Genomic DNA, 72,089 nt, shown 5'->3' with positions numbered 1-72,089 from the left:
TGGCATAAGTTAACTAAAACTTTCATGTATATTAAGAGTTTTCTTTTAAAATAAATTGTATATTAGCTGGTTGAAGATGCATCTTCATTGCATATGCACACGATCCCTTCCAAGTTTTGCAGCTAAGGCTTCTAGGGTCTCTTCAGACTAAATTAATTCACTTTTCCATCAAGAGCAAAGTACAAGAAGAATGTTTTATACATTTGCTAAACATAGACTTTAAAAAATACAATAGTTTCAAGGGCTCCAGAAAAATCAAATGGGTTACATGAAGCCTTTCAGGGACAGAAGAAGTAGTTTTCACTCAACTTAAACAAGATCCTCAAAATAATTAAAAACAGTGCAAGAATAAATACAGGGTAAAGGATGGAGCCTTATTCTATGTGCCATGCACACTGCAAAGCAGGCAATGCACATGTCTGCTAGACTGCTCCAACCTCTATCCCTTTTATAAACTGTGTGCAGCCTGCATGAACAGACAGAGGGAGCGGAGACTCCAAAGTTTCATGTGCATCCAATAGCTACAAATTAAATGGCACATGAGGATGGAGTTGAGATGGCATTTCCTTGGTTCTCCTAGGTACATTATGCCTGATTCACACCCTCGAATGTTTGTGTGCATGAACAACAAAAAGCATCAGTCATTTTTGCTTGAGACAGACAGGTGGAATACAAAAATAAAAACAAAACTTAAAATAGTGCAGATAGTTTTTAAAGTGATCTCACTCAAATAATAACTAACCTGAGATGTACTTTGCTCCGATTAACATTACCATGCTACTCATAATAAAAATAACCATAGGCAGACTATAGAAGATACTAATGTCACCTGATGGCATCCAGGGGACGGTGTTTCCAGTCAGGCAAATCAAAAGAGAAATATATATTTAAATTGCAATATATATGTTAAATATATATGAAAAGCAAAAAGTAATAAATGTAGTGACACTGGCAGAAGAACTAAAAAAATACTATGCATAAACCCCATCAAAATTCAAATCAGGTTCTCCCTATAAGAGTTCAAGTCCGAATTCCACTGTCAGCACTATCTAGGTTGAGCCCATTTCTAGTATTTTTCAATTGTAACCTACCCATAAAGTACCAAAGAACTAAGGAAAATAACATTTCCCCCCCCCAAGTGTTAGATCAGAAAACCACTAAAGTTTTAATAAACAAATTAAGTTTTTATAAACTTATCTCTTCACATAAACTGAAGAAAAAAACCCTAGATTTATTTGGTGCAAGGCAGAATTTTTTACCCTAGTAAGATAAGCATCAGGTTAGATGTAAGGGTACTAAGTCATAAAGGTTTATACTGATGAAATCATACTGCTTATGTTATGTTACCTGTTTCCCTTTCCAATAGCCTTTGAAGAATTGTTTGTAAACCACAGTGTTAAATAAAATATTTAAACCAATATATAGGATGGCAAAAGGAAAATTTTAGCTTCCAAGGAGAAGGTGGCCACATGCAGCTTGAGGACTCCAACTGTGGAATTTGGATTGTGGGGGGAGTTTAAATTTTGAGGATTCTTTACTTAATACTTTTCATTTTAATAGGTTTTCCAATAAAAGGGAAATTAAATGAAGACATAGCCCATAAATTATGTGGACTAAAAACTTATCCCAAAATAGTACAAAAATAAAAATTCAAATTGTAGATCACAGAAGACTGCATGTTTAACTTAATTCAAACATGACAAAATGAGAAAGCCCTCTACTTCAGAAGAAAGATCTTGTTCAGCCCCTCAAAAATATTTTCGTATTTTCTGTATGTGAACAATAGGTCTGTATAATTCTTGACTTTATGATAACTCCTTGCTCTTACCCCCTATGGGTCAAATACATTTTGATGTGGATATCCATCCCTTCTTCCTACACAGAATGAAGGCAAGATACAGCAAGCAAAACTGCAGGAAGGAACTTTTCTTCTTTGCAGCATGAGTTGTGGTATAAGAAAGTTTACAAAGTCCCTGTGCTCTTAGAATTGTGATGTATCTCATCTTAGAGGTGAGATTTTTTCCTTTGTAAATCAGTGCCATTCTGCAAAATCTGCAGCTGATCTACAAGATATTGCTTGTACCTCCCTTTCTGGAGGAAGACCCAACTATATATTTTCCTGCTTTGTCAGCACAGTGGATTTAAGTAATGCCCTTTAAATCACTATAATAATCCAGAGATGGTATGAACAGAGAAGGTCAACAAGAGCAAAATGAGCTACCCTAGGCTAACTGGCTAATTAATAATACTTGACCTGCATTAATTTCTGGATTACCATTTGAAGGAGCTTCAGATGTCTCCCATCCCATAGACTTCATCACAGCTTTCTTCCATCTGGCATAGCGATATTCACTTTCTGAAATTAAGAAATCAGAAAACAGAAAAGCCTCTCAATACATAGGAATACAGCAACAAGTATTTAAGAACCAGATACAGCAATACGAATTTTTCACTCTTTTGCATGGTATCACTTTGCATAGAGAAATAAATATAAAATCCTTCTTTGAATACAAAAAAACTCTACCCCAAACCCCATAGTTATGCATAAGAAGAAGAAATAAAATAAATTTTCTTCATGTTCACCAATAGAAAGATTTACAAGTAGGACAAAATGAAGCAATTATTTATGTAGATATTTATGTAGAAACCCTTAGGGATTTTAGAAGTAATTATAATCAAAATGGTAAGACAAAATTATGTGCCAAAAATTAAGAAATAATTGAAAAGAAAAAAAGCATTTATCTTGCATAGGGATTAATTATGTTAAGTACATACTTTCCATGTCTACAAGCACTTAAGAACTGATGAGAAAGATAGCTAGCTAAAAAGCAATAATTAATGTAAGCTTTTTAAAGCCAAAAGAAGAGTACCCAAAACTAGTCCTGTCAACATCTGTGAAAAAAATAAGTTTGTAACTCAGATAACATAAAAAGGTTTTACCCTCTGGGTTGATCTGTGGTTCAAATCGTTCACATGTCACTGCTGTCAAATCTCCAGGATTCAGACTCCAAACTCCAACACCTTCTGCAGCTCCTGCTGCCATAGCAGCTCCTAAAGCTGTTGTTTCAGGCATTGATGGCTTTACTGAAGCAAAACACAGAGAAGACCACAATGATTTGTAAAGGAAGTCACCTTGATGACATCAGAACTGAAGATTGACATATCTACCAAGATACAACAACAAAGCAAGCTACCCAATTTGCTCTCAACAGCCATCACAAATGAATGCTCTTTTCAGCATTAAAAAGAAAGCAGCAGCTGTAAATTTATCTTACCTACTGGTATACAGAGAATGTCTGATTGGAGTTGCATGAGGATTTTGTTATTGGTCATTCCTCCATCTACTTGTAACTGACTTAGTGGAATCCCACAGTCTTTGTTCATGGCATCTAAAATCTTAAATAAGAGTAATACATGTTACAATTAAATTGCACAGAAATGCTCTGATACCGTCCAAGTGTAAAACACTGACACTACAGCATTGGCTGAAGAGGGGTAAGTACATCATTCCTCTCCCCTATGTATTAAAAAGCAAAACAGATGTGATGGCAACAACACAGTTTTGCTTAATATGGTGTGTTCTCTTGATTACAGAAAACTTTGTATAGGACATCTTTCCCCTTAGGTGCTGTAGATGTAGCCTATATGTTGTTTATGTGGCCTGAGAAGAAGTTTAAGAAAAACTGATGAGAACATTTATCAAAGCTAACAAAGGAAGCAGCAATAATAAAGGGAGTCCTTCAGTTGATTATCCTTTGTCTAGATACTTTGTCTAATTTGATGGATTAAAGAATTGAATAATTAAAACATTTGGCAATCTGGATGACTCTTCAATAAGAACTGAGAAATGCTGAAATGTTTTGAAAGAACAGACTCTTCAAATATTTTCAATTAATTGTTGAAAACTGAGAATTTTATATCAAACAAGACAGACATAAAAAATAAACTGTTAGTGTAATTTCTTGCAAAATTATGTTTCCTTCTTTTGGGCATATTCTCTAGCTGAAAAGTGTTGAAGTGTTTGCAAGGGATAATTAACTAAGATGGAGTATTTAATTCACTGATACCTCTCAATATGCTTTTTAGAGGGTTTCCTAAAAACACAAGACTTGCCTCAAACCTTAGCCAATAGCAACACCACAGCATTACCCCACAAGCACCATCAAATACAAAATAGTGGCTTTTTTTAGGGTTTTCTAAAAGCAGTCTGTTAAATGTCTCATTTACAATTTTTAAGACTAGTGCATAATATTAGTTAACAACTTAAGCATTAACAAGTACAGAATGACTTTCTACAATTTTTCAGTTTACTTAAATAAAAAAGAGGTGTGTTTTTCTCAGCTTGAAATGACAAAGTGACACAGACCAGACAAAAAAGACCAAAACTACAATGCATTCTGCCCTGTTCTGTAGCTCACAAAGTACCCAGTAATACAATATTTACCAGGAAAAGTCAACGTGCTATTTAAAAAAGAACAAAAAAATTGTAGGTTTGCAAGACAGTGAAAACTACATGGAGATGAACTATCCAGGAGATTCTCCCAGTTTCCAGAAAGTAAGCCAGTAAGGTCCCTTACCAGAAAAATCTTTAAAGGAATTAAAGGACCTGCCCAGGATAAATAAAGGTTAAAAATTACGAGGTAAGAAGAGTAAGGCCCGTTTTCATGGTGGCAGCATCTGCTTATGGGCCTGCACTGTTCAATGTACTAGAAATAAATTGAAAAACTGGACTCTTGCACAAAGTTTGCTGGCAGTACTATACTACGTACATCACATACATAATTTTACTTTTCTCTAAGGTGATACTATCTGCCTTTTTTATCATTCAGAACTTCAGCACCATTGGAGGCTCTAGGTTTGTTTATCACTGTGTAAGACCATGTTGGATCTGCATGCACTCAGCAGAGATTAAAATAATGAAAAGAATGCTAGAAGCCAGGAAGGGATGAAGGAACAAAACAAATCATGGTCATGCTGCTGCTATCTCTATTGTACTCAGGTTGGATGAAGAGCAAGGATCCAAACATGCAGATTTTTTCCTAGTGACAGCATTGTACAGCTCTTAGAACTGAAAAATTGCTTGTTTTTTTCCAAAATGACTTCTGGAAGAAAAAAAGTAGAAAGCGTCCTCTGTCTGCGTAAGGAATAAGCTTTTTTGGATAACAAGGTACTCAGAAGGAGTGAATGTCACAAACAGGCCAGAACTGCAATGAAGGTGACATTTGAGGGTTTTCCTGAAGACTTCCATTTTCACTGGAATTGAAAGAACTTTGGTTTTGACAAGGAAGACTAATGATTGTATCTTTAGAAAACATTCATATATTTTACCTGTGTCGCTAGGACTTAATCTGTTAATTTAAGAGTATCCAGTGGCTGATCAGGCATCTCCGGTCATTGTGATAAAATCAGAGTGACTGAAGTATGGAGAAGTGTTAGATCTGTTCAAACAGTGAACTTCACCTTCACCCAGTCTGACAGCTTTATTCCCCTCTCTCCTTCTCCCAGCCACGTGCCCTGCCTTGCATTCTGACATTTGCTGAATGCCTCTGTGAGGCAGCTGAGGTCATTAATCTGGCAGAAAAATAGCCCAGCACAAAAAGGGATAATTTTATGCTGGAAAGTTCTGAGCTGTCACATGAGAGGGAATGGATGGGAGGACAGACAAGGAAAGAGGAGCAGACAAAAATCAGTTCAGTTGCCTGTAACTTCACCCTGACTTCTAGTACAAGAATTAGAAAATTAGAATGCCACTTCCAATTTCCTTCACAACCTTCTGAGGACTCAGAAGCTGTCAGCACAGCTTGAAAAGCAGAAGCCTGGGTGAAATTTCTGTCAATCTTTTTCAATGAGTACTTTATTCTATGTCACTACAGAAACAGCACACTGCTTCCCTCATCTTACAAGGCTTGAGCAGGATGCTAATTTAAAAATCAGTATGTTTAAATAACAGCACTTTAATTCATGTAATCAAATTAAGGCTTGACTGTTATCCTGCAAGGTCTAGGGATTTCATTTCCTCCTGTATTTGCACAGAACCCAGGGATTGCAAACACAGGGAGGAGTAGATGTTGATATAAAGATCCATTGCTCATACTTATATCAACTCCTTTAATTTGGCTGGGGGATTAATTTCCTCTTTGAGAATTTTGGTTGGCTGTTACTGAATGCCAGCTGAGGCAGTGAAGGATGGGACAGGCAGGAAGTAAAGCCAGACTTCCCTTGGTATGCTTGCTGCTGTCTTGCTTTAACTCCTTTCAGTTCTTGAGTACCAAAAGTGACATAAGCCATCTCTCATCACATCACAGCAGACCATAATGTGTAGTTTCCTTCACTAATGAAACTTTGTAGTTATGTCACTGGCCCCGCCATCTTAAACATTCTATGTTCTGCCCCTCAAAATAGTCTCAAAATACATTCACCTTATTTTACATGCTGATAAAAAGCAGCATTACCACTCCAAAAAAATGTACCACTCAATTTTAGCTAAGTCCACAGGAGCAATTTTTTAACATTGGCAACAAGTAAAGACAAGAATAGTATCCAAGAACAATATAAATGACTATGACCATCTTCATTATGACTATCTTCATATGACTATCTTCATTAAATCCTTTAAATCTCCTCTTTTTCTGCAGAGCTACAGTTCCTGTTGTCACACTAATTACAATGAATTTAGGATCCAATTTGCCTTTACCTCCCGTGTTTGAAAGCAGACTGCTTCTAGTGCAGCAAAGGCAATGTGGTTTTTATTTGTAAACTGAGTAAGGCCACAGATGATACTGTTGGAGAGAGAAAAAAAAAACAAAAAAACAAACAATTAGGACACTCCTCTTTATCAGACATAAACCTATACTTCACACCTAGGTCTTCTAATTCAAATCTCATTCAGTTCTATTGTATGAAGGCTACTTTTTTACTGTTAAAAAGCTTGTTTTTCTTTAATCTAAACTTTCCCATTTTCCTGACAAGGTGCTTTCAGGGTCCAATCAATACAGTTGCCATAAATCATCTGTACATACACAGAAACATCCCCACAAATTCTAGGCTGTCCTTAAGGAAAAAGAGAAAGAAAGTATGATTGAGGTTGATTTCTCTTTAAAAATAATATAAATTATCACTAAAATCTTAATAAATTCTCTAATGCTTTCAGTTTTTTTAGGAAAAGCCCCTATGGGTCAGTGCTGTTCTCTGAATGTTTGAAATTGTTTTCAAATCTAGTCTGATCATTAGTTGCTTCTGTATCTTCCAAGAGATTTTTGGTAATGGGAATTATGCTATATCTAACCATGAGTAAGCAGAATTCTGCCAATGGGCTCTGTAAGGCAGAGCAAATAGCGATCTTTTATTCTATTTCATCAGCTGAGAAACAGCATGGTACTACACAGAAATACTACTGGATACATGCAAGTTCTAAGATATTAAAGGATATTTTTCATTGTTACCATTCCAAAGATCAGTTTTTAGCCATATAAAAGCTAAGAACTGTAATATGAAAGACTGTAAAAACATCTAACTCAGAGATTTTTCTTTTTACTTAAAGAAAAAGAGACATACAAGAAGCATCTGAATTCTAAAGATGCAAGTATCTAAAGATACTTGAAACCTTGGGAACAAGTTAGATTTTAAGACTTCTTTACCCACTTGAGGAAAGTTATTTTATAATTATATTTGTTATGGCTCCATGACTACCATGGCGTGTTGTGATTCCAACAGTAGGCAAGCTCATAACAGCAGAAAAGACAAAAGAAAACCTATTGTTTGAACTATTACCAGGTGGTTGAGTCTGAACTATCAGGAAAGGGACTGAAAAAAGGAGTAAAAAAGAATTTTCAATAGACTGGAAAGAAGGATGTATACAAGGGAAAGGAGGCAAAGTGGGAAGGAATTACATAGCCTGAAACTGAACTATACTAATCAGAACAAAATTCAACCTTTACTACTTTTATTGCCTGACAGTACACAGGAATACAGACCTCTTTTAATTCAGTGAGATAAAAAACCTTTCAAAATCAGAAATTGGCCCTGCTGCCCCACACTTTTTTTTTTTTTTAGGATGGGGACAAGGAGAGGAGAGGAGGATGAATAGCTGAGCTAGTTAATCCTTCCTCTCCTCCTAGGAGCAGTTGCTGTTTTGAACAGGTGAAATACAAAACTGAAACACAGTAGCCCATGAAAATACCAGAGAGAACTATGTATCCAGATATATTAAGGAAACAAAAAGGACATTTTCCATTTTCACATACCTGGAAGGAATGGTATTTGTAAAATTATTAAATACCCCTCCAAATGCAGCATGCAGTCAGATCCTTACCCCCTTGCACTGGGTTCCCAGTATGGTGCATACAGTCCTGAAAATGCTGGCACAAAATAGCAGCCATAAGAAGTTCCCACATCTGCAGCCAGTTTTTCTAATGCACACAAAAAAGACTTACTTAGCTTTTCACAACAGTACCAACACTTAAACACAGCACTTAAAAGTGTTATTATTTAAATAAGATAAATATTCAGGATATTTTAAGTAGCTACAAACATAAGCAAGCAATGTATACAGCTAGAAAACACAAGTAATGCTGGTACTCTGCTGCTTGTTAACTAGTTTTCCTTTTGCAACAATATGAACAGATGGAGCACATGGAGTTGTGGGAAATTTAAAATGCAAAATGAAAAATCAAAACTGAAACCCAAAACTGTGTACTCATTATTCTGACCTAGATTTTGTGAGGTTTTCAAATGCTATCAATCATGTGGGTAAAGAATGCAACCTTCAAAGCAGTCTAAAAGGTCACACTTGCATTTAAGTCAAGGCAAGCAAGTGAAACTGGATCAAGACCAAAGGGAATTAAGAAATAAATTCCCATTAATTTCAAATGGATTTAGAGCTCCAAATTGTCAGTTTATGTATTTAATCACAATGCCAGCTGGAAGGAAATTTGAAGCTTCTTGATATGAGAATAAATGCAGATATATTAACTCCTCAATACCAAAATACTTGTAATTTAGAAAATTATATTAAGACATTTAGAATGACAAACTAGGTAATGCTAACGAACAGCTCTTTCCTATAACAAGAAAGGAGCATTTTCTTCCTGTTTTTGCAAATTTCTTTTGTTTGCATTGATCAGAGAAACATGGCACTAGGAAAGAAGTAGGAAAACATCTTCAAAAAGTCTTTCTAAAATGATTCTTTCATATAAACTCTGCTTTAAAAAAGGAGTGAAGGCAGAAGGATGGAAAAGTTCTGTGAAACAGGAAGAGATGATGAATCCCTACATGACTTTAACAACACTGACAAGGTTAAAGGCCCTGGAACTCAAACCTTCCAAAAGTCTTGACAAACTTGTGAAGAGGTACTGTAGTCTCAACAAATGGCTAATTTATGTGACAGCAGTTTATATTCTTCTGTATGATCTTCAAGGCTTTCTTTCAGAAAAACAGACTGGTACTCAAAGTTTATGCTAAATCTTTTAAGTTCTACATACAATTTTAATTCTTAACTTTCCCACCTTTGAATAAGATATCAATTTATTAAAAATATGTAATGAATTTATTTTCAATCCTAAATCTCATTAAATCAGTCACTTTCAAATTTTTGCCTTTGCATGCTTCTGACTTTTTTTATTTTCCAAATTTTGATATTTTCCTAGTTTTTATGTTACAGCCCAGCTTGTTTCAGTTCAACTGAATTAGAATACATCAGCTACACAAATGCTGATTACTGCATTCTCAGCCAAATCAAATTACCCTCCTCCACATCTCCTTAAAGAGGCAACTTTGCAAACTGAGATCCCGAACTCAATGGATATGAAGCCTTCTACATAAATATTTGCACTTGCAGGATCTCAGCTTCTCATATTTATGAGAAGAATACATAGGTTTAGGATCAAATATATGCTGGTTTCTGTAGTACAGACTAAAACACTCTTGCCTCTGGAAACTTCAACACTGTATAAAACCAGGAGATACTCTGTAAGTATACATCTTCCTGAATATCTGCTTATCAGGGAAACTACTAAAAAGTACAGATTGCAACAGAGCAAAGCTGGCAAAACCTTTCCAAGTCTGTGTTGATAGGCTCTATGAAATACATGTATCAACAATAGAGAGCTCATGGATGCAAAGTTAACTTTTTTTGTGTTTAAGCGCAGCAAAATATATGCACCTTCCAGCTTTTCTTTACTTAAATATTTTGAGCTTTCATTCACCAATAGAGACATTGTGACATTGGAAAACTTAAAAAACTGAATAATCCATACTCACCAACTTCCTGTGAAGTCTGAGCAATACCCAGATTGTCTCTCAGCCAACGAACAACAGCCCCAGCTATTGCAACAGACCCCTGAAGGAAACAGTCACTCCATTAGGAGACAACAACTGGTAGCTTTGCACTGCTTTTAAAAACACTGGGGAGGAGAGGTGGCTGTGGCCTCCACCTGCAGGCTTACAGTCACAGCTTGAAGCACTCCCAAGCATGATCACAATGAAACCACAAAGTTTCTTGGCATCTGAAGACTGCCCTAAAAAGGGCAGCCTGTTACAGAGACTCCAGGTAGAAAGGTGCATACTGTATGCTTTTGTCCACAAGGAGAAGTTACAATGACATTTCCTTAGCATCTTCTCATCTTTCTAATTTATGTCTTCTGAATATGCAGTTATGAGGTTCAGTAGCTGGACTTCTTTTCCCGACACATTAATAGTATCATGTTTTGATTTAAAAAAACAAGACTAATTATGTCTAGTCTAAATACAAACATCCAGAAAAGACAGCAAATTTAGACACTTGTGCATTTGCCAGCAAAATTTCTCTGTTGCCTCAGTAAATGGCCCTGAATGGCTTAATCACACCATAGATGGATGGCATGGCTCCCATCTAACCCCAAGGCTAAGTCCAGTAGACTAAGCTTCAAGTAAAACAGTAGCAGCATTTTATTTTCATTCAAAGCCACTGCTAGAAGGGGCAGGGGCGTTTTCTAAGCAGCTCGCTATTACAGTTGCAAGATACCAGTTTGATTAAAGGAAAAGGCTGAATCCACATTTTCTGCCTCTTGCAGTGTCTCAACCAGTAGAACGTAGATGATTCTAGCACGGATATAAGACAAAGCACACTTAACAGCTTCTGTTGAAGCCCTGCTTTCAGAAAATATATAAGACTTGGAGGTGAAGAAGAAGCAAAGTGCAGGTGTTTCAGCAAGGAGGAATTCAAATCACTCTCAAGACAGTTTCAGTTCTTGCTTTAAGAACATAGGTTAAAAATAAACCAAATCTCTCCCACACCCACACAAAATAAAGAACCCAGAGTTTGCTACATCATGGCAAATGCAAGATTCACTTTCCTCAGGGAAGCGAAAAGGAAATAAATGCAGCCTCCCACATCCTAATAGAGTACCATAAGCCACAAACTATTCTCACAGTGAAGAAAATCCTGTGTTCTCTTTGTTTCACATGGAAAGCACAGTCTGTTTACAAAAGCTCAATATCAGCATTCAGTATATGTGTTTTGAGAATGATTATTATAATACAATACTTAGCACATTAAGCAGCACAGGTGGAAGAATAATAATTTTGTTGTTCTAAACAAAGCATTGGTGCCAAATAGGTGCTTAGTTGATCTGTACTTCAGAACAATGAATCTTGAAGTTTAAGCATAAATACAATTTTCTACAGAATTTGGATGCCCTCAGATTTGTTTGGAGAACAGAGAAACTGAATTCTGTAAGTAGGCATCTGAATAAAAGAGGTAAAAAAAGCTAAATTGTTAGAGGATTTCTTTCCCAGAAATTTGATTCACATTCTTAAAAGTTAAAAGTAAAGTCCATTAGAACAAAATGAATACACTTAGCTGTGCTTTTTATTAAGAGGTAATAACTGCAACACTGGTATTTTCCCCCCTTTCCTAAAACCCCATTTAGTATTAAAAATTTTATGGTTTATTTTTCGTTTCTTTTTTTAATTTATAGTATTTATTAAAGATTTTAGAGACTGAGTAACAGAAAAAATGTTGTAGCCATCTAGCTCTGGAAGTATAAATGATGCAATGAAGAAATATTTTTATTAGATTACATGATATAGATTGGAGACAGGGATAACCAAAACCACACAGAAGGCTTCAGGCACACATGCATAACACAGAGTTACTTTCATTTCCACACAGCTGAAGATAGCATAAAAGTACCAGATAACAGAAGTAAATAAGAACATGCATCATTACAAAAGGAAGAACTACCAAACTTACCTCTAGTGCATAAAAAGTAGGTTTGTCTCTGCCCATCTTGTAAGCTATTGTGGTTATAAGACCATGCTCAGAAAACACAGACTAAATGGAGAAAGGGGAAAGAAAAGGTAAAGCATGAACAGAGGCAAAAAATGCTTAAATAAAAACATTCAAATTATAATAAACAAGGGACGAAACCTTCAAATGAAATATGCAAAATTTAAACAAAGCAAATTATCAGTCACTCTAAAATAAACATCTAAGACAGAACACTCAGATTGCTGGTGCTAATTCTTGTTTCCACAAGCTGCTGCAGATCTTTCCATCTTGCTTACAGAAAAGAATTGGGGGTCTTTAGAGCGAGACGTAAATGAGAAGGAAGCCACAGTTTTGCACTATTTATTCAACTCCAACTACAAAGGAATAACGAGAGAAAATGAAGGGAAGAAGTAAAACAGCCAAGGCAAGGAAAAAAGCACACGGTACAATAACATAAAACAACACTTAATCCTGTCTGGGTGACAACAAGAAACATATACAAGGAAGGAGCAAGAAACTTATTAAGAAAAGTCCTGTTTGGAAACTTAAGGAGGTAGGAAATGTCTTCCAGAAACACCTTGAAAAAATTGCTACTTTTATTCTTTCAGATTTCAGTATGTGCTTTTCCTTATGTCTGGCAGTATAATTGTTGTTCATATGTCCAAGAATGGATAACATACAGTTGTGTTTCAGAATTTAAATAAATTGTAAAAAACAAAAAGGCAAACAACTCAAAAATGCAACTGACCTTTTGACCTGTGTTGCACAGCAAGAAACAACCTGTTCCGTACCTAGCATGAAAAAAAACAAAGTTAAAACCAGAATGTTTAAAGAATAACCTTTATTGCAATCCATGAGTCCCCTGTGAAGAATCAAGACACCGCATTTTGACCTTTAAAAGGTTTTGCTGCCATTAACTGATGACAAAACTGTCCTCAAAAAGTTGATTTTAATGCAGCCTGAAGCTGAAAAACCTAGTCACATGTCTCTCCCTCTTTCTCTCTTGCCTTTTTTTGTCTAACACTTGATCAAGGAGAGATATGGCTGAAAACTAAGTGTAAATTCCTCTTTGGCGGCAGTGTTTACCTACTTCAATTTAAGCTGATTATGAGAGCAACTTTATAAAATAAATATTTCACAATATTAAAGGGGAAATTTTAAGAAACTTTGTTCTTGTCACAAAGAGGGCTTTCTTTAGAGATATCCCATTCAAAAATTTCTAAAAAATAGCATGTTTCCCATTTGAAGAACAAATTATATACGTATGTGCATACGCATGCATAGAAGAACATGGTTTAAGGAGTACAGAATACTACAAACCACTCCAACTTACTCTAAGAAGTTATTCTTGAGAAAAATATTCCTTCCCTTTTTAAAACCCTCAAAATTAATAGCTTAAACCAGTACTGAGATAGGCTTCAGTTATATTTGGAAAAATAAATAGTAAGGCAATAACAGAAAAGAATTAAAACAAGATAGACTGATATGTACTTATACCTGTGAAACCCCCATACTGTGTATGTCCCTACATGCTTAGTTAAGCACCTGGTTGTAAATGGAACAGTAAGCAATTTCAGCAGACAGCTTTTCCTCCAATGACTGTTCAATTATACCAGTTGCCTGATTTAACTGATCAGCTATTTTAAACAAAGGACACTAAGAGGCTGAGAAACAAGAGAAAGTAAATGTAAAATTCTCCACTCTGAGTTGGACATAGAAGCAAAACTAATTACTGCAATTGAAATGGACCTTTCCCATCTAGCGAAACTGTGTAATTCAAGTCTATGCAATCTAATTCACCATCCTGTATCTGCTTAACCTTAGGTCACCATTTAAATGACACTGCAACTGTAACTTTAATATCTTCATTGCTTTATATAAGAGCCAAGACACAGTTTACTTTGTGGGTCAACACACTCAAAAGGTAGATCTGTAATTACACGTTAACTACAAAAGAATTTGGCAGTTGCTTGAAAGAGAACATAATACTAAATTCAAAACAGAGCAGTGTGTTTATCTTATTACTTTCCTAATAACTTACGTGTTTTTTGCTTGTCCATCCTGAAAACACATTTGCCCAACAAGAGCAGCAGACTGATCACCCAAACACTGAAAGTGAGAGAATTTTTCCTTTAGCAAACGTCCTCGCATGAATTACATTTGACTGTAACTCTGATTTTTAGTAGCACATGGGTACTTGAAAGCAAGGAAAAACCTACAGAGAAAAGCTATGCTTTCTATTACTCTTCCCTCTATAAGAACTGAAAATAAAATGTATTGTGCTACTTATGGTGAGCAATTTAAAGAACTAAAAACTAAAATTTACTATCTTTATAAACGTAACTGGAAAAAGCTAAGAATTTACCCATCATTTCTGGATTATGTACATTCTTCTTTTACAGATTTGAAGCAGAGTTTGCTTCTATTTTGTAATGTTACTCATTTACTTAGAGATACCAAGTTTCCAACAGCACTACACATTTGCATTAAAGCTGTAATTTGTATTTCCAGAGCCAGGCTTTAATAATAAAAAAGCCAAATAATGATTCATTCAAAAGTCTACTTCCTGTGTTTTCCTGAAGTAAAAACTAAAAACTTAATTCATAGCAGGATTCACTCATCTTTAAAGCTTTTTCCTGTGAAGCTATATTTAGGCAGTTCCAGGTTGTCATGCCAGAATCTAAGTTGAAGTAGGACTTACCCCAGAAATTGGTACACCTGTCAAAGCTCCAGATTCCTGTTTTACAAAAAGAGAAAGAAAAACTGCATTAGCTTTCCATGACTAGAATTGAAAGCAATGAAAAATAAGCTAAACTTCTAATGCTCAAAGGAAAACAAAGAAGAGTCATATAAGCAACATGGTTCAGTTCAGGTGCACATTTTGTTTCAGCTTAATGCAGCTCATGTCTAAACCACTAAGAAATGGAGAGCAGGAAGTTTTATAAATTTACTTTATGTGACCTCAAAAGTTCCTAGGATAATTTTTCCTGAAATAATACCATACAGGAAATTCAGTTCAGTGTAATCTGTGCAGTAAATGCCAAGTGAAAAATACAAAAGTGCAAAACGGTAAAGTGATTAGGAAAAAAACATGGCTGTGGTGACATCCTAAGCAAAGGCAGGTGCCTGATTTTAAGATACAGTGTTTTAAGTCTCCTATAGGCTTTCTTCCAAAGAAAACTAACAGTTTTCAGTTACATTCCTGTTACAGAATCATAAAATCATTTAAATTGGAAGAGACCCTCTTAGATTATCATGTCCAACTGTTAACGCAGCACTTGCCAAGTCCACCACTAACCCACATCCCTAAGTACCTCATTTCTACATCTTTTAAGTACCTCCAGGGATGATGACTCTGCCACTTCTCTAGGCAGCCTCTTCCAATATTTGACAAGCTGTGAAGGCTCTTGTTTTATCACTTGTTATCTGGGAGAAGAGGCTGACCCCCACCTGGCTACAACTTCCTTTCAGGAAGTTATAGAGAGTGTATAAGAGTTATAGCAGCTCCCCCAGCTGCTCCTCATCACACTTGTGCTCCAGACTCTTCCCAGCTCTGCTGCCTTTCTCTGGACTCACTCCAGCCCCTCAATGCCTTTCTTGTAGTGAGGTGCCCAAAACTGGACACAGGATTTGAGATGGGGCCTCACCAATGTATAAGGGGACAATCCCAGCCCTGGTCCTGCTGCCACACCATTGCTGATCCTGGCCAGGTGCCATTGGCCTTCCTGGGCACACCTGGCTCATGTTCAGCTGCTGTTGATCAGCACCCCCAGGTCCTCTTTCACCCAGGCACCTTTCCAGCCACTCTTCCCCCAGCCTCCAATTTTGCCTGGGGTTGTTGTGACCCAAGGGCAGGACCTGACATTTGGCCTTGTTGAACCTCAGAGAACTGGTCTCTGCCCATTGCTCCAGCCTGTGCAGATCTGTCCACAGATCCTTCCTGCACTCCAGCAGATCACTCCAGCAGTTAGGCGTTTCTGCCTAACTCAGTGTCATGTGCAAACTCAGTGAGGGTATCCTGTAAAATTCATTTAACTATTTAACTATTTGCTGACAATTCCTACTTGTTTCTTTAAATTGTTTTTTTTTTTTTTTGTGCAATTGTGAAAATGCATTTTCAGTAAAGCCATGCAAGTGTATTTCCAATCTGAATTTCTTTTTCTTTAGTGCTCATTTTAATTACCTGGATTTAAGATAACTGTGTTTATAAATGTACTAAAAAGCTCTACATGAATCTGATGTTTAGCTACTACAGAATTAATATTTTTGGCCAGAAGGGACAGTTTTTCTCATTTATAAAATGCTATAGCTAACATTTATTAGCCAGTAGCTGTATTTTTTAGCTCACTATGAAACATTTTCAACAGTGTGGAAATTAAGATAAACACATACATTGAGATCACATTTTAGAAATAATTTTGGCAAGAAGTCTAATTGTATTATCTCAGATTTGGAAACACACAGCAAATTTATTGTTCTAGGAAGTGCACTTTTTCTAATCCTTACACCAATGAAAATGCACAACATCTGAGCAGAATAGGTAAGATATAGCTGGTCAGCCTAATGGAAGCCTCTACTCACCCGGCTAGGACAGATTTTCTACAGCCAGCAAAAGGAAGAAAAAGTAAAAAAAAAATGGAAAGAAAGGGGAAGAGAAGAAGAAGTTCACATTTAAAGTGATGAGCAATTCTGTTCTGGTGGTCGGGCAGTATCTTTTCCCATTTACCTTGCTCATTCAATTTAAAGCAACTCACTTTTATTCAACCTTCACATTAATAACTGTCAGCAATGACTTCTAGTGGCATTTCCATTAACACATTAGCAAAAATATTTACATTTCAAGGAAGTTAGAGTTCTATTTAAAAAAAAATATAAATCTTTTAACTTGTCTTCACTACAAAATACAAGTATTCTTATTTAACAATAGCTTAAATTACCAGGAAAAAGAATGCAAAAATCACAGCATCCAGTTTATCTGGTCTTGAAGTTCACTAATTAGATGTCACTGTGTCAGAAGAATTGATGCTGCATTAAAGTACTCAAATACTCAACTTCCTATAATATTTTATGACAGTAGATAACAGCATACTAATCACAAACCACACAATACTGGTCTACAAAAAGCCATTAGTCCTAATCTAAGGAATCTGTCAAATCAAAATGGATACAGTTATATTTTTATAAGATGAATTTCACACAAATACTGGAAAACATACCATCACGCCATAAATCTCAGAGGAGCTTCGTACGTTTGGAAGTATTTCCATAGGAATATCAAAGAACCTGAACACAACAAAAAACAATGTATATTTTATAGCCAGTGCTAAATGAGAAAGCATTTTACATTTATTTTCTTAAATAAGTTTAAACTATAAAGAAAAGCAAACAACTATAAAAGGAACTTTTGTTTCTAGGTTTTAATTTATAGCTATGTGTTCTACCACTTGTTACAGTGGACATTAAATTTTGGAGTAAAACAGCATATATTTCAATTTTTGAGGACATATCCAACTCTTTTATATAGCAATCCATGCTTCTTCCAACAATATCTTAATAATACACTTGTTAGTAAATTCAAATTACAAATAGAGATACTATCATTCCAGCTGCTGTACTAATTTGATTAAGTAATAAAGAAGCTATTGAATCACAATATTCTGAGTTGGAAGATCCACAAGGATCTTGGGTGAATGGCCTATACAGGGACTGAACCCACAGCCTGGGCATTATAAGCTTCATGCTCTAATCAACTGAGCTAAATGGTTTCCATGATCCAGGCCTCCACCTACAGAAAGATTCTGCTACTTTTAGTTAATTCCAGACAGCTGTAAATTGGACACCTGGAGAACAATGAATCTAAGTTATTAATGTCAACTGTAAATAGAACAGTACCTGCTGATCTTAGTTTACGTAAGAGATTCTTACCTTTAAATTAGTTAGAAATTATTTAAATAATAGTATTACTGAAAAACTGAGCTTACTTGCAGAGCTCAGGATCCCATTCCAAGGAATGAATGTTGAATAACATTGTTCTACTGGCATTGGTGACATCTGTACAGTGAATGCCTCCATTCTTTCCCCCTGTCAAACTCTGAACAAAAATATCACAGCATTCATCAAGGAGAAATATAGGCTTACTTCAACAAATTACAAAAAAGAATTCAAAATCACAAAGTTTTCACCTTGGGATTAGGAACTCTGGTATTTCTGCAACAGCTAAAGAGGCAGACTTAATACTTCCTAAAGTCCAAGATTTTTCTGAATGTGTGAGCAAAGTTTTACAGCAAACTATAATGGTAAACTACACATAAGCATCTAGAAAAAATGTAGTGGTACAGGGACAGTAAAAGTTAATATTGAAAGGAACTTCATTGAAATTTCTGTGGTAGCTTTTATTGACATCATTGTGTCATCAGTGGGCATCGTGTACCATATGCACAGATATTTACGTGATACGGAAATTCATTGTAAGAAGAGTGTTAATAAACTTACAAATACATACCCATATAAGCCATGAATCAATAGTCCCAAACATAGCTCTTTGATCCTCAACTGCTTTCCTGATCTCTTCCACATTATCCAAAAGCCACCGAAGTTTCACCGCACTAAAATAAGTGCTGAGTGGAAGACCGGTCTTGAACTGTAAAATTTAAAAAAAATAATTTAAATGCCGTGCAAGTATCTTTTCCATAAATACTGTAGCTATATGTGAAAATGGTGAAAATAAAAGAAAAAAATACAAAACTCCGAGAAATTACTCTAACTTTATTTAAATAAGTACTAAACATACAACAAACAAGTTTGAAAACATCAAAACCAAATAGCCAGTGCAATAATGGACAAAGATCAAAGCTGATCTAAAGGCAGTGCAAAGATCATCTACGTGGAAAAAGTTGTTTGCAGAAGGCCTGTCTTATCTAGGATATCTCCATATGACTAGACAATAAGTAACAACAACAAAAATGAGCAGGACAACACAGGAAATATGAAATTTGAATTCTACTAGAACTTGAAAATTTAGTAATTTTATATAATTTTTGACCTCTGTTTCCTGCCTATAGGAAAACATATAATATAAAAAATACATAATACTTATACAATCAGTAAAGGACAACATTAATCAAACAATTGTGACACCTTTTTACAAGTGGTTTTCAAATTCTTATATATATGCTCATAAAAAAAGAATGAATTTGCTCTTTATGAATGATCTTCCTAGTTCTCAGATTGGATGCAATTAATTTCAATATTAAGGCATGAGAATGGATAATCCATTTCATACCAGTAAATTATTTCTCAGTTTTTTTCCTACTTAAATTTTTTGTGCAATGTTTATTTGATATTGGCTAGATAGCACAGGATTAAGTTTCACTATTACTCATTTAACTTCTCTAGTGAGAAATTAAAGGAGTGTTAAACATTTCTGATAAGAAAATTAAAAATTTTCTAGTCTCACATTGGTGTCTTATGCTCATTTTTTATTATTTGATAAACTTAGAAGGGACTAGAAGCTACAACTTACTTTGTTTTGGGGAGTTTTAAATATATATATCCAAAACATTGCAGCAGCTATCATTTAAGTGTTCTGGAATATCTCCTACCTTAGAAAAAGTTTTGTTTCTCCCTGGAACTTTTTTAAGAAGACGTTCAACTGTTGACTGGGTTCTCAAGTCAAGCCACACTAAAAACATGAATAAAATTAACTGATCAAGTGATTAATACACAAAATGTGACACGTTCAGCCTGCTTCTACGAAGCCAAAGCTCTTCCCAGTAAAATCCTGTCTATGCTTCTCTTTTCATGTAATTGAAATATTCTATTGTCATTATATTTTAAAGGCACTGTTGTAAAAATTAAAATGGTTAGATAAACTCATTTGATTTAGAAGAACAAATGAGAAATAAACATGATTTTCCACAAATAGGAGATATACTTATCAGAATATAAGCAAGTGACTGATGCTATTTTGCAACTGCGACTAAATTAAGAGGTTAAAACAAATAGGTTGATTATTTACTACTTCTATGTAAACTTGCAACTAAAAGACTACGTTGGAGTTATCAGGGTATTGCTGGGTATTAGACAAAGCTGTTAACTACATACATCTGACTATAGGAAAGTCCTGGTTTTACAGTTCTTCTATGCCAAGCTATATCTGGCACTTGATATGACCTAAAAACTAGTTCTAGACAATTACCATTTTTCAGTATCTCAAAAGCTAAGGTAAGTTAAAAATAAAACTCTGAGTATTAATAAGCATTTATTAAGTAATCAATAAGTATTCACCAAACCTACTTAACATGATTTTCCTTAAAAGTTAAATCAATGCATCCTGAAAATTTCAAAGGAAGTGACTGGTGCAAGTCAAAGCAATTTGTGCCAGGAACCACTCAGGAACATTGGGGGTTTCTTTTGAAAAACCAGTAAAGTGATTTATTAAGTAATAATTTTTATGGAATAGGCTTTTTAAAACTGTGCTGGCGTGTATGCAGACACACATTTTAAAACACAGATATCAAAAAATCCAAGAAATTACTAGGCTAGGCCATAACCAGATGAAACTGGAAACTTCAGGAAACTGAACAGGAAACTTCAAAAGCATTTTTTCCATAGCATGTTCATATTATGATATTGCATATTTAGAAAGTATCATATTTACCAATAGCATTATAAAGAGGTTCTCCAGTTGTCTTGTCCCAAACCACTGTTGTTTCTCTCTGATTGGTGACTCCAATGGCTTCAGGACAAAATAGAAAGTATCCTTTTCAGAAGGTTTGTTTTCCCCTTTTGGGGAGGTGAGGGAGGGAACGGAGAGGTGGAGAGGAGGGAGGAACAGGTAAGGAGAAGAGGAAAGTAAATGGGAAATAAAAAGCTTCCAACTTTTTCAAGGTATAATCTAGAAATATTACTTCTAAGAACTCATCTTTTCTGATTAACCTATATGCTCTAAACCTCTCTCTATTTTTTTGGCCACAAACTGAGACAGCAAGAACACTAAAAGGGAAAACAGCTTTCCTAAATTGAAGTCCTAAACTAAATTGCAGAATTTCTTCATCACTTGTCTCTGTGATTTTACAAGCTTAGGTTAAGCCTACTTTGTAGATTCTCCATTGCTAATATACACAAGGGACATTTTTTCTCATTATTCCTCCCAAAAAAAACCTCTTTTCAAATTAAATTTAACATTTTATTTCAAGCTGGCACATGCTGCCACCTTTCTATTTAGTAACTTAAAAACTATGGTATCTGAATTGCTCAACCATGAGCATGTATGGCCCTCTACCCACAAGTACCTCTTATGTTAGCGATGTTTATATTCAGTTGTTTCATTTTCTCACAGGTCTTTTCCACACATTCATAGACAGAGTTTAATATTTCCTTTGGATCTTGTTCCACCCATCTTTAACAAACAGCAAACACCAGTTAATAAAAAAATACATAAAAAGAAAAGAGTACTAGTCTGAAAAACAATATGAGCATTTTAATACAATTATAGCTTCAAACCATGCTTTACATATCTACAAAGAGTTTTGCTTTGTTTTATTCTATACCGAGGGCATTGGCAGCAAATGGTAGGTCAGTTAGGAACAAACAAACAAAACCTCAGAGAACAAACTGAAAACCATAATTCAAATGTAAAAATTACCAGCTTTATCACCTTAAATGAAATGTTAAGTCTCATTTAAACTTCAGTTTTAAACTTCAACATTTAGACATTAAATATGTAAACCAGTGATCAGAGCCAAACACCAAGTACTTTTAGTTTCTGTAACTCAGGCACATTCTGGACACCCAGTGGGAGGTATTTTATGTCATTTTTTCTGCCAGTCTCTAATAGCAGTTACTCTGCTACCAAGAATTATTAATCAGCTTCAGTTTTTTTGACTCACAGATAAAAATACATAAGCTCTATCAAGCTGTACATAAATCAAAAAATAACATAAAAGAAATCATACCCTTCTCTAGGGAATTCTTGCTTTATTTCCACTTGATGATGACTCAAGAGCTCTGCTGTTTCTGCATTAAAAACCTGCAAATAAATTGCACAATGAAAATTTCTATGAACACAGATGCTTAAATGACAATAATTAACATTTTTTTCTTTTGAACAAATGCAATGCTGTGACAATGGATAGCAATTTTCTATTATAGATCCCAATATCTATATAACAAGGATTGAAATACAGGCAGTTTTAAAATTAAGGTAGGCAAAGATTATTTTGGCAAACTTTACTGCCACTCTGTCGGTTTTAACTGCTATTTTTTTCCTTGATGGGTTGGAAAAGAACCAGTGTTTTTTGTGTGGTGGTTATAGAAGTTAAACTCCTGATGCATTTTAGATTATCTTTCAGTAAAATACCCACTGTTGCTGATAATAACATTTCTTTAGCCCTTGCTGTGACATTCTATTGTCGGAGTTATCTGCACATTTTCTTGGGTTAGCTCACTTTTAGGAAGGGTGAAAATCTGTGACAAAACATAGAAAGGACCGAACTGAACAACAAGAAAGTACCTAGGCAAAACTCATTTTGTTTCAAAACAAGCTACAAATACAGAGCTCATGAACAGTCTGACAAGAATACAACTGCAGCACCACAACACATCAAAAAAGAGAAGAACGTGAAAAGTAAATTAAATTTGGATACACTACAATAAAAACCAGCAGAGTAGAGAAACACGGGGACTCTATCAATGAATGTTCTTAAGGAATCACACGCTGAGGTTCTGCCTTGCAGTAGAAGCTCATTGAGAATGCACAACCCTCATTAACCAGCAGTGGCCTGCTCCCAAAAGGAATCTCTGCCGAGGCCAAGCTGAGGGTCACACAGTGAAACACTCAACTGAAGTGTACAGTGAGTGAGCTACAGTGCTTGGCTGGCCAGTGGTGGCAATCCTGTGGGAATGGTTCTTTCTCTCCAGCACCACGCAGAAACGTTTTTGTGAAGAATGTTCTGAGACCTAGAAGATAAAATCTAGCAGCAGGTTCAGGTGAACTGCAGAACATGTCAGTAGGACACCATCCTACCTTTTTATGGCAAGCACAGCTGAGCAAGATTTAGAAACCACTTGCATGATAAACAAAATCCAGTTAAACCTATCCACCTTCTAGGATACAACTGAATCTTTTCTATACTTGTTAATGCTCTCTTCTCATTCCACAAATTTTAGGAATTTTTCTTAAAGCTTTTAATCCATAAACTCACGGTATCATCTACATGCATACTTTACTCTGAAACTACTAGAACAACTCAGACAGAAAGGAGATGAAGTCCTGATTCAACAGTTACTTTGGAACCTTAAGGAGTATCTTTAGAGTGAAACTTGGAAGTTTAGAAACATTCTACTTCTATATTAGAATTGGAGAATAATTCAGGCTGAAAGGGATCTTGAGAGATCTCTAGTACAACCTCCTGCTCAAAGCAGGATCAGCAATAGGATTAGATCAGGTTGCTCAAGAACTTCTCTAAGCAAGTCAAACAGGACAAACTCTGGAAAACACTGAAAGCTCCACTGCCCAGAAAAGAAGTTTTAAAAATGTGCATGATCATTCTTTTCTTCTATCAGCTAGAAAGATTACATAGGAAGAACACCATTGAATTATTTTTACTTTATGTACTTATCTGTGTTTCATCTACCAGCTCAGGCTTGACATGGATCTATTCTAATAAAAGAGAAAGCTCTATCAGTACTACACATTTGGAAGCAACTTGCATAATGGGATATGGATCACAAAATGCTACACAACATGGTTAATAGGAGAGGTTGTTTCGCATGCATGCAGCAAGATTTCTTTACTTGAAATTGCCTTTCTGTCAAAAGCATATTTACATTTGCTAGGTTTTTAGAATAAAGACAGAAAGATAGAAGACTTTTTATTTAATCTGTATGTAGAAATCTGACATACTAACAATGTTAAGTATCATGTGGTAATCATTCACCACTAATCATTCCGTATTTCTTGAAACAGAAGATAATAGGAATAGGATTCCTATTGGTATAGGAAATACAGATTCAATTAGACAAAGTCATCAAGTCAATGTGGAGTGTGTGACTTGCAGACACATCAATGAACTGTGACAGGAACAGATTTTTAACTGAAGCAATAATGGTATAAATGCACAGATTTTTCACATCATAGAGAAGAGCTAGCAAACACACTTTGCTAATCCATCACAAACAAACCCACAAGCTTCTGGCATTCTCAACAAAAGCAGCAGACGCTCCCTATTATTCAGGGCAAGGGATTAAAAAGTTTCACTTGGGGCAATCCCTGTTTGAGGTCTAGTGGAAGCTGCCCCTGCCCATGGTGGGCAGTGGAACTAGGTAATCTTTAAGGTCTCTTCTGACAGAAATCATCCTATGCCTCTATGACTTCTACACTGATAATCAGAATCCTGTGTGGAAAGATGCCAGACATGAAAGAGTCACTAAACTTAAACCTACATAATTATAAATAACATAGGGAATAAATAGAACAAACGGGACCTCAAAGCCTTTCTTTCCCACTCCCGCCAAAAAACCACTACTGTTGTCAAAAAAAATCCCCTACACAGTTCCTGTTTGACAGTGAAGAGACAGAAAAATAAGTGACAGTAAGTAAAAATAATTCAGATAATGTCAATACATCCCTGTGGAAACAGGTTTGAAATATATTTCTGTAATTTGTTGGGACTAGAGGCTTTCAACCCATTCATATTCATTAAGAACTGATTCCAGTTTATAATACCAGTTTCTCAGTTGTGTGCATGTGGGGGGTGGGAAAGCCAGTCAGTTTTGCCCCAGTTTTATCAGGAGTAGTCATGAAGAATTGTCTAGGTTATTAGGACTTGAACAGCTGTCTTGAACAGAGATGAAAGTGAAAGCCACCAGATATATACAGAATTCTCTAGTGAGAAATTAAAGAAAAGGACTAAACAATATCCTCCCTCTATTCCCAACAGAGAATTAGAGCTTGAGCCTTGAATCTCAGGACTGCAGAGAAGAAAGGCCTATATAGGTGTCTTGTACATGAACATGCAGAGAGGCACAGGGGCTGATCACTTAATTCAAGCTTTTTATAGGGTCTTTAATATAACGCATGACATCACATGAAGGAGTACAGTTGTGTATTAGGTTCATGTTTGTTTATCTTAGTGGAAAAGAATTCATATCAATCAGTTGTAACAATTTTGAAGGAATGAACAGAAATACATGGCTCATGGAAGTGATGCAAGAACCTTCACAACTGAAAAGATAATAATAAAAACACATTTAGAAGTAAATTTTCATATCTCTCAAGCTTTGTCATGTAACTCTGGCTGCAAAAAAGCTATTTCTGTTATTCTACGCTGTATCTTCATAAGTTTCTATCAAGCTGGAATAGCCATGGCTTTGCAGGCAAACAAGCTCAGAGCTGAAATTTTGAAATTGCATTGAAATCAACCCAGCTGGAGCAAGGATAAGAGACAATAATTCTCTCTCTAGTATTTAACTAGGAGTAGCAGCATCTGGATTTATGAGTAAGTACAGTTCAACAAGTCTCCTAGAAATTACCTTTCTTGGAAGGCTTGAGATGGATGAACAGATCTTCCTCACCATCTACGAGGTGCTTACAATAATGGGATTTAAAAGTAAAACTACACTGCATGTTAAGTGATAAGAGGTAGGGGAAAAACTGTATTTACAATATTTTAAACCCTTCTTGCTAGTTATACAGTGAAGTTTTTCTCTTTCCCAAAAAGTCATGTTGCTTCAGTAGACATGTAAAATGGATTCCCATCTGAAGAGAATGTGGAGGATAAAGCTACAGCATAGAACTACCACTGTATGTGTGCTGTGTGAGGCAGTGCTAAATAAGGAGTGACAGTACCAGAAATGCACCTGAGTTCTGGTGCTTCTTTAGCCTCTGTGCTCATTGAGCCACCTCATTCACACAAGCAGGAGAAACAAAACTTGTGCCTGTGCACAAGATTAATTTACTCTGAATCTCAGGAGGTCACCTAGCCCAACTCACTGCTTAGGTAAGCCTAAGTTTAAAGCCAGGCTGTTCAGGGCCTTTGCTAGTCAGCCACTGAGTCTCTTCAAAGATGGAAATTCCTCACACCATCTCAGCCTCAGATCCGAAGTCCTCAAAGTGAAACATTGTTTCTTTACGTCTGCAGGATATTTCACTTGCTGCAGCTTGTGTTCACCGCCCATTGTCTTTTCCTGTGCGCACCTGAGAAAAGGCTGGTTCTGTGTTCTCCACAAACTGTGGTTAGGTAGCTGAGGACACCCCTTAGTCTCTCTTGTGAAGAAAGAACCCTTGATCTTCCAAACCCTCCTTCCATGGCCTTGTCCTGCAGTACAGGGATTCTCTTGGTTGGATGAAATCCAGTTCCTCCAACTCTAGTCTACTGCAGGGTCCAGCATCAGACACAATGTTACAGATGCTGTCTCCAAAGTGCTCCACAGATGGCAACAATTACTTTCTGAACTTCTCACAATGTGCACCACCACAAGCAGACATTGCTCACATGTATCCAACTTGAGGCCCAGCAGGAATGGGTCTTTTTTTCACTGAGCAGCTTCCCAGCTTTCTGTCTCAAGTACTGAACTTTGTCAAGCTTCATGAATATTCTGGCAGGCCCCTTCTCCGACTGGAATTTCAGTCAACTGGTCACCCCCATCTGAGAAAACATCCCAAACATCCCCAAACCTTCAACCATGGCTGTTGATGAAAAAACTATGAGGTATCAGACCTTGCTACTGACTGCTATGGACACCTCTGGTAAATTTGCCACCTGTAACTGTAAAGTTACACTCTGAACTGCTGACTAGTACTCTTTGGCCCCATTGGACCAGACAGCTTTTCATCCAGAAGAACTCTTTGACCTGGTCAAATCATATGTCTTCCACTTAAAAAATTAGGTAACAGTTGCGCTGAACACATAAGTTCGAAGTAAGTAGCAAGTTGATTTTGACTTGTGATGTGGTAAAGACAAAAACTTTTGGAAACTTCGTGTTAAAAAAAAAAAAATTTAGAGAGCTCTGTGAGAAACGTAACCAAAACTAAAAGCAAAAGGCCAACAGAGCCAAGGAAATAATTTGGGCACAGACAACAATACATTACATTCTAGCTTAAAATATTTCAACTTTAAAAATATTTCTTCCAACTGCAGCAATCCCCTTCCAGTGCAGAATTCTCCAGATAAATGTGTTGTTATTTGAATGACTGATGTGAGTTGTAGCAGATCTCTGCACATGTTGCCCTCTTCTTTCCCTGTCTCCTGTGCTCTGATTTAACTCATTGATGACGTATCTTATCTGCTTAAGCACATGTAGCTTTATTATCGTAATGACATAATCACACTGCCAAGTTTAAGGCAATGCTGTACTTTGACATTGAGAGACACTGAGATGGATAGAAGAAGAATTTAAAAGTGACCAACACAATATACTTCTGGTAAAAATTAGAAAGCATCTGAATCTTCTTGTAGACAGGCAAAATCTCCCCAACAGCATAAAAGCCAGTGATGAATGTGTATAGTGTAAGAAATTCCTCCTAAAAGGAACTTGTAAAAATATTTGTAAAAAGAGCTTAAGTTTTACTTCTACTAGTGCTATCCTTTTTAGGATAAGAAAAAAAGTTAAATTGGCATATGCCTAAAAGCAGATATAATTTATCTTCATGTGTTACAGGGACCTACTTCAAGTTTGTTCCCAAAAAGGACTCTTGATTGGCATGCAAGGCAGCCCACTGGTGTCATTTGTCAGTTTGGAGTTTCTCTCCACCCCCAGAGTTGTGTTTTGTCATTTGACAATCGCATGAAGGTCGTGATATTGAGTAATAATGGTAACATAGGTCAAGAAGATATTCTAGTCTCCTGCTTCATGAAGGAATGTTTCACATTGGGGAAACATTAAAAAAAAAACCAAAAAAACAAAAAAAAAAACAAGACACCAAAAAAACCAAACCAACCAACCAACCAAACAAAACAACAAAAAAACCCCAATCCAAACCAAAACATTCAGCTTCCCAATTATACATTCTTTGCACATTTGGCAACTTTTGTATCTAGTAATTATTGCTATTCCACTTTCATGGAGGAAATTGTCATAGAGCTTTAATTAAGTCAAACTACCAGGACTTAACTGACTAGGGGACAGTATATTTGTAGAGATTTGTAAGCCAAAAGTATCTATAGTAAGTTTCATACACAACAACACTAGTTACAGTCTATTGCATAATATAGAAATAACGAGATCCTTCAACTAAAGGGTCAAATATATGATTTATATATTAATTCTTCTATCCTTAAATCTTCCTCTAGTGCTTAAACAAATAGGTGTTTAACAAGGTGTGCAGTTTCAGCCACCTGAATGCCTACAGGATGCACTGACATTAGGGCTGGAACTGCAGCAGTCACTCCAGCAGGCCCCGGGCAGGTTTTAGAGGGGAACACAGAGGAGTCATCGCATTGTTTAAACAGCGGCTAATCACAGTCACCCAACTCGCACGGATCTATTTCCCCAGTGCCTGAGGACCTCGTCCATTTGATTCCATTCGGGGCGAGATACCCGACAGATTGAAAACTTGACAGGTTGCAGACGCAGCCAGCTCGGAGCAGCGGGATCGCGCGGTCCCCTGGAGCAGCAGCAGGAGCCGCTGGTCCCGGGCTCCTCGCGCCGCGGCGGGAACGCCACGGACGGACGGCGGCGGATCCGGCACCACCGGGCCGAGGGGCGCCGCTTCTCCGGGAGACCGGAGGCTGCAGCCAGGACAGCGCAGCCCGGCCCTGCGGGCCCGCTCCCCTGCCCTTCCCCAAGGGCACGGCAGAGGCCCCCGCCGGGACGGAGGGGAGAAAGGGCGCGGAAGCCGCTGCTCCCCTCAGGCCGCGGGAGCGCCGCCCGCCCCCGGTGCCGCCCCGATCGCCGCGCTGTGCTCACCAGGAAGCGGGTGGAGCTGGTGCCCTGGTCGATAGCTCCCACCAGCGGCCCCAGCGACGCGGCCATGGGACCCCCTCAGCGCCCGCTCCGCTCCCGTAACGGCCACGCCAGCGCCGCGCGGACAGCTCGCGGCCGGCGGCGCGTGGCTGCCGGGGTGAAGCCGGCGGGGGGGGCGGGGCGGGGGGCGCTGCCTCGCGCATTGTCAGCCCGCAGCCAATCGGCGCCCGGGGCGCGGCGGGGGCGGAGCGCCGGGGCGGGGCCCGGCTCGCGGGCGGGGGGGCGCGCGAGGGGGTGTGTCACGTGACGCGCGGGGCGCGACACGCCCCCCGCTCCTCGCCCCGCCCCAGCGCCCCTGAGGCGGGGGCGGCCGCGGCGGGGAAAGCTCGGCGGGGAAAGCTCGGCGGGCTCCCGAGGGCAGCCCGGGCACCCCCGGGGGGGCGCCGGGACCGGGCACCGGCAGCTCTTTTCGGGTCACTTGTGCCGTGAGGCAGCGTTCCGCGGAGCGAAACGTGTCTCACTCGTTAACGAGGAGAGCGGAAAGAAACCCCACGCTCTCTGAGGCGGGACCCCGCTGGGGAGATGCCAAACCGGAGTATCCGCTGGAAATCTTCCGTTCAGGGCGAATGCTGCCGAGGAACCGTGCGAGGCTGAGTGGTCGTGGATGACCGAGATATGTTACACGTATTTATGACGCATCTCTGAAGCGGCTTCTTTTATCTTTTAAAGCTTTATCCTGCGTCGTGAAAAGATATTCATTGGCTTAAAAAAAAAATAGAATTCTGGTCTTCCTTCCTTACTGCATGTTAAGGTAGTAATTTGTGGTTCAAGAAAAAGCGCTGGTGTTGTAAGAGCCTGGATGGAATTGCAAAAGCCAACAATACTGAATGTAGGGCCTGAAAACTTACCAGTGACACACGGTGCCAGGAAACTAGCACCCACAGACACCATTAAAATAGATTTACCTTTGCCATTACTCCACATTTCTGGTAGTTGTTCAAACCTGGGGTGTTTTGCTGCACTTGCTCGATGATGAGCAAAATCTGATTGCTGCCACTTGGGAATGCTTTGCGAGATACCTTACCCAGCTCTTTACTTTTTTTGTTTGTTAGTGCTTCAGCTGGCATCGAGGAGCCTTGGATGGGGCATGAACAGCACTTAATAGTCATGTGTAATAGCAGGGGGTTTCATTGCAGCCCTTAACTAAAACATCTGAAATGAAATGAGACAAATACTGTTTTGTAGTAAGTTCCCCATCCACATTTTCAAGACTGACAGTGAAGTAGCACTTGGACCACTTGCCAAATACTGTCAGAGATTTTCTATTATTCTCATATTTGCCAAGACTGGTATCTTTTCTTCTCGGAACCTAGCTATAGTTTAGAAACCATCTTGCGCAATAATATGCTGCAACCCTTAGAGAAGGATCCATGGAGTTTGTACTAGAAGGTCATAATGATTCCTCCTGGCTTTGCCAGAGATCCCCACTCTATGTCCCTCACTTCTCACAAGGAGCTTCTACTCTAAGGCCACGGCAGTTCAACTCTAAGGCCACGGCAGTTCATTAGGAAAACTTAGTCAAGGCTACAGCATCTCCATGTAGATTAGGAATTCAAGGAATTAATCCCATGGCATCTTAGTTAAATCTGAATTAATTAGTATAATTCCTAGGAAAAGAGTGTGTTATTTCTTTTGTCTCTTTTAAAAGCTGCAGTATTGTGTTCTGAATGGATTTTAACTCAAGATAGGATGTGACCGTTTTCAGCAAAGGTTGAGATCTCTCTAGATCCAAGAAGGGAGGAAGCAATAGTGTGACAGACATCTATGCAAAACATGAAATACTACTGTGGTGTTAAGGATTACTGAGTTACAGAAATTCTCCAGGAGGTGCCTTTTCCTTAGGTGTTCTTTAGCAATGCATGTGAATGTTTATAGACCAGGAACAAGAGGGTTGACAGCAATAACCTGTGATATTTCCTTAACCCTCAACAGACATGCAAGACAGGCAGAAGGGGGAAGTAATTTAGTCCAAAACTAGAAAAGATTGAGTCAGGGAGAACGCTTTATTCTTCCTAGCTCATTCAACGATGTGCTCTCACTTCCTTCACATTCCTATTCACTGTTTGAATAGAACTTCTTTTTTTTCTTGTAGTATTTATTATGCAATACTATTTGCAGAGTAGGAATACAGGGTACTGTCCCAGGGAAGCCTGCAGGGGAAGGAAGGGTGGAGCTCTGGCTGTACCTTCACAGTTAGATGGTGTGAGGCCACGCTCAGCTGAGACACTTTTAAAGGAATTAGCTTCCTTTAAAGGAAGGAGCATGGATATCCGTGTGGACTAATTTCTTCTGCTTCTGGCTCATCACCGAGGCAAATCTGCACAACGCAGCTGAAGTTGTTTGCTGTTCTGTTCTCCTCCTGAAGAACTTGCAAAATGGAAAAAATAAAAAAAAGAAAATAAAGCTCAAGTGCTAGTTGAGAGCCTTGTATATATTCTTGACAGAAGGAGAGATTTTGGAATTTGCATATACTTGCTATAACAATTTCCAGCATGGTAGAAATAATGGAGGCTCTCGTTGATTTTGAAAGACTTTATTATAAGAAAGTTGAATTCAGTTCCTCAAAATACAGCATTTATAAAGTTGCTGATTATTTTCAACTGTCCACGCAATGCAGACGCCTGTAAATGATGCTCTTGTTCCACATGCAGCTTTTTGACCTCTTGTTCTGTAAACTGAACTCAAGTGGAAGGTTTTTCCATCTTTGAATACAGCCCCACTGGTTTGTTTTTTTTAAATATATTTTTAAGGTAGTGGACACATTGGAAGACATTCATTAAGCACTTAAATATGTGTGGTGCATTTTTAAGACCCAACATAATTTAGGTCCTAAAGAACTAGTTTCAATAACACAAAACCCAAATTGTTTGAGTTTGGTTTAGTTTTTTTTTAGTTTCAGTTTGATTTTTGTCTTTAATCTCAGCAGAGTGAAGAAGTTGGCAATTACCTTCTGCTATTCCTGGCTGATTCTTCTTTATTGAACTCAAGCTAAGGACAAAATGTGACTGTGTCAGGCTACTCCAAGCATGTGATACAGTGTGAATTAAAGAGTGGATGCCAGAGGTCCATGTCTTTCCCTTCTGTCTCACAGAGGGAGACGGGAAAGGGTGACAGAGAGGGCTTGGCCGTCAAATCCTGCACTTCCTTACAGTTGTCAGGTTTCTGGGTTCCCCCAGGCGGGACAGAAGGCACGTATTTGGAGCTAGGCTGGAACAGGTGTAGTTGTAAAGTGTGCAGGGCACCAGGGTAATGAGTCACGCTACTCATGCACCCTTTTGCCTACTGGGAAGATGAGTGGTATGTGTGAGGGTGCCTGTGCATGCACCAGTGGATAAACTCCGTCGCTCTGACTCAGGGAGCTGGCACAAACAGGTCGTGACCTTGGCTGCCAGGGCCCTTACATTTCTGTAGATCATCTGCAACACCCGTGTGCGGGGAACCTTTCTGTAAATTCCGAGGAGGGCAGGGCGATTACAATGACCCATTCTGTGTTCCGTCTCCCTACGTTTGTTTTGGCACTTGTAGTACCCTGTCACCATTTGGCAAGAACAGTTTTATTGTGAAGCCGTGACTGCTGTGATGCAATGAATGTTTCACAGGATATGTTTTACTTCTGACCTGGTATTAGACAATAGTTTTCCCCGAATGACATTTTATATTTAGAATCACTCTCACAGTGTTCAAACCCTGAGTAATCATTGCAGTTGCTGTCTTTCTGGTGGACAATAAAAAAATAAATAATGAAAACAAATTCACATTCTGAAGACAGCTAATACTAAGTCCTTTGAAAAGCAGTTATTAAGCCAATAAGTCTTTACAAGAGTCATAGAATCACACAATGGCTTAGGTTGGAAGGGATGTCAAAGATCATGTAGTGATAATTCTCCTGCCAGTGCCAGGGACACCTTTCATTAGACCAGGTTGCTCAAAGCCAAATGATTATATTATTAAAAGCCAATTATTCAAATCAAAATGGAGAAATCAGGAAAAAAAACCAAAAAACCCCACAAGAATTTTGTATAGATAAAAGTAAATGTTCTTGGGAATGAAAATGAATAATTCAGAGAATATAAATATTTATTAGTGGTGTAGTAGCTACTCCATGCTTCAAAATCCTTAACTGAGGTACTTAATCTTCCAGCTTCCATAAAAAATTATGGTAAATTACTGAAAAATTTACTCCTGAAACTATAACCTCCATACACATTAAAAATGAGTTAGCTTTCTACTGTTTTCATAAGTACTGTATTTTGTTAGCTTCTTTTTTTTAATCAAATGAACTAATCTAATTAGTGCTCCATAAGATGATGATAGACTCACCAATACTCATAGACTCATTCTGTACTTTACTTTAGCCTTAAGTTAGGAGAGGCAAGGCAACTGCTGGTCATAAGAGACATATTTCCACATATTTTTTTCCACTGTACAGTGGATATTTCCAAAAATAGACTTATGTGAAATTGCTGCATACAATAGTAGGATTAGCAAAAAGGTAAATTGCTATAAATACTCATGTTTGATAATTTTGCCTCTACATCCTAGTTGGAGGTTGAAAATTTAGTGATATACACTCCATGCTCTGGTTTTCATATGTAGTGAAGGTATTAAAACCAAGAAGCAGCAGTGGAACTACATGAAGATCCTGACGCTGTTGCTACAATGAGTTTAAATTCTGTTAATCCTGCACAAACCTGAGCTCTTACATCATGCAGAAGAACTAAAACAAAGGAAGTGAGTATAAAGTTTCAAGTGGGAGGTGACGTATATCCATAGGGAGTACAGAAGGATAGTTTTATTCAAGCATACTGTCAAATATGTATTCTACTAAGGAAAATACATACTCAGTAAAGAAAATATATCCCATCTTTTTGGTTTTCTGTCTCAGTTTGGTGATGGTGTGGTGTATTACTGTGCAGCACCCTCAGATAGGAATTGTTTATTCTCTACTGGATGCCAGAGGGGACTTAGTAACTGCAGATGAGGAGAAGGCAGAAGTGCTTAATGCTTTCTTTGCCTTAGTCTTTAGTGGGAAGACAGCTTGTCCTCAGAACAGCTGTCCTCTTGGCTTGGCAGATGGTGTCAGGGAGCAGAATGGTCCCCCTATTATCCAGGAGGAGGCAGTCAGAGAACTGCTGAGCTGCTTGGATGTTCATAAATCTATGGGGCTGGATGGGATCCATCCCAGGGTGATAATGGAGCTGGCAGATGAGCTTGCAAAGCCACTCTCCATTATTTACCAGCAGTTCTGGCTCACTGGGAAAGTTCCAAATGTCTGGATGCTGGCCAGTGTGACACCCATTCACAAAAAGGGTGGGAAGGAGGATCCTGGTAACTGTAGGCCAGTTAGCCTGACCTCAGTAAGGTGATGGAACAGTTTACACTGAGTGTCATCACACAGCACTTACAGGATGGTTGGGGTATCAGACCCAGCCAGTGTGGGTTTAGGAGGGGAAGGTCGTGTTTGACCAACCTGGCTTCCATTTATGACCAGGTGACTCACCTGGTGGATGAGGGAAAGGCTCTGGATGTTGTCTCTTTGGGCTTCAGCAAGGCCTTTGACACTGTCTCCCACAGCACACTCCTGGAAAAGCTGGCAGCCCATGGCTTGGACAGGAGCACTCTGTGCTGGGTTAAGAACTGGCTGGATGGCCCGGCCCAGAGAGTGGTGGTGAACAGTGCTGCATCCAGCTGGGGATCAGTCACCAGTGGTGTCCCCCAGGGCTCTGTGCTGGGGCCAGTCCTGTTCAATATTTTTATTGACCACATGAATGAGGGTATTGAGTCGTTCAGTAGGAAATTTGCAGATGACACTAAGCTGGGAGCATGTGTTGATCTGTTGGAAGGTAGGAGGGCTCTGCAGGGAGGCCTGGAATGGTTGGATGGATGAGCAGAGTCCAATAAGATGAAGTTTAGCAAGTCCAAGTAGAGTCCTGCATTTTGGCCAGAATAACGCCCTGCAGTGTTAAAGGCTGGGGACGTTAAAGGTGTGGCTGGACAGTGCCCAGGCAGAAAGGGACCTGGGGGTGCTGGTCCACAGCCGGCTGGACATGAGCCAGCAGTGTGCCCTGGTGGCCAAGAAGGCCAATGGCTCCTGGCCAGGATCAGGAATGGTGTGGCCAGCAGGAGCAGGGAGGTCATTCTTCCCTTGTACTTGGCACTGGTGAGGCCACACCTTGAGGGCTGTGTCCAGTTCTGTCCCCTCAGTTTAGGAAGGACTTGGAGATGCTGGAACAACTGAGGGAGCTGGGGTTGTTTAGCCTGGAGGAAAGGAGACTCAGGGGTGATCTTATCACTCTCTGCAACTCCCTGAAAGGTGGTTGTTGTCAGGTGGGGGCTGGTCTCTTTCTCCAGGCAGCAACTGGCAGAATGAGAGAGCACAGTCTTAGACTACACCAAGGGAAATATAGGTTGGATATCAGGAAAAGGTTCTTTATGGAAAGAGTGATAAAGTACTGGAATGCCCGGGAGGTGGTGGAGTCACCATCCCTGGATGTGTTTAAAAAAAGATTGGAAGTGTCACTCGGTGCAATGGTTTAGTTGAGGTGTTAGGGCATGGGATGGACTTGATGATCGTGAAAGTCTCTTCCGATCTAGTGATTCTGTGATTCTATATGAATTGAGAATTCAGTACTGATTATTACAAAGTGATCTAGTAATTTACTCTAGGTAATTAGATGCCCTCAGGAACCGTACATTTGTTTATGAACTTCAAAGGGTTTTTATATATATTCTATGGCATTTCTTTTGTACAGATATGGAGGTGGGCCTAGAGCAGCTAAATTACAGGTCAATGGTCACATAGCAAGTGCTTAGCAGAGCAGAGGTAAAGCACATCTTTCTCTGAGGTCCAAAGGCATTGCTTTCCTTGGCTGCTGCCTTTCTTGGGAATCAGTAACTGGATTCATGTTGCCCTCAGAGAAGACAGGACTGAATAAACTGGTAATAACTGGCAGAGGCAGGATTCCACAGGATAAGTAGATCTAGCCTCACACAGATTCTAAAGGATAATGTTTTTACCACTATCATCCTGATCCTGGCCATGCAGTTTCTGCTTGTTGTACAAGGGGTCTGGTTTTTATTGGATTCTCTCTTGAGTCGTCGGAGCTCATTACTATGGCAGAAAACATACCCAGACAAAATAAAAGCGGATTGTTCTCTGCCAAGAAGCTGAATTGACTCACTTGCTGTAATGAGTGCCAGAGCTGGTGGAAAAGCAGAGCTTACCATAGCAAGGAGCATGGGAAAGGTTAAGAATAAGTAGGAGATGATGTGGAGGAGACTGAGGACAGCATGAAATATTCAGCAGCTGCAACCTCTTAGATTGCCTCAGCTGCTGACAGACCTTCAGCCTCCATATCATCAAATCAAATGTTAGCCATCTATTAGGAAATTCTGGAGAAGTTAATGGCTGCATTATTATCATGAAGACTAGACTGTACTGTCTGCTTTTGTGAACAACTTTAATACATTTGATGTTTCTAATTTTACATTACAAAACAAGGGTATCTCTCATAAAATTGATGGGAGAGCTCAGCTACACTGAGGTCTTCTGGAGATTCTTTATGCTCTGCTTATACTGGAAGGAAAAATGGTGTTAGTTACGTGCAGGTGGAGTTCTGGGGAACTCAGATTATGTACAGACAGCTGAGAGAGATGGGTTTGCTTGGCCCTAGGAAGAGAAAACCTAATGGACATCTCACTGCTGCCTATAACTTTACCTAGTGGGAGAGTATAGAGGAGATGGAACTATTGGAATGTCAGTGAGCATCTTTTTGCGGTTAAGTCATCCATGTTTTGTATGCTTTTGTTATTAATGCTGTTTTACTGCTCCTTTTCTTATCTCATTGCTATGTCCAATAAATCTCAACCTGTAATCTCTGCCTTTTGTCCCTCTTGCTGGAGTGGAGGGGAGTGTCTTTACAGTGGGAATACTAAATTAAGGAATAATATTCCTAACCTATGATGGGGGGAAAATACACCTCACCTGGACACTGAAATGAACACCAGTTTTGCTGTGCTTCAAAAAAGATGCCTTGCTGTGTTTGTACTCAGAATTTAATTGGATTTGAAATCTTGGAGATATTGCATATATTTCCTTCTGTGGTTGCCAGAGCAGAACCTCAAAACTGTGCTCATGGAGAAAGAAAGTAACAACCCTGCTCTAGAAAGAAGAAACTCTCAGATATAATCCACTAAAATAAACTACCAGCAAAACACCAAAAGGAAGATAACTAAGTCATCAATGAAACTGGCCAAGAGAAAAAGGCTTTTCGGTAGTGGAGGATAACTGAGTTTGTGAGGTAAACTCAAAAGCATCCTGAGGAAAATATGAGAAAGCCATGACATATCTAGTAGATATCATTAAGGCAAGAAGCCCAGTTACCCAAAGAGAAAGTCGATATATGAACTGATCTTCAAAGACTGAATTTGACATTTTGATGATTTTTTGTTTGCTTTCTGAGCATCTGCTGAAACCACATATTTTAAGCAATACTTAGAAAAGCTAATGTAAAGATTGCACTTTCCTGGTGCACTGGTGGAGGAGCATGACACACAAAAAGAAGAGACTTGTCTGAAACAGTGACCAATTCAGCTCTTCCTGCTCCAGTCCTGGAAGGTGAGGATGAACTGCTGACCATACTGTCCTGATCCAGCCCAGACACCAGGCCTATGTCAGTCCTGGAAACCCAGGGCAATGCTGGGGTTAACACCTGCCTCTGTCAGACCCAGCTGGTTTTTTTACAGCCAAACCTGCTAGGCAGGATGCTGGAACAGAGGTGAAGATAAGGGGTGTCTTTCCCTGGGATGGCCATAAGGTAACACTTAGATGGGAGCATTGCAGGCAAGCTGAGTGGTCAGGTTTGCATTCTGGATTCTAAAGCACAGACACTTGTGCAGCAGGAGGTATTTGTTACAGGCTTATATTTGCAACTTGAGGATGCTATCACTTATGGCTATTTCAATAGGTTACTGTGGAGTTCTAGACATGGTCAAATGATGCTGAATTTATACACTGTCTGAATCGTTTCCCAACAGCAGGCTCCTGCTTTTCTTTAATATACCTCAAAACACAGTTTCCTGCTCAGGTTTCCTAAGGTGAGTTCCTGATAACTGTGGCACACTGCAGTCATGTTATCCCCTCAATATTCCAGGCCCTCTGACATTTCAATCTACCTATCAGTGGTTTGTTAACAGAATGTATGTCAGTCTTCATATTGATGCTCCTTGTTATCAACTTCTAATTGCAATAATGCTCTTTCTCCATTATCAGAAGAGCTTACTCATAGCATTTGGTTCTTTCCAGGTTACAGTGCTCTTCTGCAGGAACAGAAGTTTCTTAGGGGCAGAGTTTAGCTGGGGTGGAAACTGTTCCAGCTGCCTTATTTCTGAGTCATCCCTGTGAGTACATTAACTTTTAGAAGCTGCATTGATTCTTCTATGCAGTTTAATAAGATTCTAGTGACTACAAAAGAATGTTTTGTCCATATATACTCCTTATTGAGGATCTTAGGACAAAAGATAATAGGGGCATAGATAAAATCATAAGGCTACATATTCATGTACACAACATCAGTGTAGCACTGGTAAAATTAATTTATTTATTGGAGAAGTAGAAAAATTACCTTTCTAACAATGTAAGATTCCTGTTATTCCAAGATAAATTTATATCTGGCTGTTCATTCTATATGAAATTATATCTTTAGTATAATAATGAAAAGAAATTAAATTACTAACTTTATCCTCTTTTATACATTTGTTTCTGCAGGGAGTCAACCTGAGGCAACACACTGCTCAGTGTTTCATATGCTATGCATATAGTGTATTCTTTCTGCTCTATGGAGAAATAACTATCTAGCTAACAAGTAAGGCAGCACAGTGAGTGCACCACAGCTAAATGCTTCAAAAATACTTTAGGAAAATTCTTGCTCCCCCTGCAGTCAGAGGAATCTTTTGCAGTGAATTTAAGAAGGCGAGGAAAGGTGTCTGTCTCCTGTGGATACCCTAGAATGGGCTTGATGTGTGTGTTTGCTTTGCTTTGTCACTGCTTACTTAAGAAAGAAACAAGATTAAAATTTTAACGTAAAAATGAGTTTCTTTCTGTAATCTTTGCTTACTGTTTTTTTGCTGTACTTTTTTAAACAACATGAAAACGGTGAGTGAGCAGAAAAGACCTACATCCATGGTGTATTTTGTACAGACTTCTCAGATGGTGGAGCATGTGAGGCTGCTAAAACAAAAGAGAACTGAGGGCATTAGAAATCTTGGAGGCATATAAAATGTAGAGAAATACAGTTCTATTAATTCACAATAAATGCATTATGTGAACTTTGAAAATAAATGGTATGTACACAAAATAATTAATACATGTAGATATAATACATATAATTGAGTAAATGTATTCATATATATATAATAAAAGCAGACATAAAGTTTGTATAACGTAATAATTCCAGATATTACATTAAAATAACATCATTATGTACATCCAGTAGCATAAAGTAGTAAGTAGCTTTCTAATAGTTCAATGCCATTATTTTAATAAAATTATTTAGGTTGGGAGAGAACTTAGAAAGTCCCACAATCACCCTCTTCTAGGGTTGAAAACACCATCTGTATTTGCCTAGACATTCAGTTATGCTATGCCTTAAGTTATCAGAGGACACAACATCCAAATAAAATAATTTTTCCATATCTTTCAAAAAATACCGTTTCCTATTATCTTTTTGCCTCTTCCTCTTTAAAATTTCGTAATAATTAGAAGCCTGATATAAAACACAGAGCTCTTCTGAGGCTGAAATGCTGTTTTTCTTATACACATCAGTAGAAGGTTTAATTTTTTAAATAGTTTGGCAGTTTAGACAGTGTACTTAAAACAGTAGGTCCTAGCTAACAAAGTACATTTGTCCTGGGAGCTTTGTGGGTAGGAGAGGGAGGATTTAAGAATGGCACACTAACTTTTGGCTACATAAAAAGCCCTCATCAGGTAAACTTTAAACAATCAGCCTCCCAAGGAAATCTGATATGTAATCACTCACTGAGGAAGAGGCTGTTGTGGAAGAAAGGTGAGAAGATACTTTCCTTGAATGTGGTGCGGCCTTCTACATGAAGAGCAGCAGGTGAGGATGCTTTACTTATTCCACAGTTGCTCTGCCTCTCGTTTGTTGGTTCAAATCCCCAGGCTGTCTTGATTATAAGGAATTTCACCTGTTGTGGAAAGTTCATTCTGCACTTTCACAAGTAATTCTCAGTTCATTTACGTCAGAAGGCAAAGAATGGGGAGCTGGGCTGTATTCTGATACAGAAGCAGTTCAAAGGTGAAGCATCCCTTTCTTAGAAAATCTTATAAATTAAGTCTTATCTCATCAATTCAAATCTTAATAGGCTCAAATGTTCCTTCTCACCTTTGTGCCTTTAAACATGCCTGATGTTACCTGGAACAGGTCACTCAAATAATGTTCTGTGGCTGTAAGCCTGAAGACTGGAGAATTAAGGGAAAAAAAAAAGGAAAAAAAGTACAATAATTATTCTTTCAAGTCTTCAGGTAAAACAAATTCTCAATTCTCAAGTGGTTTCATAAAAAGAAATTTTTTACAGGACAAAGCTCCTTCCCTCCTGCTCTACAAAGATACCCACTGTTCCTCATGTCAGGTTGAAATTTATTGCATTAAGAAATACTCCACCATGTAAGAGGTATGTCCAAATCATAAGTAATTCAATTTAACAATTAAAACAGCAAAAGGGGTAACTTTGCTTCTCCTCCCCTTCCCTGCCCTAAACAACTGCCAGGGCTGTGTGTCAAGGTACAGGTAGTTTGTCCTTTCCCCCGGGCTGCTCTAAGAACCCGCGGAGTTAATGGGAAGTACCCACCCACTGCTGTGCAGAGCTGGTCAGACCTGCTCAGTTCATCCCAGAGGTCACATTTCTTGGCAGCAAAGCCAGCAACAGAATGGCTAAAATTGTCTCCTCTCTGCTCTCTCCTTAACCACAGCTGAAAGGCAGCAAGGCAGTGACCAAGCAGCCTCTGCTCTTTAGGAGAGCTTGTGCTTCACACTGAAGGGACAGTTGGGTCCCCTGTGGGATGTTATTGGGGACACGTGGGGATGTGGTCTCCAGAGCCCAGTCTTTTCTTTGGAATGACTCAAGGGATTCAAACACTTCAGTAAAAAAAAGCCCAACCCTTCAGGGTAGTCATCAGAGACCAGGACTGTTGACCTTAGCAGCTGTACTTTAGAGCTCCTCAGGGCTACCAGAGAACATTGTCAATAATATGCCCACTTTTCTCTGCAGTCTGTGGGTGCTTAATCCTGAATTTTGCCGAGATATAATAATATGGGGTTCAAAGTACTGTTCTAGTAAAAGGGTAGGTACAAATTTCCATGGAAATTGATTGCATCATGTATCACACATGGGTGAGTCAAGGATATTGTGAAATATTTCCCATTTACTGGCAATAGCAAATCCATAGCAAAATGTTAATTATGCTCTGTAAGTGCTCCTTATCATTGTATATGGTTTGTATAATTATTTTATAGACATCTTCTATGAATTTATTTTGCCCTCTGTGACTTAGCATGAATAGCTCTTGAGCTTAATGATGATACAGATATGTGATAGTCACTATAATTCTTAGGTTACAATTTCTGTGTTGCAAATAATGATGTTTGTGCAGCTTGATATGATGTGAGGTTAAAAAAAAAAAGAAATGGCACAAATACTAAACATCTCTAATTTTGATGATTTATCTTGTTCTTCCCTTTACCAATAGCTTTTCCAAGTAATTAAAGATGCCAGCTACCTAATATGAAAGAAAAGATAAACAATTTAATGGGAAAAAATATAGCTAATTTTTCTTGACATTACAACCTTACATTTTTTTCAGCATTTCTGTAATATCCAGAAAGATACAAACATTCCTTATTATTAATGACTTAGGAGCCATCCACATTGTCCTGATCTATAACTTTCCTGCCTTTACTGGTTTTCAGAAATTTCTCTGCTCTTTTGGGATTCTTGATGCCAGCATTCATACCTTTCACTATGGAAATATAATTATTTGGCCTGTGGCCACTGTCTTTGGTGTTTTGCTTAGTGGTTACAGAAATAATTTGAATTTTTTCCCTTTTGTGTAATCAAATCCAAGAGATTGTCTTGTTTCCCTGAAAGTGTTATGTAAACCCATGTTTGCTATTAAGTGATTTTACCAGATGAGAAAATTAGTCATGTAATATTTACAGGACTCTTTTGGAAACAGGATTTTGGCAGTGTTGCCAATATAGCCCCAATTCTTAAATATCAAATGCTGCTTTGAGGAAGAAAAACCTTTCTTTACCTTTAGTTTCCATTTTCCTCCTTTGTGGTTATTCTGCTACCTCTTTGTCTGGTTTTATATCCAGCTTTTGTCTATTGTGTCATTGTGCTTACAGTCACACATATTTGTGTATTTCATTGTATTGCATTCACACATCAGTGCTCTTTTATGCTGCAGCAGCAATAAATATTTGCAGAGAAATACTGGTTGACTGTTGTACCAAATGCTGTATTTTCTGCCTCCTTCCTGTTTAGGATCACAGACCAGCTGAGGCAGGAAGGCAGCTGTGAAGATCCTCTGGTCCAAATATGTGTTCAAAGACAAGTCTGTGAGAACAGGTTGCTCAGGACAGTGTCCGTTTGATTTTGAGTATCTTCAAGGCTGGAGCACAGTGCAAGGATCAGCTCTCTCAAACAGTAGACAGTGCTCTGCTTAATGCAGGACAAGATAATATTTGCCTTCTTTCTACAATGGCACATTGCTGGCTTGTAAATTAAATTTTAAATTTAAAATACTCTATCTTATTTCTAAATCTTTGTGTTGTTTCTGTCCCAATCTTCCTCAAAAATATATACATCTTCCATTAATCCCTTAAGCACCACACCAAATATACACTTTTCATTAACTCACTGAGTTCCATCTTAAAAAAAAATATGTTTGTTACTCTTGAGAAAACACACCGGATCCATTTTTCTGAAATTGTTTTCCTCTTATTCATGAAACTAAATAACCTTTTCCTACCAGTCTCCCTTGCAAAATCTTGGTTGCAGCCTCCATCTAAAAAAGCTTGCCTGGTTCTCCATGCCTAATTGCTCAATTTCATGTTTTTCTGCCCCTTTCCAGCAATCACTCTTTCAAAAAAATCAACTCAGTGACCCTTTGCTTTCACTCTGCTTTTCAGAAAGTTTTCCATTAAAACATTCCTCCTCTCACTTCCTTTGGCAGGTCTTATGTCCCTGGATAATGTTCAGCAGCAGCAAACTGTGCTAAGCATCATTTCTTAGCAGATGTAACCAGTGATTTGTCCACACTTGTTCCAGAGCCTCACATTCTCTGCTTTTTCTATTTTTCTTTACTCATGGCATGGTTGTCCAGTATTACCTAACTCAAAAAATAAAAAACAACCTGTGGGCCTGGATGGCTTCTGGTTTGCATGGACCAAAGTGCAGGGGGTTTTTCTATACTTCTTTTGTTAAAAGTACTCAGCAGAACAGTTGCTTATTCTGTTGCTACTTTCAGACAAGATTTTCAAATGAGTGTTACTGACACAGAATTTAGAATAACTGTGAAAGTTGACTGCTGGAAAGATGAAAGAGTAAGAAAGTGAGGAATGTAGAAATCAGAGCAAACTTAAGAGCTAGTACTTGAGGAAAAAAAAAATGAAAATCACCCTATTATCATGGATGGCTCTACCTAGAAATTACAGACATGTGCCAATGAACCTAAAGAAACCAGATCGTTGTTACACTTCTTGAATTTCTGCATTTTTTTGGTGGTATTTTGATACATTAACAAAAAAAAAAAATCCCAAATTCCCTTCTCAGTAGCCTGACTGCCTTCAATTTTATTGTTGCACAAATGTGTAAAAAAATCCCTAAAAACGAAAGCCCTCATCTATTGCTCAGTCCTGTTTTACAGATTAAAGCTCTTTGCCTGATCTAGCCTGACCACTATTGAATAATTATCACTGAACCAAGAAGTACATTAGCAGCTGGACATGTGATTTCTTTTTAATGAAGACCCAGTGCAAGCACTGGAATTAGGGTATGTATCATATGACAGGTAGGCAGTCTTTCAGACGATCTTTGCTGTTCTTGGAAATGACATTAGAAACTTTTATATGATTAACGAGTTCTTGCTGAAGAGTATCCTGTTTTATCCTAGAGGGTGTGTCTAGCCACAGCAGGAATCTGGCAGAAAGCAAAGAAGGAAAGTGCAAATACTGTAGTGTTCTTGTCCTGCAGAGATTAATAGTCTTCCTTATCCTCAAGGTGCAGCCAGGTGAAGGAACAAGCTCCTCCTTTTATCAGCTGGGATTTGCTGAGGCTTGGAGTTTATTAGATCTAGAGACCTGCTGAGAAGGGAATCATGAACTCACCCAGAGGCAAGAAAGCAGAAAAAGATTATTGTGAAAAGAGTCAAGCTCTGTCAAAATTGGTAAAAACACTTCAGCTCTGCTGCCCTCTCCCTAGAATGGTGTGGGCTGCTGGAATCCCTTTTTTAGGCACTGCATCTGTAAAAAACCTCTTTCAATAAAAGGTGAAGGCAACAAAAGTATTTCCTTCCCAACCTACTGGTTAGTTTTATCAGTAATCCAGTGGTACACCTTTCTATATGATAGGTAGGATGCAATTAGCTTTTACTTAAGTGAGCCTGTGTGAATAAATATTTCAGACTTGTGAAGCCAAGAATGCTTGGGGGTTTCCTATGGTAGAAAGGGTAGTTAGATAGGAACTCAAGCCCTTTTTTGTTCTGCAGGAGATGCCCTAGGTTTAGGGATTTGAGGTAGCTGTTTTATTTGTGTGATACCTGAAATACTAATTTTGATCACTTCTATTTGCTATGCCCACTCAGTTTTGTATTTTTTTTACATTGATGAAATGATTTATGTGAATTTCAAGCATTTAAAGAAGTTTTTAGCATATGAAAACTATTAAATAAATCTATAACTGAGATAAATCACCAAACCTTCTGTGTATATGAACATTCCTTCAAAATATAAATATTTGCAGAGGAATGATACACCTTGAGAAAAATCAGCCTCCCCCTCCCCCAAAGAAAAAGGTAATTGCTAAACTTCTCTAAAAATTGACTTTTAAAGGAATGATGAGGTCTACCAGAACACAAGTTCTGTGAAAGGATCAGAGCTAATGTGTGCATCCTGGAAAGCTAAAAAAATGACCCCGAAAGACTGTCTAACAAGATCTGGAAGGTGCAAGCATGAGAGTTATAGGTGCTGATAACACCTTTTGCTGAGCTGGGTGGTGAGCTGCGGAATAATATGCTTCATTGCTTGAGGAGTAGTTGTGGTTTGCACTCTCCCCGGTGTGCTGAGAGTCAGGCTTCTCTCTGCTGCTGGCTGAAGTGCATCAGACCCTGGGGTATCTCAGTCAGCAGCCCAGAGCAAACCAATGCTGTGGTGTACATCAGGATTTCAGTAAATATATTACTATGTTTCTGCACACTGTAGACCACCTTTTATGCATGTTGTTATTTGAGGGTGCTAAAAAGTAGGTGGCATTTGGATTTAGATATTCTTGGTTGTTGGTTTAAAACCATCCATTTCTAAGTTATCACAGTACTAGTTAGGAGACCAAAAAAAAAAAAATAAAAGGTAAGTGAATAAAAAAAAGGATAAGTTTTTGGCTTCTGGCCAGACACAGACAATGGAAAGAGGGCAGCTTGCTCAGCCTGCTGCCTTCTGATGCTTTACAGGCTGTTTGTGATTCATGCTCTGCAGTGCTTAAAGGCTTATGTGCCCATGTCTGGTTATACATGTGGTTGTGCATGGAAACCTCAGGATTGCCTCTGCCATCAGTGGGTTCACCTGTACAATAATTTACCTTGTTCAGGATACATCAGTGCATTATTTATGACCATTAAAAAATGGATATGGGCAGAACAGTTTGACTACTAAAGGTAAATAAGGGGTTACAAATGAAGAGAGGTTGAGACTGAAGGAAAAGGTTTCTGAACTGTGACAAGATCAATCTCCTAGTTTGTGTAAATTAGTGAGAGAAGAAAAGAACATAAACTGAAAAGACTTCACTAATTGGCTACTTATTACTACAAAAGGCTGGTGTTGTGAATGTAATGTAGATCAGCTTCAATATGCTGTATACAATAGTGTTATCTATTCCCAAAGCAAACTCCCTTTGGCCTTGGAGATTTTATCAGAGGGTGCAATGTTCTTGCTTATAATTTATATAACTCATATCAAAGGCCTTGCTTTTGTTTCCTTGATTTGCACATAGATTGAACCTGTAGAGATGTCTGCATATAACTAAATATTTATTGATCCACAAGGGAGAAAACAAATTTAACACAGAAATAAACTGTATATTTATTGGACTAGAAGGAGCATGAAAAGCAGCAAATGTTCCCTACTATTACCCTATTTGTACATGAAGTATAAATACCTCTGTAGTCAACCAAAAGATTTAGTGGTCACTTTTGTGTGATGAAACAATTGCTTCATTTTGAACTATCATACTCTGGGTGCAGAACTTGGTGGATACAACTACATGCAAGGTGCTGTGCTCCTTGACTTCCTGAAGTTAAGACTTGGGGCCCCAAGGACAGCCAGACTTCTTATTGCTGAGTGGGCAATCACTGGCCATGGACATCTGGAAACAGCAAAGGTGGGTGGGCAACAAAACTCCTTCACCTTTTCTAGAATGGCAGGGCTTTCTGCATCCATGTTGGTTTTTTATTCCTCTTTGGAAATGCATGGCCAAGAGAACAATGTTACAACCACATTTTTTCCACACAACAGGTAAAGGACTGGAGTAATTAATCCAGGAGACTCCCTTTGGCCTGAGATATTTGAAATGCAGACTTGCCTGGTACTCATCTGGGAGATGTGAATCCTCACATTTTACCTAGAAAATTCTACTGATTTATTTTCTATTAACAGCAATGAAGGAAGAGGAAAGATAACTATGTATGATGGAGGTCCTTCTCTGTTTAAAGACTGCTGATTTACTTAAATAATTGATTATCCTGGTGAAATTAATGCATTAAAAACTGAGTTTTCAGCTTAAATCAATATACTGGAAAGTTTGTGATTATGCTGCTGTAAGGAATAGAAAAGATTCATTATTGTTTTTTATGATGGAGTACTGGATAACATGCTTATCTCCTTCCCATGAAATCTTTCCTTCCAAAGATCAAATGGTTTAAAAATAACCCCTTTGTCCTATTGCACAAAATATTTATAGACTAGGTCATAATCTTAAGGTGGTATCTTTAACCTTTTAAATTTCAAAATTTCTAGTTAAAAGTATAGACATGGCAAATAAGAATAGAACTAAAATAGTTTGATAACCAGAGAGAGCTTACTGTGTACATACATGCTGGAGTATATGTACAGGAAAATATTTTATGCACTATTCCTACTAGTAAATTTAACAGAAAGCTATGGAATATTGTCTTACCAAAAGATCCCAATTTATCATTTCCAGAATATAAACATTTCACCTGCAAATGACAGGCAGCTGCCTTTGCACTCTCTGACCAAACAGGCCCAGGCTAATCAGAGGCCAACCGAAGCAGAGTGAGGGCAAAAAAACCCTGGCACATTTGTCTTGAAGATAAACTCTTGAACTGAGATAAATCTAAGCATCAGAACTACTTAGGATCAAAATTAGAGCAATCTCCTCAAGGAAATTCCTTGTGAGTAGAATAATGTGGTAGAGAAGGAAGCATGGTAATTTACTTGAAATGTTTTTATTTTTTTTTTTTTGGGGGGGGGGTGGGGGGATGAGGATGGGTAGGGACACCCAGTCTTGATGCAATTTGGCTTGCTCTAGTGAATTAGACTGACTAAAATAATTTGGCATGGCCTCAGACAATCTGAGCTACATTTACAAATGAAGGGACTGACTGAAAGATTCCCTAAGGTGCTGAAGCTTTGATCTCTCTCACATCTGTTTCACTGGGCATGGGAGGCACAGCACACATGGGGATCTTTGCAAAAGAGGTCGGGTGTTGCTACTGCACCCAGCTCATTCAGATCTGGATCTGGCCCTCAGAGCACTGCACTCAGAGCTGTTTATAAGCCACATGGCAAAAATTCATATAAGACAGTGCGTGTTAGCTGAGGATAACTCTTCCAAGGTCAGGAGTGAATGTGGTAAAATGTCACTAGAATAAGTGGGTGTCTGAAAGGCAAGACTGTCAGGATGATAATGTGCAATTTCAGTGACAAGAAATTACAGTTTTATATCTCCCTTCCATAGGTACACCAAGCTATTGTGCAGAAATGCAGACAATGTTTGACTTCCTCTAGAGAACTGAAAACATTCCACATGCACAACAAAAAAAAGGTCTCTTATTTTATCCAAGTCTACATGCTTGAAAATAAGTCTAAAATCCATACTTAGGTAAATCAGTGATAAGAGACTGATTTTACTCTGGTTCTGCCTAGCTGTGGTATTCTGGCAGTAGAAGCACTTTTACTTTAAAATATCTGTCCATTTGTATCTCCTTGGTTTTGTCTGGATTTAGATTATTAAAAAAATTTGAAAACTCTCTGAAGACCTTTACAGAAATGCTTTTTTATACTCCCAAAGTTTTTCCCCAACAGTATAACAAGAAATACTGAGCTTCTATGAGTATAGAGCTCTCTAGATCAACAGAAGAGATAAAACCTCACGGAGATTTAGCTCTTGCTTCCCTCAATACATTTCACCCAGGTAAGGAAACATGGAAAAGTGTTGGGCCAGTGTAAATGTGACAAGGCCTGAGATGGTCCATAGTACAGATGAGGGATCAGAGAAAAAAATACAATAATGCTAGTATTAATGTTAATGTTAAGCATAAAAGAGTCTGTCTCTTATGAGAGTAGCTTTGTTTCCACAGGGAGAACTTTTACATTGAAGATATCTGATGAGACTTGCATTAAACTGCCAGTGTTGTCCTATTTTTGTGCTGTTTAGATGCTGTTGATCCTAGAATGGCATATGACTGGTTACAATATTACTGGTTAAACTCTTGTATGAATTAGTTACAAATGTGTAAGTACAGATTGACACTTGTACTTTTTTCATGCCTAACAAGACTTTGGAAGAAGTTTTTTATATTAGTCCAAATTATATGTTGCATCATAGTGAATACTTAGGAAAATGACATTAACAGAAGAACTGTTTCTGGCTGGCAGAGTTGAAGACTTCTGAGGAAAACACATGGTACTGAATGAGGAAGTTAAAATTCACTGAGAATTAAAATATATTTGCAATGTATTTCTCTTATTATTGCAATGTATGGATGCATAATGACTCCTTTCAAAGCAAATTCTGTATGTCCTGTTGGGATCAATTCAAACAGTCCAGTTATGTGTTTCAAACAGTACTTGTCTTCTGCCCCTAAGGAAGACTCCCAACACCAATCTCAAAGCCATATTCACTGTTCACACACTTCATGCTTGGAGGATGAATTCCTGCTTGTCCCAGGTATTTTCACCCACTGCCCCTTCTAGGAGAAATTTCCTGGGTATGGTACCGAGTGCTAAAACAGACAAGGCCTAACTTTTGTCCTGACAAGTGCTGCCAAGTTTGCCAAAACAAATCCTGAGAAAGAAGCTGTGGTGCACTGTCTGGTGGAAAATTATGTGTACAAGGGTCTGCAGACAACAAAGTAGGCCTACTGTGCAATGCATTTCTGCTTTGGCACCTCACTCTTCCAACCTATTTGGCATGACAGTATTGACATGTCAAGATGTCTCATCATGTCAGCTAAAAGGAGAGTGATGGCTGAAATGGGGTGCACTGTAAGCTGCCAGCAGATGAACAGTTTTTCTGAGATTGTTCTGAGCATTTGACTCACCAAGGCTTTTTTTCTTACAACAGTCCATCTGCCTGGACTGAGTGTGTTGCAATCAGCTATTTTAACAGTACACAGTTTCACAATGAAGTTTAATTTGGACATAAAAGAGGAAGCAAGTTCAGCGTGTTGCAGTTCAGTCAGTTATAAAACCCCCTCATCTCCTAAGGGACTTTCTTTCTATACTTCTTTGCTCTAGAGGATTAGAAGTAAAACAGATGTTATCTTAGAAGTGTCATTAAAAAGGAAATAAAAACAGAACATTGTATTTTGGGGTAGGACAGACTCACAGGAGGCTTGAAACTAGTTAGAAGACATCAATTTTTCTGTACCTGGTCAGCTCCTGTATCTTTGGAGGTAAGAACTAAAATATACTGTGCATTATATAAATGTATGAAAATGTTGCCTTTGCTTACCGAAGTGGCTTGGTTCTGTTTGTGTGTCACCACATCTGATAGCTGGTAAAATGAGGATGCATTTTTTCTGTTTTGAATGCATGTGTGTTTGCAGAGTCTCAGCCACTGTCCACAGGCAGTTTCTGCTGCCTTAAGAAGTGATGAGAATATTTATAAGGTGCCATCTTCACAATCATGACCAACTGTGGTTGCAATGAGACTTCAAAACGAAAACAATTTTTTTCCTCTGATACTTCTAAAGACTTCCTTAAAATCAGACTTAACAGGATTTTCAGAATATTTAAAAAGTGTCTTACTAGCTGTGTGGCTTTTATCATAATTAAGATATTGTTATTGAAATTTCTGTGCATGTTACTGTACTGTCTAATTAATGTCCTCCAACTGGAGTACTCCAACTAGAGTATTTTAGTGCCTAAATAAAGATAGGCACCAAAATAGATGAATATGAGCATCATATTTTAAGAAAAGTTAATAAAAAGAAAGATGAGACTTCTCTGAAAACACACTGATGTTAAAATTATAAAAAAAGAAATATTATGATTGCATTTTCCAAATTCTCAGTGAATTTCCTGGTTTGCTGAAAATTCACAGCTCCACAAGGGTATACATACACGACATGTCTCCTCTCCCCTCTTTTTTTATGCTCCACTACAAATGTGATTAACATTTCAATGCCTTTTTGTGGACCATTTCCTTCACTCCTTCTGGGAAACACCTTCAGCCTTTTCTGTCTTTCTTGCTTTACCCTTTATTCTTTTCATTTCTAGAAAGTGTATTCTCTTCTGTAAGAGTTCACATGGATTTGTTGCCTCTTTACTTCAAATGCTTAGATTAAAAATGTTGCAGTTCCTGTAGTTCAGTCATAGCAGCAAACAACTCATTAAAATTAACACAGACATCCAGAGACATGAAATTATTGCCCCAGGAAGAAAATGATAAAGACACAGAGTAGAAATATTATATAGTGAAGTCTTCCTTATGAATGTGGACCCTGATTCTTTCCTTCCTCAGATTTCACACTGTTGTTTACAGCTGTGGTCATGAGATATAAAATGCAATCCAACTGGATTGATGGGGTGCTAAACCAACTTTGTATGGGCAGAGATGATGAAGAAAAGTATAGAGAATGATGAACCAGGCTTGGTCTGTATGAAGTTTCAAGGAACTTGAACTGATAAAAGAAACTTGGGTGGAAAACTCTGAGAGTTCAAGAAGCTGTATTTACCAACGTACAATTTTCATTGTATTTTTATGGAAGCATGTCCCCCCCAACCCAACTTAAAGATACAACTGCACTCAAAAATACACTGAGAATGTATTTTTTTCTGAATGAAAGAAGCTGAATGCTCCTGAAACTCACTGCCATCCATTTCACATGATCATAAATTGGTAGGTATTTGCGTAACAAGAGCATTTAACAGTACCATAGACTTCTTAGGGAAGAGGTCTCCTCTTTGCTTTCTTTAGCCTGTTCTTCCTGCAGATTCCCTCATACTCTTGATGTACAGGATTATTATTCTCTCAAACCAGCCCACATTCCCCCATGCGTGAGGTCTCCAGCTTTTTTGCATCTCTGCAATTGTTGACATGTGAATGAAGAAGATGAACAGGGCTTATGTTTTCTCCTGTGGGAAGACCAAAAGATCTGAGTGAAGAGAGCTGTGGGGAGGGGTAAGAGTGGTTTAGCTCATGGTGACTACTTAAAAAGCCTCACTGTGCAGAACTGTGCACCCTAGATCTCCCAGAGAAGCAACAGCAGCAGCAGGGAGAGGAAATGACAAATGTAGTGGGCAGCGTTCGGGTGCTTGTTGTGTGAAATCACCCTCTGGCTATTCATCTTCTCCTTGGCTGTGGGCAAAATGAGCCACTCCTACATCAAACAGCAGCCACTGCTATTGTAGAATTATGGTCAGAGAGCAGCGTAAATTCAAAAGGACATTGAAATAAAAGGACATCTGCTCCATCGTTTCATGGGAAAGGAAGCCTAGATGAGATTATGTAGGACCTTGCCCAATCCCATCTTGAAAATATCCGGCGAAGGGACTCTACCATTTCTCCTGGGAGGTTCCAGTCATTGATTGTAAAAAATTTCCTTCTCACAGTGATATGAAACCTCTTTCCTCTTATCCCTGGGAACACTCAAAAAACATGTGGATATGGCACTTATGATCGTGGTTTAGCAGTGAACATGGTGGCGCTGGGTATGGGTTGGACTTAATGATCTTAAAGGCCTTTTCTAACCTATGTGATTCTGTGATTCTATTCCAATGCAACTTGTACTCACTGCCACTTGTCTTCTCCATGTGGCTGCTTGTGAAGAGAGCTTATTTCTTTTTTGCAGCTGCAGATACTGGAATACTATGATGAACTGTCCCCTTCCCCAGGTCTTCTTTTCTCTGTAGAGAAGAGTCCTAACTCCTTCAAATTTTCCTCACAAGGCAGCTTTTCCAGCCCTTTGATCATCTTCTTGGCCCTCCATTAGACCCTCTCCAATCTGTCCATATCTTGTTTGAATTTCTTGGGACCAGAACTTGGAGGCTCCAGGGGCAGCCTGACAAATGCTGAGTGGGAAGATCCTGTCTCTATCTGAGCCAGCCATGCCCTGGTGGGTGCAACCCAGGACCTGATTTTCCTCACTGCTGCAGCCCTGCACTGCTGGCTCAGGGTCACCTTGTGCACCAGAGTCCCTCTCAGCAAGGCTCCCCAGGCACACAGGTCCTGTGCTGGGCTCTTTGGTTGTGTCACCCAATGCAAGAGCTGCCACTTGCTTTTGTTAAACCTGATGCTGTTAATGCTGGCCCACTTTCCAGCCTGTGCAGGTCTCCCTGTAAAATGTGTTCATCTCACCACACAATTTGGTGTCATCAGCCTTACCTTTACCCAAGGCAAAAGAAGTTCAGATACCAAAGATCTGTAGGTTTCAGGCATTAAGGAGAGGGTCTGCTTACCCATGTGCGCAGCTCATGATGCTACTTTCTTCACTGTCCTGGTTTCCCCACACTGGCTGCACTGAGCCTTCCTGGGAGCTGCTCTATGTTAGCCCCAGGGGAAGGTGAGATATTTGTCCATCCTGCAATACATGCAAGCTTGCTCTACAGACTATCCTGCTTGCCAAGACTCTTGCATGTCTGTCTGGCAATCTGAGGTGGATCCCACACTTCACTGTCTGTACCTCCACAAACTGGAAAAATGCCTCTTAAAATAGGGGAAAAATACTAGATAGATCCATAGGATTTGAGTTCCCTCACAGGGAGACTGTCATCTGGGATCCCATCTAGTAAATAAGTTAGAACTCAAGGTATACCCCGTGATGAAAGTCAAGTTCCAATCCCCAGCAGCACAACTTTAACACCATTCAGAGCTCTGGTCAGGGATCTGAAAGCCAGACATCCAACACAAGCTTCTCTCTTCCATTCCCTTCTTCTTCCATCCCCTCCTTTTACAATGCAGAAGAATATCCCCTTCCCCACTGAACTCTGATCCCAGCTGGCACCATGTTCTTTCCATTCTCTCTAACAACACCTCATCTTGCTTAGGTTTTTGAATAGGACACAATTTATCATATTTCATTGTGTATGCTTCTCAGGCTTTCCGTAAGTGTTTTGCTTATCCTGAGCCAAGAACTCCCATTCTGTTTTCCTGCTCTCAGACTGTAATCAGAGGTCTTTATGCAAACATTGGCACTGCCTACAAGCGTTACAATCTAGCAAATTTGCTGCCACACACTGGTAATATCCCTGGATTCTCCATGTGACTTTAAACATTCCTCCTGAGTTCAGGCTTTTCTTCTGCTGAAGAACTGAACAAAAACCTCGAGCAAGACATAGGACATTTTTATGATCATCTGACTGTAATAAAGACTATGTCAGATAGAAAAGACAGTGTAAACCAGACAGTCTTCTCCCTCTATCTTCACTAAGCTTAGATGGAATGTAGTCAGTCCCATTGCCAGGGCAGTAACAACACAAAGAAATTTTATTTTGCTCACCTTACATGCAAAATGTGTCAGATCAGAATTGTAAAAGGGACTGGTCTTCCTTGTGCAAGAAAAAGTTACGCAATTATTTTCAGGCAGGTGTAAGTGAAATCTGGATTTAAAGAGCATGAAACCCAAATATTGAAAGACATTAGATATAATGTCTGTGCCCTTGGAATCCTGGTGTATGTGTGTCTTTGGCATGAAGAGGGGATTAAGATAAAAGGCATGAGAAAGCAGCGTTAATGAAAACTGCAATCCTTATCAGATTTAAAATGCAAAATTTAAAGGTGGCACCGTTGCATGACTGTTGGAGTGATGGGATAATAACTTGACAGAGGTATATATTATATTAAGTGCTAGGACAAGAAAAACCACAGATACACACACCTCCCTTTTGCATTCATGCTCTCAGCACTGCTTATCAAAACTTCAGTGAGATTTCCTTGCAGAACTGGGAAGAGCCAGATTAGTATGGCAGCCTTTGCCAGCTTCAGAGGGTAAGCTTGCAACTCATTCAGCAGAACACACAACTCTGAGCACAATGAGACCCTGATATTTTTGAATTTGCCAATTCTTTTGTTTCCACTCCTGTCTCAGTGTGCTCCAACACTCTTAAAATAAGTATAGCAGAACACAGTGCAAAGAAATGAAACCAGTGGTTTCATTTCCCTCATGTAGCACCTTATGGCAGAAACAACTCACATCTGGGGAGCAGGAAAGACCAAAGTGTCACATGCTACCTGAACACAAATGCCTTTGCCTATGTTAGTTGAGCAGTGACAGGCCATATGTTACGTTTCCACTCATTTCTCTGAATCCACATTAAAAGTAACACACAAATAAATGTATAACAGTTCCAGATTCAAGCTAACCATGGTTAGTGGTGACTTTGCAATAAAGACGTGGGCCATGGATGGTGGGGGCAAGGGAGCAGCCTTTGTAAAAGGTGGGAACAGAAGCAGAAGAGAGAGTTGATAACCTGACCAGCTCTAGCATTTGGCTAAGATTTCTGTGGGGGCACCTTAATTACAGCTAAAAGCCAAAGCGAGACAAAAGCAGCATACTGCCAATCCCCAAACATGATTTCCCCCCTATCTGTGTAAATAGGTCACTTTTAATTAAATGTTATTGCCTGTGGGAAATCTCACACAACTGGCAGCGACAAAGAGAATCCAGGGTCACCAAAGCAAGTGTTTGGACACATCTAATTCCCATTAATATTTCTGCCTGAAGGAAGGTTATTTTCTCTTCAACTTTCTCTTCAACCTCTTTCATGGTATGGAAGTAATTCCCTCCCCCCAAGGAAAGTATTTTCTGGCACTGTCTCTTCCCTAACTTCACTGCAAAATCTATCTTCATGCTTAGACAGGATTTACCCAGCAATTATTATTGTAGCAACTGTGACACCTGAAAATTTTACTAAGAAATGAGAATCCCTTCACTCTTGGAAAAGACCATTTGTAGTATATGAAGAAAGAAATTATTTTAATAATTTTAATTTTAGTTTATTTTTTGCTTTAAATCTTCTTTCTCTTTGCTGAGAACCAAACATTTCGTTAGAACATCTTTCCCATTGATTGTATCCTTGATATTGGTTTAAAACAAAATGACAGAAGTGGTTTTAAAATATTTTTTTTTTGTAGTGGAGCTGCTAAGGGTTGGGCAGAACATTTACTGATGTGCAGCATGTGTGTCCTTGCAGGCAAATACTGTCTTTAATTACTAACATTTCTGTGCAGCTTTTTGGGCTGAGCTGCCTGCTAGAGTGGAGAGAGTTAGTGACTGCTGGAACCCGAAATGCAATGAAAACTGATTCCAGAGCTGTGGTACGAGTAATCCCACAGTGAAAAAGCGAACTGGAGTACTTCTGAAATGTGCACTTTCCCATATGTTGCACTGAAATCTGTCTCTTCAAAAGTACCCTGCAGATATTTATATCTAGGATCTAGCTTAAGATCCTTTTATAGCAACTGGAGAGTGATAAGCAAATCTATGGCACAATTAATTTCATTTTGATTTAGGTGTCTAAACTAGGCCAGATGAATCATGCCTCCAAAAAGTTTTGATTTTTCCACTGACATTTTTGTGTATAAAAGGTAGAGACAGTTAATTCTTTCATGATTGCAATGCAGAAATGCAAAGTACAAATTTCAAAATCTGAGATTTTTTAATGAAAAAGGAACCACACCTACAGTTGTTGATTAGTCTGGAACAAAAGGGGTTATACTCTCAATATGAATCTCAGATCATCATAGTTCAGAGGCAGCTGAAAAACCACACACAACAAAAGTTGCTTCAAATCATATGAGAAAAAGGGGGAAACCCCTGACTTCTTAAAAGCATATGAAAAAAAGGGGGAAACCCCAGCTGCTTAATGAACTCCAGTGCAAAAATTAGATGTATTTAAGTATAAGCTATTACAGCAGCTATTCCACAACAAAAGACTTCTTGTCCCTCTCTCCACAAATTACTTGCCATTGGATGCATTGGACATGCCATATGTTATGTTATACAGGACATGCTTTGGTGAGATCCAGCACAACAGGGAGGCTGGCTGATTGCTTCACTCACTGACTCAAGCCCCCTAGTAAGACAGAGACACTCTTGTTCATGTTCAAATTGGAGACATCTCTTTGGAGCTAGTAACAGACTGGTGAGTGTAATCACAGCTCAGTGAGTTTAAAATGAACTTTTGGTAATTAACTTCTTATCATTTTTTGTGTCTGCTGGTGGTTCCTTTCCCTTGGAGAAGGATGCTGTCGGAAGGTTACCTTCATAGAATCACCTACCTTTGTGAAGACCCGAACCCTGCGCTCTACAAGCGTTTGCCTGATGAAGGGGTGTATGAAATGAGGTCCATTAATTATTCTTCCACAGGCGAAGCACAAAGAAAAAGCCTCCTTCAGAGATGCAGATCTGCTGGCAAGTGCATTTCCTCAGTCTGCTCTAGAGGTAGCGAGCACAGCAGAAGACAGAAGGATAATCTCCCAGAGCCTGTCCAGCACCCAGCACCCACAGGGCAGCCACCTCCAGCTACGCAAGTCTGCGAGGAGCTGACAAAAAAAGTCACCTACCTGGTTCCCCCTTCCTGCAAGAGCATTTGCAAGAACTACAACGATCTGCATATAGCTGGGGACTATGTGGTGCCAATGAGCTCAGTCACGACAGATTTTGCTTGTGACAGTGGCATAGGCCCCTTCTTGGAGTCCTCAGAGATTCCTCCCGCCATGGAGTCGGTGAAGGCTCCCCCCACAAGTGACACCATCCGCAGGCCGGTCCAAGGCCACTCCTCGTGCTGGCGCCTGGCCAGCCTGGGGCCCCACCAGCAGCCCCTCTCCGACTCTGCCCTGAACGACTACCTCGAGCAGAAGCTGGTGGAGCTGTACAAGCAGTACATCATGGACAGCACAGCCAACAGGGCATCCCCCACCCAAATCCTGGCCTCGGAGCTAATCATGACTAACGTGGATCAAATCAGCATGCAGATATCACGGGAGAGGAACATGGAGACTGTCAAGGCCAAGGACATTGTCATTACCCGCTTCTTACAAATTGCCAGTGGGAAGATTTCCTCAGAAATGAGCACACCTACTCTGCATATTTCCCAATATAGTCACATTAATGCTTAGTGTTTGAATGTTAGAAAGTTTTTATGTTATTCAAAGTCAGTTTTTAGTATAAGATACTTTCTGCTCAATAAAAATGCATTTACCATTCACCACTTAAATAAAACCTTTAAGTACATATTAAATAAGTAAAACTACCTTGTACTCCAATGCTGTGCAGATCCTATTGTGGACCATAAGTTTTTTTTTAAAGTGTTTTTTATGAACCTCAGACATTAAAAAAGTTTCACAGAAAAATGACTAGGAGCATACAAAACTTTTCCAGGTGCTCAGGTGTTCACATTCTTCCCAGAATACTTGCTGTATCATTTCAAATTTCCTCTCTCTGACATCTGCCATCCTACAAGCACAGTGATGGCACAGCCACAGAAATACAGGATGTAGGATGCCATCCAGTTCACCTCCCTGCCCTTAAGGGCTTAGGATATCCCTCACAGAAGGTTTAATAATTTGTTCTTAAAGATATTCTGAGATAATTAAATATTTGATTGGTGTCTTCCTGTTCAAGAGTTATTTTTGTGAAGCACGAGCTCTGTTTCCAAACAGACAGCATCCTCTGGAGTGTGTGTGTATAAACCTGTGTGCTTTGCAGTGACTTGAACTCTCACAATGAGAACTGGGGATTTGTGATCACAGACAGACACCACCTTTGCCAGGTGCTTACCCACCTGACGCTGTGGAGGGGTCATGTGGGGACAGCATTAGTAATAAAGGGAGAAGAGGAAGGAGAATTCACCTTTGTTATAAGAATTGCATGTTGAAGAAAAAGGGCTACTCCCTGGTCAATTGGATTCATGTGAATAGTGCCCTGGAATGCAGAAGAAAAGCTGAAGTGGAGCATTTGACACCATGGCTGAGCACTTCTTTGGGTAGGATTGTTGTATCATAGGTCAAAGTCATTTGAACTCGATGTACTTCTGACAGAAGGTCCTATTTTGTAAAATTTCACCAAGTCTTAAAGAATATAACAATAACCAGAGCTGTCTCATGACAAGGGTTGATACCTACTCTGAGTGTTCATAGTGTATAATGTATTGGCAATGCCAGTCCATCAGTGGTTGAAGTTCTGAGTATCTGTATAACATAAATACTAATTTATACCAACTATTCATAAAATGATTTCATGTTATTTTTTCCACAATTCAGTCATTTAGGTGTTTCATTTAAGGCAGGTTTTTAAGTATATTTCAAAACAAATGTAAGGTGATAAATGTATCAGTTTATTCTGTTGCTGCTGTTTTTCCAGAGATTACTGGGATGGCTCAGCATATTTTGCTAAGTGAGCAGGTATACAAAAAAAGTTGCCATGAGAACCTGTGATGCTTAAATCCAGAGGGTGCACCTCTGCTGCCAGAACAGCCAACCCAAATACTGGTATACAGCAATGCAAGACAGATAATTTCTGGCATGCAATATTTCTAGACTGTGATCAAATACTATTTACAAATGCAAAAACAACAACAACAAAAGGCTATTTTTAGGGGAAAAATAACACTCATAATAATGTATAGGCTCACACATGCATTCTGCATGCAACATCCATTACCAACAACCTGGAAAATAACTTCCAGAGGAGAGAAAAAAGCATGGAAATGTAGTAGTTTTTAAATCCTACAGATACAGATTCAGGCTTTTCAAAACACGAGGCTTTTGTTCATGCCTATTGACATTCACATCACTGAGTTTCAGTTGCAAAAGATGTAGTGGAAAGCAACTTGCAGAGTTGAATGTGTAAATCAATACCCTTGCTGCAAGATCTGACTCCTTCATCAGAGGACACAATTGATTCTTGCGCTCAACTCTCCCTACTCCACAGACCTAGTCCTGCACAAACAAAACAGCATTTTATCATCTCTTACTCAGAAATCCCAGTCTTCGTTTTCCCCCCAGATGCGTGGGCAGCACCTGGTCACCACGTCCTCTTTCTCAGAACCAAAGCAGGAAAGAGGGAGGGCAGCTGGAGAACAGGGGCCAAGAGCTCTGCCCAAACCTGAGTGGAAACCTCCCACAGCTGCTGTGTCAGGGGGCTGCAGCCGAGCCAGGGGCAGTGCTCAGAGAACAGCAGTGGAGAAGAACAACAAACCTTAAATGTACAAAAGCAGGCTCATGCAGACCAAGAGTATGTTTGATATTTATCAATGAACTACAAACCATTCCATTCTCAAGCAGATGCTTCCAGGCAAATCACTTACTGCAGTCATACTGACTTTCAGGGAAAGATCTTATTTTGTAATGTCAGACTGACATTACTAATTTTTTTTTTATTTTATAAAAAAGTCGTAATCATTGCAGAATCTAATTTATTCTGGAAAGACAGCATCAGCTACTTCTTCCCCACATATGTTATTTTCTTTTCTCTGCCTAAATATAAATGCCCATTCCACTTTGAGACTTGTAGTGTGCCTGTTTCTCACATGAATTACATACCAGCCACATCTCATTATCTGAAGCAGCTCTCGGATTTCAGGCAGTTTCTACATAAACAACTCTTTCTTACTTTCCACTATACTCAGATGAAAGTGCATTTATATTGCTGTCATTTTTCCATTTACACCTAATCTTGCTGTGCACAGGTGCCTCTCTAGGTGTGCCTGTTTTCTGCTGAGAGCACTTGGATAGCAATTAGGCTGCTATTACCATGACTCAGGTTATTAGCAACCTATCATATTATCAATGCAATAAGGCAGTTATCGTAATCTCCTTCTCTCTCTCCCCTCCTCCTCTTTTGCCTCAGGGTCAAGCATTTAAAGGGAGAGATCCCATTTTTTTTTTTTTTGTAGCTCTCTTAAATAACTAATTTTTAGTCAGGGGCAGATAACTTCTTGAGATCAGCTTGCCAAAATGCTGATAGGAGCCCTGGTGTTTGGGGAATGTGTGTTGGAGAGGAGAGTTTAAATTCTATCCTCGCAAGTCTTTATAAGCGTATGGCTATTTTAATATGACTAACATAATTTAAGAAGGCAAAGAAAATTGTGATGAATATTTCAGCAACTCTTTGGTTGATATTTTGACCAACTGTCAAGAAACTGTTCTCAGAAGGATAGTTTATCACCACCTTCAGCATACTCCAGCAGCTTCCTTAGGCCTTTTTTGCAGAACATATTACTCATTGCTGACAACATGATTATAGCAGCTAGGAGTTTTATTGTTTATAGATGGTGTGACTGTGCCTCCAAGAGTCTGAACCCATCACTGTGGCAGATGAACATTACCTGTGGACTCCAGGAAGGCTGGATGTGTAGTGTGACAAGAAAAAGCCTTGGCAGAGGGAGAAAAGAGAGGGAAAAGGAGTTTGTCAAATTGGTTGGGACCTGGAGGTGCTGTCTTTGGTTTTGACCCCTTTGCTGGCTCTGATTTCTTGTTTGTACCAAGAAACACTGGAGGGAATAAAAATGGATATAAAGTACAGACTGGGTTTGCTGATGAATGTTAGTAAGCATTTCATGCTCTGGTTGCTGGGTTTAGATGAAAGCAAAAAAGCCAAGCATCTAAAACTGAAATAAACAAAGTCCTACAGTGCTGACTCCAGTCAGGTGTATTCTTGGTATTTCACCTTGGGGAAGCTGGGACCTCCTGGCACCCCAAAGTTCATCTCATTCCCCTTCTACTGTCCTTTCAAAGATTGAAACAGTGGGGATTTATTTAGAACTATCCCTTCCCTAAACTTCCTACCATAGGTTTCTCTCTGAGATAGGACCTGCTGGGATGTAACAGCTGCCAGTATAAATGGCTTGGGCAGAGGGGGTAAAAGGGACTGCAGGTTTTGTTACCTTGATTATCATAACTGCTGTAACATATCTTGCTGGTATGGACAGTATGGGCTGGGAGACATCACTTGTCCCAGATTCAGGAGGGATAATTATCAATTTAGGGAGATCAATCGCCATGTTGCAGTGACATCTCACTGCAGATTTTATACCAATATTGACATATGAAAGGACACTAAGTTGCCACACACCTCATTAAATGCAGCCTGTATGTCTAGGACAGCTGGTGTGTGTCTGCTTGTCACCTCTCTGTTCACAGACTCCCCCTCTCCAATAGACTCATACAATGGCTATGGACAGTGCTCAGAAGGGACATTAATTTCTCCATCTGCATAAATTACATAGAGTGGGAGCATGACAGCAGTTTAAATCAGTGTATTGGCTCCAAATTGACAGGACTGGTCTCTAGCTGGTGGAGCCGTGTCAGCTGACATGAACTGAGACCTGGTCCCCAATTTTTGTTGGGCTGGGTAAAATCATCACTGTCTTTGAAGAGCTTTTGCGGTTTAGAAATATGTAGCAGAATATGACTACCATGCAAAGGAACAGAAGTCTAGGTCAAACCAGAATGATCCTGTGCACTGCAGCGTTACTTCTGCTTCTGCTGTACTGGGAAGAGCTGGCTTACTGTCTCTCAGGCATTTCTACTGACAGGATTAGGATGGCTTTTCGGAACATTAGGCAGGCTTTCTAAGGGCTGAAGGGAACAAAGTTCCCGAGGCTCATTCTCAGACCTTCTTACATCTCTTTCAGGGTAAATGTTGAATGAACTACCTTGCTTGAAGTGGAAATCCCCTCTAGGAGTATTTAAAGTGCCTCATTTTGCTAACATCTGGTCATTACTGAACTCTGTGCTGCTGTCCTTCACAATGTGACACTCCTGCTTTAGCTTTTCACAAAGCTGGTCACTAAGGGCTCCTGCATTTCTGCCATGTCAAAACCTCCAGGACTGCCCCAGCATTTCCCTCCATCCTCCTGCCATGCAACCCTGCATTTGGTAGCTTTGCAAGTTGTGCTCCAGCGCTCTCTAACCTCCCCTTCTGCTATAATCCCCCCTCACAGAAGATGATCTTGGCTCCCCTAAAAACCAGAACAACCAGTACGATGGCAGTCAGATACTGAACACCTGGAGAGAACCACTAGCAAAGGCAGAAGGAGAGACTTAAGGGCTGGTGATGGCCTGAGTTCCTCTTGTGGGAGAAGCGAGGGACTCCTGTGAAGGTGGAGGAAACCCTTGCAGAGCTGAGTTTGTGAAATATACTGGAAGATGGTGGGAAGCTGAGGAAAGAGGTTTCACAATTTTCCCAGTGAAGACAAGCCCAATGGCAGCATTTCCAGCCACTCCCTGGATGGAAGGAGTGTCTCTGTACTTAAAAGACAGAAATCTCCCCAGCTCCACCCATGGCATTTTTCAAGCATAAACTGCTGTAGAACCTCTTCCTTCCCTCTGCAGCCTCATCTGGGTGAAAGAAACAAAGGGCCTCTGGCCACAGCAGTGCCCATCAGCTATGCTGGACAGACATGATCCAGCCTCCACTCTTGCTCCTGGGGTGACTGGGGGCTGGAGGAGCTGGTGATGCTGCTGCTGGAGCAGTGGCCACCCAGATACTCCACAGACTTCCTCCAGACCCCCACACTGGCTTACTCAGCTCTGACCACCAGGTATTTTACTCCTTTACTGAACTTTGCTTGCTAAACACAAAGCGGGATAGGAGACCTGTCTTAAGAATAAGAAATGGGAATGGGAAAGACAGGAATTACAGAGTCAGGCCATGCAGTGACTTTTTTTTACAAATTATTTTTTCTGTAACCAGAGCTAGATTATAAGAATAAAGTAATTCTTGGCAGAGCTGACTTTGGTATTTTCATTGATGCAGTTGTCCACTGTTCATCTTTACACACAATCTCCCTTGCCTGAAAATGGATCCTGTTTGGAGGGTAGGGATAGAACAGGATAAAAAAACCAACCAGTAATAATTTGATCAGTAAAATTTGAACACAAGTGACACATTCCAATGCATTTCTACATAGAAACCATATCAAAAGGAACAAAGCAAAAGCTTAACAAAGGTAGGCTCAGCAATTTTAAGAGGTTAGAGGTTTTCAGTTCCAGCACTTTTAAACCAATTAATCTCAAGGTTTAGTTGGCCTCTTTAGCAAAACCTGGCCAAAGTGTCACTTCAGAAGTCCAGCGTTACTAAAGTACATTCAAAGCCATGAAAGCATGCAAATCAAATTGCTATTAGAGCATTCATTTTTATATAAGGCTTCACAATTCATTATAGACAGATGTGAGACTTGGATTGGGTGCAATGGTAGAAATAAATTTATTAGTAGAAGAAAGAACTAGTTAATTATTTTTAATTCACAGAACTAATTTTTGCTTTGAACAATGTTCTTCAGTCCCATACATGAAATTTATAGTTTTAACTCCAATGAGGCTACCAGCTCTTTGTATGCAATTTGCTTTATCATCTTCTCTTAGCTGCTTTGATCTGTGAGCACTTAATTTAATTTCCTTTCCTCTGGTCTTGCTATTTTCTTCTTCTGTTACTTTGTCTTTTGGATGCATCCCTTCAGTCCAGGCAACTTTTAATGTGCTCTCCTTTGACATAAGGAGGTCACAGGTGCCTTACACAACTGAATCAATGGTGATATAGAGAGCAGATCTAAAGTAGCTTCTTTTACTCTTCATCCTACTTTTTGTTCAGGCCTTGACCAACTAAACTTAGATAAGAAACTAGAGTTTAGTATTAGAAAATCTATTAAAATGAATTGATTAGAACAACATAGGCTTCTTAAAACAAGTATAGTAAAGTTTCTTATTTCTGTTAATCTATGACCTATTGCAAAAAAAAAAAAAGAAAAAAAATTCCAGGCTGAACATAGAATCCAGAGCACTCCTGTGGAAAAAAGAAGGCCTATTAAAAAGTGTACTTTTGAAGACTGAAGCAAAGCCTGATAGAATGACATTCATTAAATCAATTTGAAATTATTAAATTATAGATTCATCCCTTTGTAAAATAATATATTTCAGGTAATATATAATTTTATAATATAAAATAATTTTATACTTTATATAGAGTCAGGAACATGATTATTTACTAATTATTTCATCATATTTCTAATGCATTTGTGCAAAAATCAATCTGATGTCAGCTGTCATTGCATACACTATAAAGGTTATTGAACCACTGATGTGTACAAATATGCAATTAAAGATCAAAGGCTCTTGTAAGAAGATAAACCAGTTTGAGGTTGCATTCTGTTTGCATGCCAATTGTCATGTACTGTGAAATGATGTTCGCTAGTGATCTGTTTCCTTATTCTGCTCACATGAACAACAGCATATAGGAAAAATCCATGAATTTTATTCTTTTATCTAATGAAGTCACACAGCCTCTGATCCTTGAATGTTAGATGTGATTGACGCATTTTAAAAAACAGTAAAGCAAAAGAAGAGGGAAAAAAAATGTATGATCTTTCAAATATAAACCTAAAAATAATATTTTAAAACCAAGTTTGTTGTAGGAAGTTGTATCACCTTGGCTCCAGTTAAATAGCACTTCTCTTTGCAAGTCATAACTTCAGTGGACTAAGTCATGAACAAGGTATTGCTCAGTTTATGTAAGATACCAGATGCAAGCCTTCAATACAAAGAAAGAAAATTTATCCAAAATATATGAACAATAACTTCAGTGATGTGACTATAAATGGGAGAGTAGCTTTCTGTTAGATGTGCCAAGTCAGACTGATGTTTTCACAATGAGGCATTCAGCTCTCATAATCTTGGAGGTAGTGTGTTTCCATGCATAATTTGTTATTGCTAATATTTTTTTTTTTATTTATCTTGCTTTAGATAGATGGAATAGGGTGAGACTGTGAGGAGATGTAGCACTTCATTTTTATTAGTGTTTGATGATATGAAGGCAGGACAGCTGAGGAGGAATTAAGAGAAAAGATTGATGCTCAAAACAAGGAAATAGTAGAACAATTTTTGTAGAAAGGTGGGGAAGGAAGGACTGAATTAGTCATGGATGTTGTAGTGCTTGAGAATGCAGAAGCTGAGAACTTGGACAAGAACCATCTGTGTCTGTTGATGGACACCATTTGTGACTGGCATGCAGAATAAACTTAAGGTAAAAGGACAGCTGAAGAAGTTGTTATTGTGAAACCAAGTAAGATCGAGAGGTTTTTTAAATTGTTGTTTAGACAGAATAGAATAAAACATCTTTGTACTGTGAAGATAAAGATAAAAAAGAATTCAGAAGAAATGCAAAAGAAATTATACTGGGGACATGATGGCATGGAGACAAACAGAGGAGATGAAATTTAAAAATGAGGGCAAAATTATACAAGAAAAATGAGGACATGAAAAGGTAAAGTGCAATGGAAACAAAAGGTTAAAATGCAATTTTAATTTGTCATGCTCAACAGTTCTTTTATCAGGCAAAATTAATGAAGGGGGAAATAGGAAAAAGTATGATGTCAGGTAAAATATGTGAAAGAATCTAGAGCTGTGCTCTAGAGCTGCAAAAGCAGGGTCATTTGTCTAGGAAGACATAGAAGTTGTGGTTGAAACAAGGAAAATCAACAATTATGCTAAAAGAAGAAAGGAAGAGAATAGAAAAGAGATATCTTAAGATGAAAAAATGTTCTTGAACTGGAAGAACTGGGTGACTATATAAACGTTTGTTGTACTGTTGTTTAGGGACAAGTGAGAAAGAAGCACAGAAAGTTGGTAAAACGTAAAGAGTAAAAGATCAGAAGAGGCCAGTGTCTGGTGAAAACAGCCCTGGAGAGCTGACTGAGGCTGCCCAGTGTGTGGTGAAATGTACAGCAAGGGGTTGTGTCAACAAATACTGCAGGAACTGGAGGCAGAAACTGGAGAGAAAAAATGTAAAAATAGAAAGAAATTGGGGAAAAGGAGTCATAGGTTCAGATCACAGGAATTAGGAGGCATGAGACTTTAAAAATTGCCATTTAGATGAGAAGAAAGAGAACAAAGGGAGAGAACAGAAGAGTTGAATAAGAGTGAAACCTGAGACTCCCAGGGAGTGCTTTGTACAATGTACAATGTCAATTTGCAAGGAAAGACAGTTACTTGAGTACCAATGTTAAAGACATAATTCCTTTAGAAAACTAAGAGCTGAAGGAAATATCTAGAGGCTCCAGGTGCATTCTAACTTTTATAAATGGAGTGGTTATTCCAGAGAAGGTAAGGTAACAGAGGGAAATAGAAATGGAGAGATGTAATTGCTCTGATGTGACTTGCTATTCTGTAGATACAGATTGCACTTTTTGGCTAAAATGCAGATTGCTGCCTTTCAGCATTTCCTCTAGAGATTTTCCAACAGTGAATTCCAAATATCAGAGAGACTTACAGCTAGTAAAATGTCATGATATTGTGCTAGGAGTCCATTGAGCTATCTGGGACAAGAAGAGATACTTTCAATTTTGTATTAATGTTCTAATTTCATTTCATGGAATGAATTAATAATAAGAAGAAAGGAATACAGTTGAGAAGCATACTAAGATTATGTAGAGGAAACCTTATATTCTGGGATAGGTATTTTTGTAAGGTTTAAATGGATTTTTGGGTGAGAGCAATGGTTTGAGTATGTAAGTGTGCCCAGCCCTGAGAGTGGGCTCCCAGCTCACCCTTAGACAGGGAAAGAAGGCAGCTTTCCCTTTTTCCCACTGGCTTCCTCTTCCTCTTGAAGAAGAAGATGGAGAAAAGAAATAGCCAGTCATTCCTTACTCCTTACTCACACTTAAAGGCGAGCAGTCATACTATAGGAAAGCTTTTCCTAGGCAAAATGCCCTGGAGATTGTTTTTAACCACTTGGAATTATTAAAGTTTCTCTGACATGTACTACATACCATGCCTGACTTCTCTGCTTCCCAGTTACCTCCCTCTGGCCTGGGTGACCTGATGTATCCCCCATGAGCACAGCTGTAGCATTGTTTGCATCTGATGTAGTGGGAGCCAGAAAAACAAATGCATTTGAAAAATCAGGCCTCTAGATTTCAGCTGACTGGGGGAGTGGGACATAGAGAAGCAAACAAACAAACAAATGAGAATGCTTCAGAGAAGCTTGTCCTGATTCAAGACATGCTACCACAGAGACCCTGGTATTCAATTTTGTGGAACCCAATCCAGCATGCACATGGTCCCTACAGTTTACTGTGATTTTGTGCTGCTTGGCAGCCTTTGAAGGAACAGATTTATTCAAAGCATAGATTTTGCATTTGTCTTCATTTCTACATTAGTGACAGCTGTAGCAATGCGGTCTGGAGGCAATGAAATGAAAGGCACTGTGTCCAGATCCATGTGCAAAAGGAAGACATGAATTTGCTTTTAAGGCAGAGAGAACTGTTCACTCCTTTGAGAGTGTTCTTTCATTGTGCAGACTGAGGGATGACCTAACTGAATTTTGAGATTTCACAGCACTTGATAAATGAAGATCAGTATGTTTGACTGAAAGAAGGGTCATAAATTTGGTGTTCCTTGGGTGGCAAGCCTTGTAAGGGTAACCAGTATTCTGTTGTGTAATTCTGAATTTTAATACAATCAGGAGCCAATTTTGCTGCCTACCTTGGCAAAGACCTCATTGATACAGAAGAAAGACAACAAGATTTCTTATTGGCTTTCACCTGTGAGCTCTAAGGCAAAAGAATAGGTATGCAGCACTGTAGGCAGAAGGCAAACAGAAATTACTGTTCTTACTTTCTTCTACTGGATCTGAATTTGTAGCTGGACGCATTTTTATATAAGCTGTATATTATGAACAATATTTTGAAGCTGTATTTAGTAGTGTTCCTATTCCATGTCTTGACTAAGGATTAATTTTGAACTCTTCCTGATGCACATCATTAGAACTAATTTGAATCTGTTTCTTTATCCTTTGTCAGTTTATCTGCAAATTAGCAGAAGAAAGGCCTAATACATCTAGCATGACTTATTTAGATGAATGTAAAATGTCATCTGGTAAGCTTCTTATTTCTTCAAAGTGAAATTAACTGTTCAAAAATACTCTCAAGAAATGGAAAACCTATTAGAGTGTCTATAGAAAGAAGTAGGAACTTGGATTGCTCCATAGAACCTTGGGAAATAAAAAGACTTTGGATCACTGAACTGTCATTTCGTAATTGTATACTCTTGTTCCAGAACTCTCTATGAAAAAAATAATAGATAACTCCTCATTAAAAATAATTATTTCAGACATATTAATTAGTTTTTTCATACAAGTAAAATAAAAGATGGCATGGGAATGGGAAAGGACTTTGACAGCCTTCCATTCTGCTAAGCAATTCTTGAGAAGTCTATTGCAGTGTGGAAATGGACAATTTAAATTGTCTGACCTCTATATTTTTTCTGGCTTTCATTAAATTTAATTGTGAGTGAAGTTTGGTTCTATAGGAAATGAGAAAGGACTGCAATCTAAATTAAAAAAAAAATCATTGTAAGGTGAAGATTGTAGGTAGACAATAACCACTAAGCATTTTTTGTGTCTAACCACAGTAATTAAAACAGGCTCAAACTCTCAAAACAAAGTAAAAGCGAGTGATATTTAAGTCATGCCAAGGAAACATAGTTGGGAAAAAACCTTAAAAAGTTGCCATCAGAATCCCTCCACATGCAGATTAAGTAAAAACATCTCTTCTTGAACTTTTCAGTCTTACACATTGAATTTATGTTTCACTCTTAGGAGTGAAAATGCAGGCTCTACCATTATGTACAACAATATTTACAATTTATATGGACTAATTGTGAAACTGATATGCAACCAATGCTTGAAAACATGACAGGTATTTTATTTATGAATTTTTATTCACAGGGGAGTGTGTACAATAAAGTGTGTGCATACTTTTTTGTATAGCTTTTGATTCAGACCCAGGTGAATTTTGAAACAAATACTGTAAGTCAAATTAGAGCCAGGATCTGAATTTTATATCTACTTCAAGTATACAAGCAAGGAATAAAATAACCTCTGAAGATTAAACCTTTATATTGAATTATTTGAGAAAAAGTTTTTTTTAGAGTAAACACATTCTCTGTGACAGGATTCAGTATAATAAAAGGTATTCAGTAATCACGTTAAATAATTAGCTGGACAATTCCTGCTTCTGTTTGTGCTTGCAGAAGATGCAGTGTTATTTGATGATATTTTTGCATTTATTCCATTAAAATGATATATTAATGATTTTCTATTGGCATTTTATTCCATTGTGCATGGATTCTGACCAGCTCAGTGTGAGTTGTCAGCTGAAATTCAAGCTGTGCCCATGGATTGAGCATGTCAATGGAGTCAGGGAGCATTGATTTCTCATCATAATTGGAGACTTTCCATAAGTTACCAGGACATCAAATCACTCTGCTGGATTGGATTAGGCAAGTTGAGAAGATCTGAAACCTCTCCTGACCACACAGGCCTTTTGTGCAGCATCTTTCCTAGAAAGAAACAAATTGGAGTCAAACTTTATAGGTTGGATGCAGAGTTTAGGTTTAAATTTCCCCCTGATCCTTCCATGCAAAGTAAAGGAATTCCCCTAGCAGGGTCTGGGCTGCTCCAGGAGCAGATGCTTCCCCTTGGGGCTCTCCAGCTTCAACAGCACCTTAAACTACATGAGCCCACTCATCACTTTCAGTGACTCAGGCATGCAAGGCTGGGATAAATGAAAGGGAATAAATTATCTGGTGTCTGAGGGTTGCAAAACAGTCCTAAGCACTCATCTCTTCTCTCTGGTAACCAGTTTCAGGACTTAATTTATTCAACCTCTTCTGCTTCCTTTTCATTGCATTTGGTATCACTGCAGAGCAAATCTTCACCTGCTATACACCTACTCCACCTGGGAGTAAAAAAATTTCTAAATTTGCATCAAAAATCTAGCTTTGAGTCAAGTATTAATTCAGTATGCACACTGCTGCAATGGTAGATCTATCATTGCACACATGACGAAGTGACTGAGTTCTGACTGAGCTAAATCTAAATAGCAATCACTAAAAAAACATGCAAAAGTAAAACAGACATTTATCTTTTCCTTTTCATGAATGACTGGAGAACTAGTGAGCATTTAGTCTGAAAAATTGAAGGCTCAGCAAAGCAAAATGAGAAGTCTTTTCATCAGAGTATTTAAAACAGTTTTGTTTTATTCAGTTTTAGGGGATTTCTATACTTGATCTTTTCACTTTTAAGTCTGGTGGACACATTGGACAAAGGGTATTAATATTAAGAAGGAAGGGTTTTTGTCTGTTTCTCAGAAATGGAAAAATATACTTAAATGATTTTAGCACTAATACATGAAACAGCCACAATTGAATTTAAGAACCAAATGACTAATTCTGAGGAAATATGTAAATGATCTTCCTCACATAAACAGTCTGATTTAATATTGTGGTTCTATTTAGGGTAGTGAAATTATATCTCGATGCATAGCTAAAAATGCATGAGTGCATGATTCAAGCAATTTGGTTTTAAATTCTTTTGATAAGGTTTAAGCCATAATACATTTAGGAACGTGTTAGTTAAATTGACCTGTGCAGTGGTAATGGTAATCCAAAGCTCCTGTAATTGAAATACATTGCACAACAGAGTTTTGAAGAGGGAATATTTTTTGGCTTAGACATATACTGATTGTAAGATCCAACTCAGAACAATTTCCTTCTGGAGCTTTAATCTCAGATCAGAGTTTTAAAACAAGTCTCTTGTCCTCCCCAAAAGCTGCCTGAATTTAACATCCCTTTTTCTTATGCACAAGATCATAAAGTAGAGTAGTGTGCATGCTTCTATGACTTATTTATCAACTAAAGTGCAAGTTTGACTAAGGCTAAAAAAAAGTTTGAAAATGAGCAGTGGATGGTTGAAATGAACGTAGAGCTACAGCCATAGGAACATGTTTTAACCTCTGGTGTGGTCGTTCAAGAATTGTAGCATGCTAATTGAAAAAAGTATTTTTTTTTGTAGGAAAAGAATATGAAGGAGAATTTGAAATTAGATGTGATCATACTCAAAATTTTTCTTGTCTCTCTGAGTCTGCTGAGAGTCTAAAACAACTGCTCTGAGCAAAGAAGCCGAGTATAAGCCATTTTCAAAAGTTTTTGATGGGAAGAGCAGAAAAGGAGAGGAAGAAAATGTCCAGCAAAATTCCTCTGCTGTTTCAAACCCGGGGAAACCAGCCCTGCTTCAGAACAGCTCTGTGAGGATTCAGATGGCACCTCCCTCAGCTGCCCTAGT

The 72,089-nt window shown here is 38.7% G+C and overlaps 2 protein-coding genes across 3 annotated transcripts; one reads left to right on the top strand and one right to left on the bottom strand.

The window, feature by feature from the left end:
• Positions 1-737: 737 nt before the first annotated feature.
• Positions 738-29,221, bottom strand: GK (glycerol kinase). 2 transcript variants are annotated; one of them, XM_062515165.1, is made up of 20 exons: positions 29,156-29,221; positions 22,204-22,277; positions 21,541-21,647; positions 20,907-20,984; positions 19,849-19,928; positions 18,750-18,887; positions 18,229-18,338; positions 17,464-17,530; positions 16,829-16,846; positions 14,949-14,984; positions 14,289-14,356; positions 12,996-13,038; positions 12,230-12,310; positions 10,258-10,336; positions 8,312-8,408; positions 6,695-6,779; positions 3,276-3,396; positions 2,941-3,084; positions 2,276-2,356; positions 738-829 (listed from the first exon to the last, which is right to left on the bottom strand). In XM_062515165.1, the coding sequence occupies exons 1-20, from the start codon at positions 29,219-29,221 to the stop codon at positions 738-740; spliced, it is 1,665 nt and encodes a 554-aa protein (XP_062371149.1). The 2 variants fall into 2 exon arrangements, with proteins under 2 accessions (XP_062371149.1, XP_062371150.1); XM_062515166.1 differs by lacking the exon at positions 16,829-16,846.
• A 27,990-nt stretch (positions 29,222-57,211) lies between these two features.
• On the top strand, positions 57,212-58,087 carry TASL (TLR adaptor interacting with endolysosomal SLC15A4). Its single transcript, XM_062515163.1, has one exon. It carries the CDS (start codon positions 57,212-57,214, stop codon positions 58,085-58,087), a length of 876 nt encoding a protein of 291 aa, XP_062371147.1.
• The last annotated feature ends 14,002 nt before the right edge of the window (positions 58,088-72,089 follow it).

The sequence above is a fragment of the Cinclus cinclus genome, chromosome 2 (assembly GCF_963662255.1).
Source record: "Cinclus cinclus chromosome 2, bCinCin1.1, whole genome shotgun sequence".
NCBI classification, from domain to species: Eukaryota; Metazoa; Chordata; class Aves; order Passeriformes; family Cinclidae; genus Cinclus; species Cinclus cinclus.
This window is presented reverse-complemented; position numbering and strand designations above follow the sequence as displayed.

Coding starts and splice junctions, on each gene's coding strand:
- GK (XM_062515165.1), bottom strand. CDS start 29,221: ATGGCCGCGTCGCTGGGGCCGCTGGTGGGAGCTATCGACCAGGGCACC. Junction 20,985..21,540: donor AAACATCGCTAACATAAGAG/GTACTTGTGGGT, acceptor TTTGTCCTGAAG/CCATTGGAGTCACCAATCAG. Junction 830..2,275: donor ATCTGAAGCTCCTTCAAATG/GTAATCCAGAAA, acceptor GGATGCCATCAG/GTGACATTAGTATCTTCTAT.
- TASL (XM_062515163.1), top strand. CDS start 57,212: ATGCTGTCGGAAGGTTACCTTCATAGAATCACCTACCTTTGTGAAGAC.